The sequence below is a fragment of the Musa acuminata genome, chromosome BXJ1-1 (assembly GCF_036884655.1).
Source record: "Musa acuminata AAA Group cultivar baxijiao chromosome BXJ1-1, Cavendish_Baxijiao_AAA, whole genome shotgun sequence".
Classification (NCBI taxonomy): domain Eukaryota; kingdom Viridiplantae; phylum Streptophyta; class Magnoliopsida; order Zingiberales; family Musaceae; genus Musa; species Musa acuminata.
Genome location: NC_088327.1, coordinates 20,133,707 through 20,205,795, shown reverse-complemented (window position 1 = coordinate 20,205,795; position 72,089 = coordinate 20,133,707). Strand labels below are relative to the sequence as shown.

At 36.9% G+C, this 72,089-nt stretch overlaps 2 protein-coding genes across 3 annotated transcripts; one reads left to right on the top strand and one right to left on the bottom strand.

Annotated features, from left to right (window-relative positions):
- Positions 1 to 12,671: 12,671 nt before the first annotated feature.
- Positions 12,672 to 67,118, bottom strand: LOC135679432 (vegetative cell wall protein gp1-like). Its single transcript, XM_065193188.1, has 2 exons — positions 66,925 to 67,118; positions 12,672 to 13,170 (listed from the first exon to the last, which is right to left on the bottom strand). Exons 1-2 carry the CDS (start codon positions 67,116 to 67,118, stop codon positions 12,672 to 12,674), a joined length of 693 nt encoding a protein of 230 aa, XP_065049260.1.
- LOC135676993 (growth-regulating factor 6-like) lies at positions 67,038 to 71,329 on the top strand. 2 transcript variants are annotated; one of them, XM_065188791.1, is made up of 4 exons: positions 67,038 to 67,516; positions 68,202 to 68,414; positions 69,136 to 69,469; positions 70,185 to 71,329. In XM_065188791.1, the coding sequence occupies exons 1-4, from the start codon at positions 67,186 to 67,188 to the stop codon at positions 70,939 to 70,941; spliced, it is 1,635 nt and encodes a 544-aa protein (XP_065044863.1). In that variant the 5' UTR covers positions 67,038 to 67,185; the 3' UTR covers positions 70,942 to 71,329. The 2 variants fall into 2 exon arrangements, with proteins under 2 accessions (XP_065044863.1, XP_065044869.1); XM_065188797.1 differs by lacking the exon at positions 67,038 to 67,516 and adding an exon at positions 67,580 to 68,067.
- Positions 71,330 to 72,089: the final 760 nt, after the last annotated feature.

Here is a 72,089-nt window from a genome sequence, read left to right as displayed (position 1 = left end):
ACATATCTATAAGAAATGAGGATTTACTTTAGATACTCATTTGACTTTGGGTCCCTCATGGTTAGATCTACCTATCTTTTCTTTTAGTATAAAGTCATTTATGATTTTTTTAGGAACCTAAACTAATTTATGCAAACCATACTTTTTAAATGAACATTTATAAACAAAATATCTACATCTAACACAAAAATTATATTTATTTTTAGAGTAAATATGTAATGTGGGTCCTTTAATAAAAGTAGTTGGCTTTTGTTGAGTATTACTCACAAAGTCGATTCCTTCATTTCTACAAGTATAACAATTATTAGCAAGAATCATGTCTAATAATTTGCTACCAATTTTAAAATTTTCTAATTTTTATTGTAATATCATATTTTTCGTTTTGCATGAATCTAATTCTTCATATTGAGTATAAGAGGTTAACATATAATTGTCATGCCCATTTTTTAATTTTTTAAATTTATTAGAAAGAGTAAGAGAAACATGATCCTGTTAGGAATGAGTCGGCACTAAGAGGGGGGGGGTGAACTAATGTCGCGGTAAAAACGTCAGTTTCATAAAATCTTCGTACGATTAAAACCGATCTCAAAAGATGTTTACTTGAAAGCGTATGCGAGCGTAGACATAGTAAAAGCATAATAAGGAGGAGACGGAGTTTGCTATAAAAGTAAATTGCTCAAAGTAAATGCAAACCGAGTTTATAGTGGTTCGATTATCGTGACCTACATCCACTCCTAATTCCTCCTCCGTCGAGGCCACTCGCATCCACTATCGGTCTTCCCTCAATAGGCAAAGACCAACTACCTTTTACAACTTGATTCTCCTTTTACCAGGTTTAGGAGATAACCTTTATACCCCCACTTACTCCTCTCTCAAACTATTCTAATACTTAGAACTTTTGAGAGGAGTTCACACAAGATTGCAGCAGTGTTTCTTTCTATTTTTACTCTCAATTCTTGAGTTTCTTGACTAGGGATGAGAGGGGTATTTATAGGCTTCAAGTTGATTCAAACTTGGAGCCTAGAAAATCTCATCCCGGGTCTCTTGGGTATGGGCGGTACCACCTCCAGTGTTAGTATGAAATTGACACTATAAGAAATGAGGATTTACTTTAGATACTCATTTGACTTTGGGTCCCTCATGGTTAGATCTACCTATCTTTTCTTTTAGTATAAAGTCATTTATGATTTTTTTAGGAACCTAAACTAATTTATGCAAACCATACTTTTTAAATGAACATTTATAAACAAAATATCTACATCTAACACAAAAATTATATTTATTTTTAGAGTAAATATGTAATGTGGGTCCTTTAATAAAAGTAGTTGGCTTTTGTTGAGTATTACTCACAAAGTCGATTCCTTCATTTCTACAAGTATAACAATTATTAGCAAGAATCATGTCTAATAATTTGCTACCAATTTTAAAATTTTCTAATTTTTATTGTAATATCATATTTTTCGTTTTGCATGAATCTAATTCTTCATATTGAGTATAAGAGGTTAACATATAATTGTCATGCCCATTTTTTAATTTTTTAAATTTATTAGAAAGAGTAAGAGAAACATGATCCTGTTAGGAATGAGTCGGCACTAAGAGGGGGGGGGGGTGAACTAATGTCGCGGTAAAAACGTCAGTTTCATAAAATCTTCGTACGATTAAAACCGATCTCAAAAGATGTTTACTTGAAAGCGTATGCGAGCGTAGACATAGTAAAAGCATAATAAGGAGGAGACGGAGTTTGCTATAAAAGTAAATTGCTCAAAGTAAATGCAAACCGAGTTTATAGTGGTTCGATTATCGTGACCTACATCCACTCCTAATTCCTCCTCCGTCGAGGCCACTCGCATCCACTATCGGTCTTCCCTCAATAGGCAAAGACCAACTACCTTTTACAACTTGATTCTCCTTTTACCAGGTTTAGGAGATAACCTTTATACCCCCACTTACTCCTCTCTCAAACTATTCTAATACTTAGAACTTTTGAGAGGAGTTCACACAAGATTGCAGCAGTGTTTCTTTCTATTTTTACTCTCAATTCTTGAGTTTCTTGACTAGGGATGAGAGGGGTATTTATAGGCTTCAAGTTGATTCAAACTTGGAGCCTAGAAAATCTCATCCCGGGTCTCTTGGGTATGGGCGGTACCACCTCCAGTGTTAGTATGAAATTGACACTACACTGGGCGGTACCATCGCCTAGACTGGTGGTACCACTGCCTGCAGCCTCTCGGAGACTGTGTCTAGGCGGTACCACTGCCCATACCGATGGTACCACCGTTTGACACAGTCTCAGAGACTGTGCCATGACAGTGCCACCTCTTGGGTCATTGTTTGGGCTTTTCATGGGGCCCAACACAGTCCATACATAGGCCCAACTGGCCCCTTATTGGGTTGGCTAAATTTCAATCTCAATCATATGCTAACTACAAAATCTAAGACAGTTACTAAGCTAAACAAGTCCTTAAGTCTACATTTCTTCCGATGAGCTTCCGGCGATCTTCCAGTGAACTCTCAGCAATGTTCCAACGGACTCTCAGCAAGCTCCTAGACTTCACAACGATCTTCTTGGCAAGTTCCAACGAGCTTCTTTGGAAAGCTCTAGGACTTCTCGGTCAATTTCGACAGAACTTCCGACGAATGTCCGGACTTCTAATGAACACTCGAACTCCCAACAAAATCGCATTCTTGACTCTGGGACTTCATTTTGCTTTATGCCTTGCTATCATAGTTAATCCTATACACATAAAAACACACTTCGATCTAGACAATTAAGCATGAATCATGTCGTCCGGCATGTCATTGGTCTATCGACGCTTCGTTCGATTCTTCGGCATATCGTCCTCTCTTGAGGCCTATTGCCCAATCGGCCAGTTGACCTCCGCAACTCCGATATCCTTGGCGTAATATCTGCTCTTCTTGGCCCGATGCCCGAATCCATGGCCCGAAGCCTTCTACCGATACATCGATTGATCCTTCGACACAACATCCAATCTTCTAACATGTTTCTCCGGCCCAACATAATCCTTCCTGCTTTAAATGTCTCTCCTTGATCGAAGCATCCTACGTCACTCAAAACGCATATCAAATTATAAACACTTATCAATTAGTTTCATCATCAAAATATGAGATTCAACAATCTCCCCTTTTTTTATTATGACAACCAATTGATGACAGAGTTAACCTTAACTCCCCCTATCAATATGCCATATTGATAGAACCTTGAATTCAAGCTGAATTCAAGTCATTGCAAATTTCATCATGAATATTTGTAATATGTCATCATGCATAATATGATCATACTTCTCTCCCTTTGTCATTAACAAAAAGGAGAAGTGTAACTTTCAAGTGTTTGGATATTAGTTCAAATCATTGTATACTAACATAATATCAAGTTCTATCATCATTGCAATTTGTAAGCTAGCAAATTTAGCAAGTGTTACATCATATTGGAACATGTAAGCTAGTAGATTTTTTATCACTTTATAACATGCATAATCACCAAATCACAATTAGTTTTAAAGATGTGCAAAATTGCAAATGATGCAAGTTTGCATTTTTGCTTCTTAAGATAGGCAATCTATCAATTTTTTGGTGATGTTCAAGATAGCAAGCTCTTTCTTCTCTTTTGAGAAGTGCCATTTTTGCTTCCTTTGCAAAGTGCAAGCTAGCAAAATTTTACATTTTTTTTAATACAAGCGAGCAATTTGACAAGTGTTACTTCACTTTGAAGTACGAAGGCTAGCAAGTTTTTGAAAAATAATGCAAGATAACAAGCTAGCAAGATACAATGTTTTACATGAAGCAAGCTACATGAAGTACGTTTGCATCTTCTCTTTAGATGTGCAAGCAAGCAAGCAAGTATTTGCATCTTCTTGACTTGTGCAAGCTAGCTAGCAAGCTAGCTATCTCCCATTTTGTCATTGTAAAAAAGAAGGGAAGAATACAATTTTGTATCTATTTTTCCCTTTGCAACAATTTTCAAATCATGACAAAGGATGAATAACAAAGATGAAAAATCAAGTTATGAATGTCAAAACAGTTTTTCATCATGAATATTTTATCATTGCATGCATCATTATCATAAGTTGAAGTATTGCATGCATAATATCAAATCATCATTCATAATTACATCAATGTTTCAATTATTATTTCAATATGTTTGTGCATCATTATAGTTTTAATTTACAACATGCATAATTTTAAAACTTTACATATCATCCTTACTCTATGCATGATACTAAAAATAAATCAATCATCATATCATACATGATACTCATAAGCTAGCAAATTTATATCATTTTAGAGCATCAAAACAATATCACGAGTATTTCATGCATTCATATCATCATATGAAGAATATAAAAAAGAATTAGGTGATGAAATATACTTCAAGAATATAAGGAATTATACAAAGACAAAAAATCATATCATGAAAGATGATATCATGTGAGTACCAAAAGATATGATTTATTTTGATAAATCTCCTCTTAAATAATTAAAAGAAAGTCTTAGGAGATCAAATAATAAAGGATATTCAAAAGAAATTTTAAGTCACGAATTCCTAAAAAGATATTCTCTTTAGTAAATCATAAAAAGAAATGTAGGAGAAAAAGATTTCAATTCATGCATAAGAAATCTTATGATTCATATAGAAAATCTCCTCTTTAGTAAAATATCAAGAAAAATCGTAAGAGTACAAATAAGAGATCTTGATTAAAAAATCTCAAGTAATTCCAAGAAACCAAGATCATGATTTCGATAAAACTTATTCAAATTCAAATCATCAAAATCATCAAAATCTCAATATTACTTTCAAGAGATTCAAAATGACATAAATAATTTTATTGATCTCTTAGTGAAAAATTGATAAGAGAGAGAAAAAAAAAATTCAAGAAAAATGTTTTCCTCCTTTTGTTTCAACTTATTGATTGATTTCATACATGCATGTTCTTTGCTTTCAAATTCATGCATCATTCATTAAGACAAAAAAAAAACTTTCAAAAGATTGCAAAAAATTATCATGCATAAGTTTAAAATATAAACTCGTTAAGCATGCTTTCAAATCATCATTACATTTTCATTAAGACATCAAGCATGATTTCGTTGAATATAATGTTGAATGATTCTTAAAGATGTCTAAACTTTTTCAATTTGTGTGATTAACTTTATATTAGCATGCCCAAATATTTATTCTTATGTCAAAACCATGCATCAATGTTTAAAACAGAAAGATAAAAAATCATCAAGATCAAAAAGTGTAACACATAATTCCAAAACATATGATTTCAAATTATTACTTCAAGTCCTCATGCATAAAAATCATTAAGTATGTTACAAATATTTATTTTCAAAATATTCATCATGATAAGGCATACAAGCCAAAGAAATCATTAAATATGAAGCATATTCATCAATCATGATTTCATTGAGCATAAAATATTTCCAAACAAAATCGAAAATCATCAAGATATACAGTATTGCTTCTTAAAATATACATAGGATTTATCTTAAGTATTAGATTTAAGTCTAACATTTTTATTCATTTATCAGAAAACATGCAATTTTCATGATCATTTTCAAAATTACTAGAAAGATAAGCATGATCCTAATTTTTTTTAGCATTTTCATTATATTACTAAACATGTAGTTTTAAAGAAAAATAATTAAACTAAATTAAGAATAACTCATGAAAAGCATCATGTAATTTCAAAGAAAATTAAGGGCATTTTGATTATCTCATCGTCGAAAGCCGTTAAGATGTAGTTTGCCACATCGTCTTTGATGATTTTTTCCTTGTCTTTAGAGGAGCTCGATTCATCTTTTAGCAACTTTTTCTTGCATTCATAGCAAGTAGTTCCACTTTTTTTAAGTTTATTTTTGTTCTTTAATCGTTGTTTCATAAACTTTTTAAATTTCATGAGAAGTTCAAGTTCACCATCACTTGAGCTTATGCTCAAATGGTCTTCTTTTGTTCGAAGTATTAAATCCTTCCTGTTCTTTGGAATGTTGTTCTCAAGTTCGTTTTGTGCATTGTACGCCATTTCATATATGATCAATGAACCAAAAAATTCTTCAAGTGAAAAATTATTAAGATATTTTGCCTCTTGTATTGTAGTTACTTTCGGATACCAACTCTTATTAAGAGAATGTAAAATTTTGTTTACAAGTTCAAAATTCGAAAAACTTTTACCAAGTGCTTTAAACCATTGACGGCATCCGTAAAACGGGTGTACATGTCTCCAATAGTTTCGCTTGGTTTGATATGAAATAGTTCAAAATCATGCATTAAAAGATTGACTTTAGAATCTTTTACTCTACTCGTGCCTTTGTGTATGATTTCGAGAGTGTGTCATATTTCGAAAGTCGTTTCGCAAATAGAAACCCGATTAAACTCAGTTTTATCCAAAGCGCAAAATAGAGCGTTCATAGCTCTAGCATTTAAGGAAAAAGTCTTCTTCTCCAAATCATTCCAATGGTTCAAGGGAAGAGAAGACATTCGAAAACCGTTTTCCACAATACTCCATAAATTTAAATCCAAACAAAGTAAGAAAACTTTTATTTGAGTTTTTCAATATGTGTAGTCCATCCCATTAAACAAGGGAGGACGAATGAGAGAAAGTTACTCTTGAAAGCCGAAAAGAGTCATTTCTATTTTGGTATTAAACTAAATAAGAAAAATGAGGCTCTAAAACCAACTATTAAGAACGAGTCAGCACTAAGAGGGGGGGTGAATTAGTGTAGTGATAAAAACGTCGGTTTCATAAAATCTTCATACGATTAAAACCGATCTCGGATGGTGTTTACTTAAAAGCGTATGCGAGTATAGGCATAGTAAAAGCACAATAAGGAGGAGAGGCAGTTTGCTATAAAAGTAAATTGCTCAAAGTAAATGCAAATCGAGTTTATAGTTTTTCGGTTGTTGTGACCTACATCCACTCCCGATTCCTCCTTCGTCAAGGCCACCGGCATCCACTATCGATCTTCCTTCAATAGGCGAAGACCAACCACCTTTTACAACTTGATTCTCCTTTTATCGGGTTTAGGAGATAACCCTTACACCACCACTTACTCCTATCTCAAACTATTCTAACACTTAGAACTTTTGAGAGGAGTTCACACAAGATTGTAGCAGTGTTTCTTTCTATTTTTACTCTCAATTCTTGTGTTTCTTAACCAGGGATGAGAGGGGCATTTATAGGCTTCAAGTTGATTTAAACTTAGAGCCTAAAAACATCTTATCTTGGGTCTCCCGAGTATGAGCAATACCACCGCTAGTGTCAATCTGACACTAACACTAACACTGCACTCGACAGTACCACCGCTTGACACTAGGTGGTACCACCATCTGCAGCCTCTCTGAGACTGTGTCTAAGCGGTACCACCACCTAAACCAGCGATACTATCGCTTAATAGTCTCAAAGATTGTGCTATGACGGTGCTACCTCTTGGGTTACTATTTGGGTCTTTCATTGGGCCCAACACAGTCTATACATGGGCCCAATTGGCTCCTAATTGGGTTGGCCCAATTCCAATCATAATCATGTGCTAACTACGAAATCTAAGACAATTACTAAGCTAAACAAGTCTGTAAGTCTAAGTTTCTTCCGGTGAGCTTCCAACGAACTTCCAACGAACTCTCGGCAATGTTCCAATGGACTCCCGACAAGCTCTTGGACTTCACGATGATCTTCTTGGCAAGTTCTGATGAGCTTCTTTGGCAAGCTCCAGGACTTCTCGGTCAATTTCGATAGAACTTCCGATGAATGTGCGGACTTTCGACGAACTCTTGAACTCCCAACGAAATTGTGTTCTTGACTCCGGGACTTCATTTTGCTTTATGCCTTGCTATCATAGTTAATCCTGCATACATAAAAATACACTTCGATCTAGACAATTAAGCATGAATCATGTCGTCCGGCATGTCATTGGTCCATCGACGCTTCGTTCGATTCTTCGACACATCGTCCTCTCTTGCGGCCTATTGCCCAATCGGTCAGTTGACCTCCGCAACTCCGATATCCTTGGTGCAATATCCGCTCTTCTTATCCCGATGCCCAAATCCATGGCCCAAAGCCTTTTATCGATACGTCGACCGATCCTTCTGCGCGATGTCCAATCTTCTGAATTGTTTCTCCAGCCCAACATGATTCTTCTTGCTTTAAATGTCTCTCCCTGATCGAAGCATCCTACGTCACTCAAAATGCATATCAAATCATAAACACTTATCAATTGGTTTCATCATCAAAATACAAGATTCGACATATCCTTTTTTAGTAATTTATATTTTTTATCAATTAATTTAAAATCATCATATAAATCATGAAAAGTATTATGTAATTCATTGTAAGGTAAATGAGTTTCGGTTGAGTCACTTACCTTATCGTCAAGAGCCATCAATACATAGTTTGCTACTTTATCTTTATTGGTTTGCTCTTCGTCTTTGGATGTACTCGATTCGTCCTAAGTCACCTTGAGTGCTTTCTATCTCTTTGATAACTTATTATTCTTCAATTGAGGATATTCACTTTTGAAGTACCTTGGCCTTTTGCATTCATAGCAATTTATTATATCATTTTAAGTTCATTTTTATTCTTTGATTCTTATTTTATAAACTTTTTAAATTTTATTGTGAGCAGTTCAAAGTTATCATCATCACTTGAGCTTTCATTCGAGTGGTCTTCTTTGGTTCTAAGTACTATATCCTTCTTATTTTTTAGAAGGTTATTTTTATGTTCATCATATGCTTTGCACATCATTTTATAGATCATTAAGGACTTTATGAGTTCTTTAAGAGGAAAATAGTTCGAGTCATTTGCTTCTTGAATAGCAGTTATTTTTAGATCCCAATTTTTTTGGAAGAGAACTTAGAATTTTATTAACAAGTTCAAGATTAGAAACAATTCAAAACTATATATCAAAATATTGACTTTAGACTCTTTTAATTCTACTTGTGCCTTCATGTGTAACTTCGAGTGTATGCCAAATATCATGCGCAGTTTCGCATATAAAACATGATTAAACTCGTTTTTATCTAAAGAAGAAAATAAAGTATTCATAGCTTTCACATTTAAAAAAATAATTTTTTTTCTAGGTCATTCCATTCATTCATTAGTTTAAAGAATTTTCAAAACCACATTCGATAATATTCCATATACCAAAGTCCATAAAAAATAAGAAAAATTGTCATTCATGTTTTTCAATATGTGTAGTCCGTCTCATTGAACATAGTAGGATGGGTGATAAAGTGACTCTCTTGATTATTAACAAAAGTCATTTAATCTCTCTTGGGTGTTAATCTAACCGAGAGAAACTTGGCTCTGATGCCAACTATTAGGACTATAAATGACACTAAGAGGGGGGGTAAATTAGTGTTGTCGTAAAGTTACGACGATTATGAAAATTTCATTTGATCAACCCCGTATCAGAAATGCATTTAACTTAAAAATATTCATAAGTATAGTGAGCAAGTAAATCAGTTTGTAATAAGAATGAAAAGTATAAACAAAAATGCAAACCAATTTATTGTGGTTCGATCATCGCAACTTAAGTCCACTCCCAATTCCTCTTCCGTCGAGGCCACCGACTTTCACTATCGATCTTCTTTCAATGAGCAAAGATCAATTACCCTCTTTATAACTCTTTTTTCTTTTCACAGACTCAGGAGAGAACCTTCACACCTCTCATTTACAATTAGACCTCACTCCTCCCTTGGAAGACTTCTAAATACTAGGTGGAAGAGACTCTACGTACTTAAGAGAGATTGCAATACTTTTTTCTCAAGAATACTTTCCCCCTTTCTACTCTTTTTCTTACTAATTCCAAGCAAGAATTAGTGGGTATTTATAAACCCTAAATGACTTCAAAAAATATAACCAAAATTTAAATCTCTAGATTTTCGGGGTACTAGCAGTACCATCACCTACACTGGGTGGTACTACCACTTGCCACCCTATATATGGGCGGTACCACTGCCCAGTCTAGGTGGTACCACTACCTAACACATGGGAGACCATGTATTGGCGATACCACTGCTAGTCTGGGTGGTACCACCACTTGACACTAGTGGTACCATCATCGTGTCTTCCGAAAAACGTACACTCTATATGTTCTAGTGATAAGACCCTAGGGTTTTATCATGGAAGAAAGGGGAGAAAAGGGGATGATCACTTCAAGGGGATCGGCCTCCTTGATCACTTTGAGGGGATCAGCCTCCTTGATCACATCGAGGGGATCGGCCTCCTTGATCACTTCGAGGGGATCGGCCTCCTAGGGTTTGTCCATAGGCTGGAATAATATTTCATTGTCTACCGAAAAGAAAGGGTTACATCACTATTTATAGAGTTCCACCTAGAGTCCACCAGGACTTAGATTTTTAATAATAAATAAATATTAAATAAGCCTCTATCCGACTCTAACTGAACTAAACAAACTCAATAAACATTATTCAAAAGCTCAGAAAATAAAAGGATCCTAACAATTCCTCCCTCTTCAAATCAGCCTTGTCCTCAGGTTGAGCAGCATCAAACTCGGGGAGTTTCTCTTTTAATACTTTAGTCATAGGCTATCTGCAATGCATCATAACCCGTTGATCAAGTATGGTCTTCACTTTTTGATTGTGTAAGCAATAGGTCGGTCTTTTAGTGTAGTAATCATTTGCAAGAAACTTTTGGCCCTGTGTAATAAATTTTATTTTTGAACATTTGCTATCACAAGTTAAAATCCATCCATCAGCGATCTTTACTTTGAATCTAAGCCTTCAATGTGGTAGGCCAATCGGTCAATAGTCTCAATGTCCATAAAATTTTTAGTGCTACCAGTATCAATCAAAACTATAACATGCTGATGTTCTAGAGTTCCGCCAACTTTTATAGTTTGAAGGTTAGAGTAGCCAGTTAATGCATGCATTATATATATGGTAGGTTCAACATCTTTATTAGAACCTATACCTTCATGATAGGAGTCCACATTCATAGCTTTCGGTTCCTCTCCAATTGGTTCAATCATCAGAAGTTGCCCTTGTTTACATCGGTGCTCCATACTCTATTTTTCATCATAGTACAAATACTTTACTAATCTTTCCTTGAGTTCTTCTTGGGTTAGTCTTCGGGTGTCAGGGTTTCGATTGGGAATAGATGGGGCGTGTGGCTTGTTGATCATTTGTTTGTGGTCACTTCTGTTTCGACAATTTTCTCTACTGATTTTTTCCTCATGCAGGCATGCAAATGATATCACAGCTATCATAATGCAGGGATGACGAGCCTTAACTTCACACTAGATATCTAGATTAAGTCCTTCGATAAATGTACACACGAGTTATCGTTCAGACCAACCTCTAGCTTGATTTGATAATCTTTCAAACCTGCTCTGATTTTCCAACACTGTAGAAGTCTGACGAATTTTGGTAAATTATCCATCAATGTTCTCATATTCTAATGGGCCAAAGCGAACAAAAAGCCCTCTCTTGAATTGCTCCCACGAGGAAACTCCATGACAAGTTTCATACCAATCATACCACTGGATTACATCTCCATCTAGCTGGATTGAGGCTATTTCTACCTTGGATTCTTCTAGGGTCCTATGAAAACGAAAAGTTTTTTCTATCCTAGAGATCCAACTAGTCGGATCCCCATCTTCCTATCTCGAAAATTCCACCTTCATGTGTGAGTAGTTTGTGTCACAATCTTGGGGCCCTTTTCTTGTATTTTCATATTTGTGCAATGTAGAACTTGAGCCCCCATCTTATTGAAATTTGTTGAGGCTCTCCAATAGTCTCTTTTTGAAATCATTAAGTATTTCTTGCAACCAGTTCTCAATTCTGATTTCTAATGCTTCCATTTGTGCTTTCACTAAGTTATTAGTGGCCATTGCGTAAGACTACAAATCTATAATTTCAACTCCTATTTCTAGTGTTGGGACTAGGGCATCAATCACTGCCCTATTCGGTGCTGTTGTTGTGATGTAGTCAATGGCAGCACTATGGGAATAAAGGGTTGCTGCGAGGATGCGGGGATGTAGCTGCGGTCGCTGCATGGGAGGCAGCGATGCTTATTGGGGTCACATCATGGAGGGATCGCTGCTGCTGAGGGCTGGAATGTAGCGATGGTGGCACGGCTGGGGGTAGTGCTGCCAAGGGCTTACCATTGTGGTGGCTATGACGGCGCGGATAAAAGGCAGCATTGCTTTGTCTTTGTCACTCTACGGAAGGAGGCGCTGGTGACGCCGAGGGATCGCGTGTGGTTAAGGAAATGATGGTGGCTGTAGCAGTCATGGTTGCCTTATTTTGATCGTCGTGAGGAGGGATGATCAAGCGACTACAGCTGCGATTGAAGAGAGTGATCGCTGAGCAACCAAGGTTGAGGCTGTGGTGATGGCAACCAGTGGCTGCGGTAGAGGATGCAGAGGAAGGGAAAGGCAGCATTGAAGCGGCTGGGGTTGAGAAGAGGAATCGGTGCATGTGTTATTGGGGTTGAGGTAGGGCAACGCAAGAACTTGCTATAGTTGCTGCATATGCTGCTGGAGGGCGGCTACGATGGAACGAGGGGGGTTGGTCACTGGATGGAAGCAATGATGATAGTGGTGAATGGGTTACCCTGCAGCAGTGGTGGTGGTGCGGCTGAAGCAGGGGTGCGGGCTATCGGGAAGCAGGGGTAGCGGTGGAGAGGTGAGTCGCCCTATCCGAGAAGCAGCACCGATGCTGGAGAGGGGGAGGTTGGTGGTCGGGGAGCAACAGCGGCGGTGGGTTGCCCTCCAGTGGCGACGGTGGTGGAGAAGGGAAGTAGGGGTGCCAGTGAAGAAGGGGTGGGGGCTGCTAGCCTTGTCCGAGAAGTAGCGGCAGTGCTAAAGAGGGGGAGGTTGGTGGCCGAGGAGCAGCGGCAGTGGGGAAGAAGGGAAGTAGGGGTGCGGGCTGCCGGGAAGCAGGGGCAACGGTGGGGAGGTGAGTCGCCCTGTCTGAGGAGCAACGACGGTGTTGGAGAGGGGGAGGTTGGTGGCCGGGGAGCAGCATCGACGGTGGTGGAGAAGGGAAGCGGGGCTGCAGCGGGATGGGACACTAACAGCGTCGTCTCCTGGTAGCGGTGGTGGCTCGGGTGGGAGGCGACGGGCAGCGATGGACTCTGGCCGGGAAGCGGGGCAGAGTCGGTCGCTGGCCGGAGAGTAGCGACGGCAGGTGGGCTGGTCAGAAGCAAGGGAAGCAGGGGTGCGTGGCTACGGCTTCTTCTTCTTATCCCTCTTCTTTTTTTTTTCTTTTTTTTTTTAAGATGAAGATAACAATAGCAAGAAGGTTGAGGATCTCTACTTTGATACCAAATGATAAGACCCTAGGGTTTTATCATGGAAGAAAGGGGAGAAAAAAGGATTATCACTTCGAGGGGATCGGTCTCCTTGATCACTTCGAGAAGATCGACCGTAATTCCTCCTGGAAGAGGGAGCTTTTAAATAATATTTATTGAGTCTATTTAGTTCAGTTAGAGTCGGATAGAGGTTTATTTAATATTTATTTATTATTAAGAGTCCAAGTCTTGGTGGACTATAGGTACAACTCTATAAATAGTGATATAACCCTTTCTTTTCCGTCGACAATGAAATATTATTCCAGTTTGTAGATAAACCCTAGGAGGTCGATCCTCTCAAAGTAATCAAGGAAGCTGATCCCCTCGAAGTGATCAAGGAGGTCAATCCCCTCGAAGTGATCATCCCCTTTTCTCCCCTTTCTTCCATGATAAAACCCTAGGGTCTTATCATCTAGCTAATAGGCAGTTCCACCACTTGACCCAAATATGGGTCACTGAATGGGCCTCCCAATGGGCCAAATCAGTCACAACTCAGGCCCAATGGGTCCCTAATTAAGTTAGTAAAGTTACACCCAAAATTAACTCAATTAGATATAATATATTTCGATCAAGACATGATTGATTACAAGATGAGAATACTATATTGTCCGACATGTCTTTGGTTCATCCGACGCTTTTTCCAAACCTTCAACGCATCATCCTCTCCTTCGATGTATTGCTCGATCGGCATATTGACCTCTTGCACTATATGATTTTCTTGGCACAATATCCGATCCTTCTAGCTCGATGCCCAAACTTATGGTATGAAGTTCTTATGTCGGCACATCGACCAATCTTCTGACATGATGCTCTCTAGCCCAACGTTTGATTATCTTGCTTTAATCGATTTGCCTTTCCATGATCAAAGTTAGTCCTACATCACTTAAACAGTAATTAGATCATAACTTCAATTGATTTCAATATCAAAATATGAGATTCAACAGAAATAATATCCTAAAAGTGAAAGAAAAAGAAAAAATATCTAGAGTGCCTTACTCATCTACGGTATGCAGTTTGATATATACTATGATTTGTACTAGGCTAGATATAACTCATGTTGTTAGAGTTGTCAGTCGATTTCTCTCTAATCCTGGTAAGGAATATTGGGTAGTAGTGAAATGAATATTAAGATATCTAAGAGGTACTTCCAGGTTGTGTTTATGTTTAGTAGTGGTGAACCTATGCTATAGGGGTATACAAATGCAAACATAGCAGGTGATACTGATTCTAAGAAGTCCACTCTTGATGACATTTGTAGCGGGAGTAGTTGCTTGGAAGTCTAATTTATAGAATTATATTGCTCTATCAATCACAAAAGTAGAATACATAGCAATTACTGAAGCTTGCAAGGAAGCTTTGTAGATGAAAAAGTTTCTATAGAAATTGGATTTAAAATAAGAAGGATATACTATTTACTGTGATAGTATGAGTGTCATTCACCTCTCCAAGCATTCAACATACCATTCTAGATCCAAACATATTGATGTAAGATATCACTAGATTCATGATGTGCTTGAGATTAAAGAATTGCACTTGGAAAATATGCATACCAATAACAATGGATCAGACATGTTGACAAAATCTTTGCCTAAGGAGAAGCTTGAAGCATATAGGTGAAAAACAGACTTAGTATAGCCCACCATATAAGTTAGAGGGGGAGAATTATTGGGTCCAACCCATAGGTGGGCTTGGACTAATTGATCTAGGCATTGAGCCCAAATCTATTATTAAAAAAAAGGAAAAAGAAAGAAAAAAAAGGGGAAGTAGAGACATGCTCGAGAGAGAGGTGTGCAAATGGTGGAAATGGTGGCAATGTAGAAAAAGAATAAAGAGAGAAGAGGAGAGAGAAAGTTAGGTTTCGAGACATTTGTTAGATGATTAAGTAGCTAAACTTCATCGGTTTTGGCCCAAATTTTATGTGAAGAATCTCTCATTGGCTCTTAATGGATCTCCATCCAACTATCCAAGCCTCTTAGATTAGTGGGTCTCTATCCAATAATCTCTCATTGGCTCTTATTGGATCTAATCTATATGATCCATTAATTCAGGAGCTTATTGGATATCCAATAAGATAGGAGCTCTGGCGGATATCTCATATCTGAACCTCTACTCATTGCAATACCTACTAGATATATGTGACCCTCTAGGCCTAATATCGAGCTGGCCATGAGTCATACATATCAGAACTCCTTTTGACATAGTGAATTATTATCTCCATCATAATTTAAATAATAATTCACTCGACTCATCAACTATGGTCGTACTAGGCCACTACGCCGCAATCCCCATATGATACAGGGGAATCTAATCCTTTGGACCTATTTATCATTAGTTACCATATACATATAGTCCCTCATCCATCTAATATCCCAAAAGTCATATACCAGGCATAGTGCTATCAGACCCACACGATTTTTGTTGGGAAATCTAGGGCAATATCATATGCGTAGTGAAAGAATATAAAATAAAATCCTAGATTTCTATAGAAAAATTAGTCTCTTGTCGTTATGTAAAGATTGGTGCGCAAAAACCCGTGAAACCGAAAAATTGTATGTATAAGAAAATTGTGTTACCTAGGGAGATTGTATATCCTTGAATTCTTATAAATATATAGGAGAGGATGAAGTAGGTCAACTATCCTCCTCTCTATAGATGATTCATATGGCAGGGGCTGCGAAGACGCTTCTCAAATTGTTGCACAATCCTTATAACTACATGCATCAAATAATCAGGAAGGGGTGGCCCTTCTTGTTGTACACATGGCCCCAAATAGGGGATGCAGCTTGAGGAGGAGAGGGGGAGAGGAGAATAGAATGTGGCAACCAAAAGGGCCTAGCTTATGGCCCTTTGATTCCCTCCTATTTATAGAGACCCCCTATCAACTTAACCCTACTAGATCCAGCCCTACTAGGTACTAGATCTCCATCTAACAACCCTAAGCCTTTTAGATTAGTAGATCTCTACCTAATAATCTCTCATTGGCTCTTATTGGTATTAGGAATGAGTTGGCTGTTAGGATCAAGAGCACTAAGAGGGGGGGGGGTGAATTAGTGAAGCGAAAAACTTTCGACGATTCAAATCGAAACTGCGTTCGAACGATAAAAACGATTTCGGTGTGAAAGTCGATTATAAGATTACTTTAACTTAAGATCAAGCAATATGATGTTAAAGTCAATCTATGAAGGCAGTTTGCAGTTATGATGAAAACCAGAATATAAGCGCAAACTGAAATACGACGTTCGTACGAAGAAACTAATTTACGTCTAAATGCTGATTCGTAAATCACTTGATTAGGCGAGATGCAGTTTAAGCAAGGATATAAACAGTTTGCAGTTATGATAGAAATCAAAACGTAAACGCAAACTGAAATATGATGATCGTACGAAAAAATAGATTTACGTCTAAACGCAAATTCAGAAAGTGCAAAGCTTGAAACCCGATCGTATATGCGCAGAAGGCAGTAAGCTTTAGAGGAGGTTTGCAATAAAGATAATATGCTCAAAGTAAATGCAAACCGAGATTTAGAGTGGTTCGGTCAATCTTGACCGACTCCACTTTTGGCTTCCTCCACCGATGAGGTTACCGACGTCAACTAGAGGCCTTCCTTCAATAGGCGAAGGCCAACCACCCTTTTATAGTTTCACTCCTTTTGACGGGCTTAGGAGACAACCCTTACAGAATTTTCTCTCCTCTCTTTACAGCTCAGAACTTGGAAGAAAAGAGGGAGAAGAACTTTTGGCCTTTACAACAATTTTGAGCTCTAAAAATCACAGAACAAGATCAAGATTTCGGTGTTTGTTCTTGCTGTTTCAGTGCTGAATGGGTGGGGTATTTGTAGGCCCCAACCCAGTTCAAATTTGGAGCTCAAAACTGTCAATTTCTGAAATTTCGGGATCAGGCGGTTGCACCTCCGGACTAGAGCGGTTGCACCGCCTGGCAGAGCTCGAAGACTGAGCCTCTAGGCGGTGCCACCTTCTGTCAGGGGCGGTTGCACCTCCTGCCAGAGCTCGAAGACTGAGCTCAGGCGGTGCAACCTCCTGACTGAGGCGGTTGCACCGCTCGGCCAGTGCTCGGAGACCGAGCCCAGGCGGTGCCACCTCCTGTCAGGGGAGGTTGCACTGCCCAGTCTCGCTCGGAGACTGAGCCCAGGCGATGCCACCTCCTGGCTGGGGCGGTTGCACCGCCCAGTCTTGCTCAGAGACTTAGGCTAGGCGGTGCTACCTCCTGTCTTGGGCGGTTGCACCTCCCGCCAGAAATCAGGGTCCGAATGGGTTGATCCATTCGGCCCAATTTGGGTTTTTCAGGGGCCCAATTGCCCCAAGATTAAGTTAATGGGATCACCTCCCATTTCCAACTTAATCATTGTGCTAACTACGATTTTTCCTAAGATATTTACTGCAACTTGCTCCTGTGCGTCAATCGCTTCTTCCAGCGAGCTTCCGGCGAACTTCCGTCGATCATCCGATGAACCCTCGGTGATGCTCCTGCGGACTTCCGGCAAACTCCTGGACTTGCGACGATCCAGTTGATGAGTTTCGACGAGCTTCTTTGGCAAGCTCATGGACTTCTCGGATTTGTTCCTGTAGAACCTCCGACGACTGTCCGAACTTCCGTCGAACTCTCGAACTCCCAACGTGATCATTGCCTTGACTCCGACGCAACTCCTATTGCATATCTTATTTTCATCGTAGTTAATCCTGCACATGGAAAACAAAACTTCGATCGAGACAATTAATCCTAAGCAATTAACCAAGTTGTCCGGCATGTCATTGGTCCCTCGACGCTTCGTCCGATTCTTCGGCGCATCGTCCTCTCCTGCGGCCTATTGCCCAATCGGCCAGTTGACTCCGCAACTCCGATATCCTTGGCACAATACCCGCTCTTATTGGCCCGATGTCGGAGTCCACGGCCCGAAGTCTTCTATCGATACATCGACCGATCCACCGGCCCGACGTCCAATCTTCTAACATGTTCCTCCGGCACAACATGATTTTCCTGCTTTAATTGTCTCATCCTGATCGAAGCATCCTGTTCCACTCAAAACGCAGATTAAATCATAAACATACATCAAGTGGTTTCATCATCAAAATATGAGATTCAACAATCTCCCCCTTTTTTATGATGACAACTACTTAATGACGAAGTTAACCTTAACTCCCGGAGTTTAAACAAACTCCCCCTATCAATATGCCATATTGATAGAAACTCTTAGATTCAAAAGTCCAAGCAACATGTTATCATAAACTTATGCATAACATGTCATGTCATCAACAGACTTCTCCCCCTTTGTCATCAACAAAAAGGAGAAGTACCACAATCAAGTGTTTGTGATATTGGTTCAACTCATTGCATGAAAAACATAATATCAAGTTTTATCATCATGCAAGTTTGCTATTATCAAATATCAACATGTAAAATTGCGATGTAAGCTTTTGATATCATAACGCAAACATTTCAAGTGTTTATCAATTGTAGCATTTCATCACATGGTAAGATATTAACGCGTAAAATTACGATACAAGTACTTGATATCTTAACGCATGAAGCAAACATGGCATAATGCAAGTTTGGCAGTCATAGCATCAATTCATATATCTCTTGATGATGCAAGCATTGCAAATATGGCAATCATATCAATTCATATATCTCTTGATGATGCAAGCATTGCAAATATGGCAATAATATCAATTCATATATCTCTTGATGATGCAAGCATAGCATCAGTGTTCATAGCATCAATTCATATATTTCTCCCCCTTTGTCATCAACAAAACGGAGAACGATATAAGCAAATTTTAAGCATAAGTGCTTTTCATAACTAGGTTCATGTCATTTTCCAACAGTGAGTGATAGGATATCAATTATACAAACATCTCAAGGAAAACATGACATGGAGATAGCTTTGAAAACTTCTTCCTTTTTTATCTGTTATTACCTTTGTGTACGAAGGAGGAAGACTATTTGTGATACATGCTATTTGTGAGTTTACTTCGAGCGAAGTTAGAATCGATGAGAGATTAAATCATGCTTCATTTTTCCAAGGATCAAGATATGTATGTGAAACAAATCCTTGCAAGTAAAAACACTTTCATCCATATTCATCAAATCCATTTCTCAAAAAAAAAATTTCACATGATATGTGTATGAGAGATGTATTTGCTAGTTGATTACATATGTCAAAAATCAATGATTTGAACTAAACTTAATATGACATATGCTTGTTAAGTTCGGAAGAGAGTAAACTTGATACGTTAGGATCAAGAGAATTCGAAAATGAAATTTGACTCTTTCTTGTATTCGGACAAGGTTTTACTTTAGATATTCAATTACAATTATGAAGGTAAAGCATGCTTGCTATCATAGAAGTTTTGTATTCAAGCACATAATTTCCAACATGTAATTGTGTAAAATCATTATGTTAATCAAGTGATTTGATCATTCAATCAAGAAAGTTCAAAAAATAATTTTAACACGTTCAATCATTAGGACGTATTTTTGCCATAGTTTTTCAAATACAATCATGAAGATAAGGCATGCTCATCATCATGGTAGTATGATGGCAAGTTTACAATTTTAAGTCACGCAAGCTAGTAATTTTGAGATGTTCAAGAAAGCAACTCTTGCTTCTTGAAATATAAGTTTTGCTACATGTGCAAGTTAACTTTTTGCTTCTACAAGATATCATTCCTTGGTGATGTTCAATATAGCAAGTTCTACATCATGCAAGCTAGTAAATCTTATAACATTTTAGAACATGCATAATCACCAAAGCATCATAAATTTTAATGATGTGCAAAATTACAAATTTTGCATGTTTGCATTTGTGCATCTTGAGATTTGTAAGATAGCATTTCTTGGTGATGTTCAAGATAGCAATTCCTTTTCTTTTGAGAAGTGTAATTATTTTCTTTCTCCTTTTTTTTTGAATTATATGAGCTAGCAAATTAGCTTTCAAGAATGTTTTGCTCCCCCTTTGTCATTGTCAAAAAGAAGGGAAGACCCTTTACGTTAATTTCTAAATTATGACAAAGGTAAATATTGATGAAAATTCAAGTCTTGAATGTCAAAACAATTATTTTCTCATGAATATTTCATCATTGCATACATCATTATCATCATATATAAACTCATTATTATATGATTCCAAATCATCATTCCTATTATTTCAATCATTGTTTCAATCATCTTTATAGCTTATCATGCACAATATGTCAAACCATCTAACATGATACAAACATTTATTTTCAAAATATTTATCACTATTTTCATGTATGATAATAAAGTATTCATGATACCGAACATTAAATCAATATTTTTGAAGTATTTATCACTTCATTTTGATCATGATACCAACATTCATGACATTAAACCAACATTTATAATACTTCCTTTTAGCAACAACTCATAGCATTTTAAATCATGATTCACATCATATGCAATACATCACATCATAATTAAAAAGCTCAAGTATTGCATGCATCATTGCAAATCATAGATGTTTCATATCATGATGGTATCAATTTTGTTAAATTATATCCTACCATGTATGATCATAACTTTTCATTTGTATGCATCAAAATAAATTAATTAATATTTCATGTATTCATATCATCACATAAGGAATATCAAGAAGAAAATAATTGGGTGATGAGATAAACCTTTCATGAATACAAAGAATTGCATAAAAATCATTTCATGAAAACAAGGAATACAGGTCACAATCATTCAAGAGAAAAATCATCATTCATTTTCAATTCATTCAATTTGACAAATCATGATCATGATTTTGATAAAAACTTATTTCAAATTTAAATCATCAAAATCATTTTTATGGCTCACAAAATTTATAACATAAATAGATTCATGATTTCATTGATAATATATTTTTCCCCCTTTTTTTAAGTGTTTCATATTAAGTGATCGATTTCATGTAAACATGCATTTTCATTTATGTCAAATGAAAACATGCATCAACGTTTAGGATCATAAAATGAATTTAATCATAAAACCATCAAGACCAATAAGTCACAAAAATCATCATGCATAACTTTAAAATCTCATGCATAAATTCATAAATCATGGTATCCAAACATTTAGTGTTTTTATTACATCATTATGCATCATTGAGTATACAATCGTCATGACACTTACACTATTTCATATAACCATGCCTATTTCATTTATGTCAAACATGCATCAGTTTTTAAAGCCACTGTTATTATCATGAAAATCGATAATCCATAATTATCAAGAATCATCATACATAATTTCAAAAATATCATAACTTCAAATTAAATATGATTTAATATACTCAAAATCGAGAAATAACAATGGACATCACCATGATACACATTATTACTTCTTAACCATGATTTTATATTTTCAATTAAAATCATTTTGTTTGTTTATCATAAAATATGTAATATTATCATTTTCGAAATTACTAGCATGATCATATTTTTTTTTTTAAACATTAATTCTAAACTAAAAAAGAAAATACATCATGAGAGCATCAAGTAATTTCAAAATAATTCAAGAGAGTTGAGTTACTTACCTTGTAGTTGAGGCCCGTCAAAGCCCAATTCGCCGTTTCACCTTTGGAAGTTCTTGATTCATCCTTGGTTGCCTTCCTTTTCTTTGGCATCTTCCTTCGTTCAAGTTCATTGTCTATTTTATATTTTTTTTTAATAAACTTATTAAGATTTAGTGTTCGAAGTTCAAGTTCATCATTGTCCTCATCACTTGAGTCAACGCTCAAGTGGTATTCATTTGTCCGGAGTTCCAAATCCTTCCTGTTCTTTGGAAGGTTGTTTTGTTCATCATGTTCATCATGTGCATTATGCACCATTTCATATGTCATCAACGAACCAATTAGTTCTTCAGGTGGTAAGTTGTTTAGGTTTTTAGCTTCTTGTATTGCAGTTACTTTTGAATCCCACTTCTTAGAAAGAGAATGCAAAATCTTGTTTACGAGTTCAAAATCCGAAAAACATTTTCCAAACTATTGACGACATCCGTGAAACGGGTGTACATGTCGCCTATAGTCTCGCTTGGTTGCATTCGAAAAAGCTAAAAATCATGCAATAAAATGTTAACTTTTGAGTCTTTGACTCTACTAGTTCCCTCGTGCATGATTTCAAGTGTTCGCCAAATGTCAAAAGCCGGTTCGCACGTAGAAATCCGATTGAACTCATTTTTGTCCAAAGCGCAAAATAAGGCATTCATAGCCTTTGCGTTTAAAGAAAAATACTTCTTCTCCAAATCCGACCATTCGTTCATCGGTTTAGAGGGAAGTTGAAAATCGTTTTCAATGATATTCCATAAATCCAAATTCATAGAAATCAAGAAAACTCTCATTCGAGTTTTCCAATAAGTGTAGTCCAATCCGTTAAACAACGGTGGACGAAAGACCGAAAAGCCCTCTTGAAAGCCATGAAGAGCCATTTCTCTCGGGTGTAAATCCGAAATGAGAAATACCATGCTCTGATACCAATTGTTAGGATCAAGAGCACTAAGAGGGGGGGGGGGTGAATTAGTGCAGCGGAAAACTTTAGACGATTCAAATCGAAACTGTGTTCGAACGATAAAAATAATTTCGGTGTGAAAGCCAATTCTAAGATTACTTTAACTTAAGATTAAGCAATATGATGTTAAAGTCAATCTATGAAGGCAGTTTGCAGTTATGATGAAAACCAGAATATAAGCGCAAACTGAAATATGACGTTCGTACGAAGAAACTGATTTACATCTCAATGCTGATTCGTAAATCACTTGATCAGGCGAGATGCAGTTTAAACAAGGATATAAAGGCAGTTTGCAGTTATGATAGAAATCAAAACGTAAACGCAAACTAAAATATGATGATCGTACGAAAAAACAGATTTACGTCTAAACGCTGATTCGGAAAGTGCAAAGCTTGAAACCCGATCGTATATATGCAGAAGGCAGTAAGCTTTAGAGGAGGTTTGCAGTAAAGATAATATGCTCAAAGTAAATGCAAACCGAGATTTAGAGTGGTTCGGTCAATCTTGGCCTACTCCACTTTTTGGCTTCCTCCACCGATGAGGTTACCGACGTCAACTAGAGGCCTTCCTTCAATAGGCGAAGGTCAACCACCCTTTTACAGTTTCACTCCTTTTGACGAGCTTAGGAGACAACCCTTACAGAATTTTCTCTCCTCTCTTTACAGCTCAGAACTTAGAAGAAAAGAGGGAGAAGAACTTTTGGCCTTTACAACAATTTTGAGCTCTAAAAATCACAGAACAAGATCAAGATTTCGGTGTTTGTTCTTGTTGTTTCAGTGCTGAATGGGTGGGGTATTTATAGGCCCCAACCCAGTTCAAATTTGGAGCTCAAAACTGTCAATTCCCGGAATTCCGGGATCAGGCGATTGCACCTCCTGACTGGAGCGGTTGCACCGCTTAACAGAGCTCGAAGCCTGAGCCTATGGGCGATGCTACCTCCTGTCAGGGGTGGTTGCACCTCCTGCTAGAGCTCGAAGACTGAGCTCAAGCGGTGCAACCTCCTGACTGAGGCGGTTGCACCGCTCGGCCAGTGCTCGGAGACCGAGCCTAGACGGTGCCACATCCTGTCAGGGGAGGTTGCACCGCCCAGTCTCACTCGGAGACTGAGCCCAGGCAGTGCCACCTCCTGGCTGGGGCGATTGCATTGCCTAGTCTCGCTCGGAGACTTAGCCTAGGCGATGCTACCTCCTGGCTTGGGCGGTTGCACCTCCCGCTAGAAATCAGGGTCCGAATGGGTTGATCCATTCGGCCCAATTTGGGTTTTTCAGGGGCCCAATTGTCCCAAGATTAAGTTAATGAGATCACCTCCCATTTCCAACTTAATCATTATGCTAACTACGATTTTTCCTAAGATATTTGCTGCAACTTGCTCCGGTGCGTCAATCGCTTCTTCCGGCGAGCTTCCGGCGAACTTCCATCGATCATCCGATGAACCCTCGGTGATGCTCCTGCGGACTTCCGGCAAACTCCTGGACTTGCGACGATCCACTTGGCGAGTTTCGACGAGCTTCATTGGCAAGCTCATGGACTTCTCGGATTTGTTCCCGTAGAACCTCCGACGACTGTCCGAACATCCGTCGAACTCTCGAACTCCCAACGTGATCATTGTCTTGACTCTGGCGCAACTCCTGTTGCATATCTTATTTTCATCGTAGTTAATCCTGCACATGTAAAACAAAACTTCAATCGAGACAATTAATCCTAAGCAATTAACCAAGTTGTCTGGTATGTCATTGGTCCCTCGACGCTTCGTCCGATTCTTCGGCGCATCGTCCTCTCCTGCGGCCTATTGCCCAATCGGCCAGTTGACTCCGCAACTCCGATATCCTTAGCACAATACTCGCTCTTATTGGCCCGATGCCCGAGTCCACGGCCCGAAGCCTTCTGTCGATACGTCGACCGATCCACCGGCCCGACGTCCAATCTTCTGACATGTTCCTCCGGCACAACATGATTTTCCTGCTTTAATTGTCTCATCCTGATCGAAGCATCCTACATCACTCAAAACGCAGATTAAATCATAAACATATATCAAGTGGTTTCATCATCAAAATACGAGATTCAACAATAAAAGCTATCTCCATGTCATGTTTTCCTTGAGTTGTTTGTATAATTGTATCCTATCACTCACTGTTGGAAAATGACATGAACCTAGTTATGACAAACACTTATGCTTAAAATTTGCTTATATCATTCTTCGTTTTGTTGATGACAAAGGGGGAGAAATATATGAATTGATGCCATGAACACTGATGCTATGCTTGCATTATCAAGAGATATATGAATTGATATAATTGCCATATTTGTAATGCTTGCATCATCAAGAGATATATGAATTGATATGATTGCCATATTTACAATTCTTGCATCATCAAGAGATATATGAATTGATGCTATGATTGCCAAACTTGCATTATGCCATGTTTGCATCATGCGTTAAGATATCAAGAACTTGTATCGTAATTTTACGCGTTGATATCTTACCATGTGATGAAATGCTACAATTGATAAACACTTGAAATGTTTGCATTATGATATCAAAAGCTTGCATCGCAATTTTACATGTTGATATTTGATAATAGCAAACTTGCATGATGATAAAACTTGATATTATGTTTTTCATGCAATGAGTTGAACCAATATCACAAACACTTGATTGTGGTACTTCTCCTTTTTGTTGATGACAAAGGGGGAGAAGTATGTTGATGACATGACATGTTATGCATAAGTTTATGCATAAGTTTATGATGACATGTTGCTTGGACTTTTAAATCCAAGAGGTTCTATCAATATGACATATTGATAGGGGGAGTTTGTTTAAACTCCGGGAGTTAAGGTTAACTCCGTCATTAAGTAGTTGTCATCATCAAAAAGGGGGAGATTGTTAAATCTCATATTTTGATGATGAAACCACTTGATATATGTTTATGATTTAATCTGTGTTTTGAGTGACGCAGGATGCTTCGATCAGGATGAGGCAATTAAAGCCGGAAAATCATGTTGTGCCGGAGGAACATGTTAGAAGATTGGACGTCGGGCCGGTGGATCGGTCGACGTATCGACAGAAGGCTTCAGGCCGTGGACTCGGGCATCGGGCCAATAAGAGCGGGTATTGTGCCAAGGATATCAGAGTTGCGGAGTCAACTGGCCGATTGGGCAATAGGCCGCAGGAGAGGATGATGCGCCGAAGAATCGGACGAAGCGTCGAGGGACCAATGACATGCCGGATAACTTGGTTAATTGCTTAGGATTAATTGTCTCGATCAAAGTTTTGTTTTACATGTGCAGGATTAACTACGATGAAAATAAGATATGCAACAGGAGTTGCGCCAGAGTCAAGACAATGATCAAGTTGGGAGTTCGAGAGTTCGACGGAAGTTCGGACAGTCGTCGGAGGTTCTGCGGGAACAAATCCGAGAAGTCCATGAGCTTGCCAAAGAAGCTCGTCAAAACTCGCCAAGTGGATCGTCGCAAGTCCAGGAGTATGCCGGAAGTCCGTAGGAGCATCACCGAGGGTTCATCAGATGATCGACGGAAGTTCACCGGAAGCGCGCTAGAAGAAGCGATTGACGCACCAGAGCAAGTTGCAGTAAATATCTTAGGAAAAATCGTAGTTAGCATAATGATTAAGTTGGAAATGGGAGGTGATCCCATTAACTTAATCTTGGGGCAATTGGGCCCCTAAAAAACCCAAATTGGGCTGAATGGATCAACCCATTCGGACCCTGATTTCTAGCGGGAGGTGCAACCGCCCAAGCCAGGAGGTAGCACCGCCTAGGCTAAGTCTCCGAGCCAGACTGGGTGGTGCAACCGCCCCAGCCGGGAGGTGGCACCGCCTGGGCTCAGTCTCCGAGCGAGACTGGGCGGTGCAACCTCCCCTGACAAGAGGTGGCACCGCCTGGGCTCGGTCTCCGAGCACTAGTCGAGCGGTGCAACAGACTCAGTCAGGAGGTTGCACCGCCTGAGCTCAGTCTTCGAGCTCTGGCAGGAGGTGCAACCACCCCTGACAGGAGGTAGCACCGCCCAGAGGCTCAGTCTTCGAGCTCTGCCAGGCGGTGCAACCGCTCTAGTCAGGAGGTGCAACCGCCTGATCCCGGAATTCCGGGAATTGACAGTTTTGAGCTCCAAATTTTAACTGGGTTGGGGCCTATAAATACCCCACCCATTCAGCACTGAAATAGCAAGAACAAACACCGTAATCTTGATCTTGTTCTGTGATTTTTAGAGCTCAAAATTGTTGTAAAGGCCAAAAGTTCTTCTCCCTCTTTTCTTCCAAGTTCTGAGCTGTAAAGAGAGGAGAGAAAATTCTGTAAGGGTTGTCTCCTAAGCCCATCAAAAGGAGTGAAACTGTAAAAGGGTGGTTGGCCTTCGCCTATTGAAGGAAGGCCTCTAGTTGACGTCGGTAACCTCATCGGTGGAGGAAGCCAAAAGTGGAGTAGGTCAAGATTGACCGAACCACTCTAAATCTCGGTTTGCATTTACTTTGAGCATATTATCTTTACTGCAAACCTCCTCTAAAGCTTACTGCCTTTTGCGCATATATGATCGGGTTTCAAGCTTTGCACTTTCCGAATCAACGTTTAGACGTAAATCTGTTTTTTCGTACGATCATCATATTTCAGTTTGCATTTACATTTTGATTTCTATCATAACTGCAAACTACCTTTATATCCTTGCTTAAACTGCATCTCACCTAATCAAGTGATTTACGAATCAGCATTTAGACGTAAATCAGTTTCTTCGTACAAACGTCGTATTTCAGTTTGCGCTTATATTCTGGTTTTCATCATAACTGCAAACTGCCTTCATAGATTGACTTTAACATCATATTGCTTGATCTTAAGTTAAAGTAATCTTAGAATCGGCTTTCACACCGAAATCGTTTTTATCGTTCGAACGCAGTTTCGATTTGAATCGTCGAAAGTTTTCCTCTGCACTAATTCCGCCGCACTTAGAATTAGTGCAGTGGTAAAATTACATCGATTCGAAATCTTTCATTCGATTAAAGTCGATTTCGAAAAGATACTTAAAATTGAAAGCGTACGGAAGAGCGTAGTAGATATAAAGCAAGTAAGTTTGCAGTAAAGATAAATTACACAAATATAAATGCAAACCAAGTTTATAGTGGTTCGGTCGTCGCGACCTATATCCACTTTGCTGATTCCTCTTCCGTCAAGGCCACCGGCATCCACTATCGGTCTTCCTTCAATAGGCAAAGACCAACCACCTTTTATAGTTTTTTCTCCTTTTACTAGGTTTATGAGATAACCCTTACACCCCCACTTACTCCTCTCTCAAACTATTCTAACACTTAGATTTTTTAGAGGAGTTCACATAAGATTACAATAGCATTTCTTTCTTTTTCACTCTCGATTCTTATGTCAGTTAACCAAGGATGAGAGGGGTATTTATAGGCCTCAAGTTAATTCAAACTTGGAGCCTAAAAATATCTCATCCTGGGTTTCTCGGGTCCTAGTGATACCACCACCCGCAGCACTGACACTAGGCGATACCACTACCCAATTTGGTGGTGCCACCACCTAGAAGACTGTGTTTGGGCGGTACCACCACACAGACTGACGGTACCATTGCCTGACACTAACACTAGGTGGTACCACTACCCAATCTAGTAGTACCACCGCCTGACATAGTCTCAGAGACTATACCTTGACGGTGCCACTGTTGAGTCACTGTTTGGGCCTTTCATTGGGCCCAACACAGTGCATACATGGGCCCAACTGGCCTCTAATTGGGTTGGCCTAATTCTAATCCCAATTATGTGCTAACTTCAAATTCTAAGGCATACTTAAGCAAATTCGGTCCGGTTAGTCTATGTTTCTTCCAGTGAGCTTTCGGCGATCTTCCAGCGAAATTCCGACGATCTCTCGGCAATGTTCCAGTGGACTCCCGGTAAGCTCCTGGACTTCATGGTGATCTTCTTGGTGAGTTCCAATGAGCTTCTTTGGCAAGCTCCTGGACTTCTCGGTCAATTCCGACAGAATTTTCGACGAACGTCCGGACTTTTGACGAACTCTCGAACTCCCAACGAAATCATGTTCTTGACTTCGGGACTTTATTTTGCTTTATGCCTTGCTATCATAGTTAATTCTATTAGGATCAAGAGCACTAAGAGGGGGGGGGGGGGGGTTTGAATTAGTGCAGCGGAAAACTTTCGACGATTAAAACTGCGTTCGTACGATAAGAGCGATTTCGGTAAAAAAGTCGATTCGTAAATCACTTTAACTTGTGATCAAGCAAGATGCAGTTAAAGCAAGTCTATGAAGGCAGTTTGCAGTTGTGATGGAAATTAGAATGTAAGCATAAAATGAAATATGATGTTCGTATGCTAAAATCGATTTATGTCTAAACGTCGATTTGGAAAATACTGAACTTTGAAACACGATCGTAAATGCGCAGAAGGTAGTGAGCTATTGAGGAGGTTTGTAGTAAATAATATGCTCAAAGTAAATGCAAACCAAGATTTAGAGTGGTTCGGTCAATCTTGACCTACATCCACTTTTGGCTTCCTCTACCGATGAGGTCACGTACGTCCACTAGAGGCCTTCCTTTAATAGGCGAAAGCCAACCACCTTTTTATAGTTTCACTCCTTTTGACGGGCTTAGGAGACAACCCTTACAGAATTTTCTTTCCTCTCTTGACAGATCAAAACTTGGAAGAAAAGAGGAAGGAGAACTTTTAACTCATACAACACTTTTTAGCTCTAAAAATCACAGAGTAAGATCAGGATTTCGGTGGTTTTTGGTTGCTCTTTCATTGTTGAAAGAGTGGGGTATTTATAGGCCCCAACCCAGTTTGAATTCCGAGCTCAAAACTATCAATTCCCGGAATTTCGGGGTCTGGCGATTGCACCACCAGGCAGAGCTCGAAGATTGAGCCTCTGGGCGGTGCCACCGCTTGTCAGGGGCGGTTGCCCCGCCTGGCATAGCTCGGAGACCGAGCTCAGGTGGTTGCACCTCTGTCAGAGGCGGTTGCAATGCCCAGCTAGAGCTCGGACACTGAGCCCTGGGCGGTGCCACCGCCGACCCAGGCGGTGCCACCTCTGGCCAAGTAATCTGGGTCCGAATGGGCTGATCCATTCGGCCCAATTTGGGTCTGTCAAGGGCCCAATTACCCCAAGATTAAGTTAATGGGATCACCTCCCATTTCTAACTTAATCATCGTGCTAACTACGAATTTCTTAAGACATTTACTGCAACTTGCTTCGGTGCGTCAATCGCTTCTTCCGGCGAGCTTCCGTCGATCATCCGATGAACCTTCAGTGATGCTCCTGCGGACTTCCGGCAAACTCCTGGACTTGCGACGATCCACTTGGCAAGTTCTGACGAGCTTCTTTGGCAAGCTCCTGGACTTCTCGGATTCGTTCCCGTAGAACCTCCGACGACTGTCCAGACTTCCGTCGAGCTCTCGAACTCCCAACGTGATCATAGTCTTGACCCCGGCGCAACTCCTGCTACATGTCTTACTTCCATCGTAGTTAATCCTGCATATGTAAAACAAAACTTCGATCGAGACAATTAATCCTACACAATTAACCAAGTTATCTAGCATGCCATTGGTCCCTCGACGCTTCGTCCGATTCTTCGGCACATCGTCCTCTCCTGCGGCCTATTGCCCAATCGGCCAGTTGACTCCGTAACTCCGATATCCTTGGCACAATACCCGCTCTTCTTGGTCTGATCCCCGAGTCCACAGCCCGAAGTCTTCTGTCGATACGTCGACTGATCCACCGGCCCGACGTCCAATCTTCTGACATCTTCCTCCGGCACAACATGATTTTTCCTGCTTTTAATTGTCTCATCCTGATCGAAGCATCCTGCGTCACTCAAAACGCAGATTAAAACATAAACACATATCAAGTGGTTTCATCATCAAAATACGAGATTCAACAATCTCCCCCTTTTTGATGATGACAACCACTTGATGATGGAGTTAACCTTAACTCCCGGACTTTAAACAAACTCCCCCTATCAATATGTCATATTGATAGAACCTTGAATTCAAACTGAATTCAAACTGAATTCAAGTCATTGCAATATTCATCATGAATACTTGCAACACGTCATCATGAACTTATGCATACTTCATACTTCTCCCCCTTTGTCATCAACAAAAAGGAGAAGTCCAACTATTCTTGTGTTTGGAATATAGGTTCAACTTATTGTATGAAAAACATAATATCAAGTTTTATCATCATGCAGTTTTAAAGCTAGAAAATTTAGCATGTGTTACATCATGCTTAGAACATTCGAGCTATCAAGTTTTAGATATGCAAGTTTTATAGCATACAAGATAGCACTTTTGGTAATGTTCAAGATAGCAAGTTCCACAACATCAAGCTAGCAAATTTTATAATATTTTAGAACATGCAAGCTAGCAGTTTTGAGATGTTTAAGAAAGCAACTCTTGCTTCTTGAAATATGCAAATTTGTCAAGTTTTGCTAGATGTGCAAGTTAGCATTTTTGCCTCTTGAGATAGATAAGATAGCACATTTGCTTCTTTTGAGATAGCAACTTTTTGCTTCTTTTTAGACTACAAGCTAGCAATTTTTACGATATGCAAGTTTCACAATATATAAGCTAGCAAAAATTTTGAAAGCAAATGCAAGATAGCTTTCTTGTGTAAGCTCATGATTCTTGCTTCCTATTGCAATGTGCAAGTTGTAAGTTTTGCTTCTTGAGATAGGCAAGATAGCTTTTTTTTTTTAGAAGTGTCATTTTTGCTTTCTTTGCAAAGTGCAAGCTAGCAAAATGCCAAACTAGCAAGAGATAATGTTTTACATGAGGCAAGCAAATAATTTGGCAAATGTTACATTTGCATCTTCTCTTTTGAGAAGTGCAATTTTTGCTTTCAACTTGAATTGTGCAAGCTAGCTAGTTTGCCTCTTTTCATGATGTCCATGCTAGAAATTCTTGCTCCCCCTTTGTCATTGTCAAAAACAAGGGAAGACCCTTATATCAATTTTCATATTATGACAAAGGTAAGTATCAATCTTATTTGTGCATCATTATATATTCAAATTAAAACATACACAATTTAAAAACCTTATTTTTCATGCACGATACCGAAAAATAAATCAATCATCATTAATGGGCATATCATACATGATACTCAAACATTAAAATTTTTAAACATTTATCAACATGTTGATCATGATACCAAACATTTATCATTTAAAGCATTCATGATACACATCATATGCAATACATCATGTATATCATTATCATAAGTATTGCATACATCATTTTAACTTCATGAATATTTCATCATTGCATGCATCATACCAAAACATTTCAAGCCATGCAAGCCATAAATACAAAGAAATCATGTCATGAAGGATAAAATCATTTGAATACCAAAAGACATGATTCATATAGTAAATATCTTCTTTAAATAAAATATCAAGAAAAATCATAGGAGTACAAAGAAGAGATCTTGTTTTAAAAGAAAATCAAGTAATAACTCCAAGAACTCACATGGAAAAATCATGATTCATTTAGAAAATCTCCTCTTAAGAGAATATCAAGTAAAATCGTAGAAGATCGATTAATGAGAAATTTTGATTTATAATAAAATCTCATGTATCGAATGTCGAGAAATCAAAATGATGATTTATGTAAAAAATATCACAAGTTATATTCAAGAGAAAAATCATCATTCATTTTCAACTCATTCAATTTGTCACATCAACATTTCTTAGATATGCATGATACCAAAACATGGTTTCAAATCTTCAACATATAACATGCATAAATTCAAAAATTGAAAAGAGAAGGGAAGAATTCAAAGTAACAAAAGATTTCAACCATCTCATAAACAAATGTAAGACCAAGTCATGAATCCAAAATTCCATGAATCAAAATGATCATCAAAGGTAATCTCATGTTATTCCAAGAAATCAATATCATGATTTTGATAAAACTCATTTCAAATTTAAATCATCAAAATCACTTTTATGGTTCACAAAATTCATAACATAAGTAGATTCATGATTTCATTGATAATATATTTTCCCTTTTATTTTTTTAAGTATTTGATTTCATGTTAGCATGCTTTTTCATTTATAAAAACATGCATCAACATTTAGGATCGAAAAATGAATTTCGTCATAAAACCATCAAGATCAATAGATTCTCAAAAATGAATTGTTATGGTCAAGAAAATCCGAAAATAAAATTTAAAACTTTCATGCATTCGGACATGGTTTTGCCATATGTTTTTCAAATACACTCATGAAAATAACACATGCTTATCATCATGTATAACTTAAAATCTCATGCATAAAATTGTCAATCATTGTATCAAAAACATTTAATATTTTCATTACATCATTATGCATTACTTCAAATCAAACATGATTTTATTCAACAATGTTAATCAAACATGATATACATTATTACTTCTTAACCATGATTTCATATTTTCAATCAAAATCATTTTGTTTGTTTATCATAAAATATGCAATATTATCATTTTCGAAATTACTAGCATGATCATAATTTTTATATTTTTATTTTTAAATATGTAATTTTTAAGAAAATTAATTCTAGACTAAAAAAGAAAATATATCATGAAAGCATCAAGTAATTTTAAAATAAATCAGGGGGATTTCAATTACCTTTTCATTGAAAGCGGTTAAGGCGTAGTTTGCCACTTCGCCTTTCTTGATTTTCTCCTCGTCTTCGGAGGAGCTCGATTCATCCCACTTTGTGTTCTTATTCTTTGGCCTCTTCCTCCGTTCAAGTTCATTGTTTATTTTAGATTTTTATTTAATAAACTTATTAAGATTTGGTGTTCGAAGTTCAAGTTCATCATTGTCCTCATCACTTGAGTCATCGCTCAAGTGGTATTCATTTGTCCGGGATTCCAAATCCTTCTTGTTCTTTGGAAGGTTGTTTTGTTCATCATGTGTATTGTGCACCATTTCATATGTCATCAACGAACCAATTAGTTCTTCAAGTGGTAAGTTGTTTAGGTTTTTAGCTTCTTGTATTGTAGTTACTTTTGAATCCCACTTCTTAGAAAGAGAACGCAAAATCTTGTTTACGAGTTCAAAATCCTAAAAACATTTGCCAAGAGTTCTTAAACCATTGACGACATCCGTAAAACGGGTGTACATGTCACCAATGGTTTCGCTTGGCTTCATTTGAAAAAGCTCAAAATCATGTATCAAAAAGTTGATTTTCGAATCTTTAACTCTAGAAGTGCCTTCGTGTGTGATTTCAAGAGTGTGCCATATGTCAAAAGTTGTTTCGCACAAAGAAACCCGATTGAACTCATTTTTATCCAAAGCGCAAAATAAGGCATTCATAGCCTTTGCATTTAAAGAAAAATACTTCTTCTCCAAATCCGGCCATTCGTTCATCGGTTTAGAGGGAAGTTGAAAATCATTTTTAACAATATTGCATAAATCCAAATTCATAGAAAACTCTCATTCAAGTTTTTCAATAAGTGTAGTTCAATCCGTTAAACAACGGTGGACAAACAACCGAAAAGCCCTCTTGAAAGCCATGAAGAGCCATTTCTCTTGGGTGTAAATTCGAAATGAGAAAAACTGGGCTCTGATACCAATTGTTAGGATCAAGAGCATTAAGAGGGAGGGTGAATTAGTGCAGTGGAAAACTTTCAACGATTAAAACTGCGTTCGTACGATAAGAGCAATTTCGGTAGAAAAGTCGATTCGTAAATCACTTTAACTTATGATCAAGCAAGATGCAGTTAAAGCAAGTCTATGAAGCCAGTTTGCAGTTATGATGGAAATTAGAATGTAAGCGTAAAATAAAATATGATATTCGTACGATAAAATCGATTTACGTCTAAACGTCGATTTGGAAAATACTAAACTTTGAAACACGATCGTAAATGCGCAGAAGGCAGTGAGCTATTGAGGAGGTTTGCAGTAAAGATAATATGCTCAAAGTAAATGCAAACCGAGATTTAGAGTGATTCGGTCAATCTTGACCTACATCCACTTTTGGCTTCCTCCACCGACGAGGTCACCGACGTCCACTAGAGGCCTTCCTTCAATAGGCGAAGGCCAATCACCTTTTTACAGTTTTACTCCTTTTGACGGGCTTAGGAGACAAACCTTACAAAATTTTCTTTCCTCTCTTGACAGATCAAAACTTGGAAGAAAAGAGGAAGGAGAACTTTTAACTCATACAACACTTTTTAGCTCTAAAAATCACAGAGTAAGATCAGGATTTCGGTAGTTTTTGGTTGCTCTTTCATCGCTGAAAGAGTGGGGTATTTATAGGCCCCAACCCAGTTTGAATTCCAAGCTCAAAAATATCAATTCCCAGAATTCCAGGGTCTGGCGGTTGCATCGCCTAGTAGAGCTCGAAGATTGAGCCTCTAGGCGGTGCCACCGCTTGGCAGAGCTCGGAGACCGAGCTCAGGTGCAAGCGGTTGCACCTCTGTCAGAGGCGGTTGCACCGCCTAGCCAGAGATCGAAGATTGAGCCCTAGGCGGTGCTACCGCCGACCCAAGCGGTGCCACCTCTGGCCAAGTAATCTGGGTCCGAATGGGCTTATCCATTCGGCCCAATTTGGGTCTATCAAGGGCCCAATTGCCCCAAGATTAAGTTAATGGGATCACCTCCCATTTCTAACTTAATCATCGTGCTAACTACGAATTTCTTAAGACATTTACTGCAACTTACTCCGGTGCGTCAATCACTTCTTCCGGCGAGCTTCCGTCGATCATCCGATGAACCCTCGGTGATGCTCCTGCGGACTTCCGGCAAACTCCTAGACTTGCGACGATCCACTTGGCAAGTTCCGATAAGCTTCTTTAGCAAGCTCCTAGACTTCTCGGATTTGTTCCCGCAGAACCTCCGACGACCATTCGGACTTCTATCGAGCTCTCGAACTCCCAACGTGATCATAGTCTTGACTCCGGCGTAACTTGTACTGCTTGTCTTACTTCCATCGTAGTTAATCATGCACATGTAAAACAAAACTTTGATCGAGACAATTAATCCTACGTAATTAACCAAGTTGTATAGCATGTCATTGGTCCCTCGACGCTTCGTCTGATTCTTCGGCGCATCATCCTCTTCTACGGCCTGTTGCCGAATCAGCCAGTTGACTCCGCAACTCCAATATCCTTGGCATAATACCCGCTCTTCTTGGTCCGATGCCCGAGTCCACGGCCCGAAGCCTTCTGTCGATACGTCGACCGATCCACCGGCCCGATGTCCAATCTTCTAACATCTTCCTCCGGCACAACATGATTTTTCCTGCTTTTAATTGTCTCATCCTGATCGAAGCATCCTGCGTCACTCAAAACGCAGATTAAAACATAAACACATATCAAGTGGTTTCATCATTAAAATACGAGATTCAACAAAATCAAGTGTTGTCCAACATGTTATTGGTTTATCGGCGCTTCGTCCGAATCTTCGGCACTTTGTCCTCTCTTGCGGCCTATTGCCCAATCGGCCAGTTGACCTCCGTAACTCTAATTTACTTTGTACAATTTTTGCTCTTCTTGGCCCAATGCCTAAACCCATGGATCGAAGCCTTCTACCGATATGTCGATCGATCCTTCGGTTTGACGTCCAATCTTCTTACATGTTTTTCTCTGGCCCAACATGATTCTTTCTACTTTAATTATCTCTCCCTGATCGAAGCTTTCTACGTCACTCAAAATATAGATCAAATCATAAACACTTATCAATTGGTTTCATCATCAAAATCCGAGATTCAACAATCTCCTCCTTTTTTATGATGACAACTAATTGATGACGGAGTTTAAACAAACTCCCCCTATTAATATGGCACATTTGATAGAACTTTTGGATTCAAAAATCCAAGCAACATGTTATCATAAAACTTATGATAAAACTTCATCATACTTCTCCCCCTTTGTCATCAACAAAAAAGGAGAAGTACAACTATCAAGTTTTTAAGACATAAAAGTTCAAATCGTTGCATAATAAATATAATCTTCAGTTTTATCATAATGCAAGCTTACAAAAATTTTGAGTTTTGCAAGTTTGTAAATTTTGCTATATATGCAAGTTTAGCATATTTTGCTTCTTGAGATTGCAAGCTAGCAAGTCTTGATGATGTTCAAGATAGTAAGTTCTACATCATGCAAGCTAGCAAATTTTTACATCATTTTAAGAAATGAAAGCTAGCAATATTTGGGATGTTCAAGAAAGCAACTTTTGCTTCTTGAAATGTGCAAGTTAGCAATCTTTGCTTCTCCTTTGACATGTGCACACTATTAACCTTAACTCCTCCTGTCTATATGCCATACTTGAGAAAAGACATTCTTGAATTCAAGGCCTTTGAATTCAAGCATCAAATCAATAAGTTGTATTTATTTGAAACTTATCAACATGCACATCATGATACTTATCATGATTTACCGATTTCAAAATCCGATACCACATATTTAAAAATGATGTCGAGGCATGACATTCATTTTCAAGTTCAACATAGAAAGATGATAAACAATCCTCATTTTTACATATGATAGATGTTTCAAATATGAAACTTTCCATGATTCAAATTTCAAAAAATGACGATTCATCAATCCGAGGCATGATTCCAATACGAACTAAAGCATGGTAACTTCGATGTTTCATCATAATGATAGACATTCATCATTTTGATATGAAATCAAGCATGATACTAGGAATCAAACATTTATAAGTAATCATATCACATTACGGTATATTTCAAGCAACCATTTGATATTTTTTAAGTATTTGTATTTGATGATACCAATCATATTTCAAGCATTTATGATAAGATCCAAGCATATTTACGATAAGATACATTGCATTTATTTACAATGCCAATGCCAATTGGTCATCAATTTACCATATTTTGGTATCATTTCTCCCCCTTTGTCATCAATAAAAAGGAGAACAATTTCAACAATGCAAGTGTGGTAAAAATTCAAGCAAGTTTTACACTAACTTATTCAATCGATATTGCATCGTTGCATGATAACATTCAAAAGTTCTTAACATTAAAACTTATCAACATTAAAGCGATCACAACAACATCAAAAGTTCTCAACATCAAAAGTTATCAACATTAAGGAGATAGATTCTCTCCCTTATCATCAAAACTTTGCATGAAGAAGAGGAAGGTAGGGAGGGAATCCATTAAGAACCGAATTTGTGAAATGATTTGAATCAAAATATCATGTGAAATCAAATCGCCATTCTTGCAAGTAATAATTACACACTAAAATTCATCTTTTAAGGATCAAGATATAAAATTCATCTTTCATGAAAAGAGTAAGGAAGAATTCATGGGAAGAGAGCATCATATGAAAAAGAAATCCACGAATAAGACTTCATCAATCAAATATGTTTCTCATTAAAAATTCACAAGGGTGAAATCCATGAGAGATGTATTTGTCAATGAAATCCATGAAGTGATTAAGTGTATTAAAAATTATTAAGTGATAGAGGAAGGGTATGAAGTAAACTTGATACCAAGGAAGATAAAAACAAAATAAATTCATGAAAGCTCCATTCATGAAATACATTAAGAGAAAGATAGTCCAGAAAAGAAATACAATAAACTCATGAATTCAGACAATTTAACATTCCTAACTCCCTTGTAATGAAATCAAATTGTTCTTCATTTAAAGGTTTTGTAAAGATATCAACCAATTGATGTTTTGTATCAATGAATTCTAAAATTACATCATGATTATTAACATGATCTTGTATAAAGTGATGCCTAATATCAATATGTTTAGTTCTAGAGTGTTGAATAGGATTTTTCGTTAAACATATTGCACTCGTATTATCACATTTTATGGGAATGTTCTTAAGGTGAATCTTATAATCTTCTAATATATTTTTCATCTATACAACTTGTGCACAACATGCACCTACTGCTATGTAACTTCGATTGTAGATAATGCAACCGAGTTTTGTTTCTTGGAAGTCCAGGAGACAAGTGTGTGTTCTAAAAATTGATATGTTTTGAATGTGCTTTTTCTATCTATTTGGTAGCTAGCAAAATCAGCATCGGCATAACCAAGAAATTCAAAATTTTTAGGCTTTGGATATCATAATCCTAGTTTAGGAGTTCCTTTTAGGTATATAAAAATCCTTTTAACAGCTTTTAAATGAGATTGCTTAGGGTTAGATTGAAACCTAGCATAAAGTCCTACGCTAAACATAATGTCTGGTCTCGTTGTAGTGAAATATAGTAAACTACCTATCACACTTCTATAAGCTTTTTGATTAAAGCTTTCTCCACTTTCGTCAATATCTAACTTAGTGGAGGTACTCATATGAGTATTGATAACCTTTGAATTATCCATATTAAACCATTTCAACAAGTCTAATGCATATTTTATTTGATTAAAAAAAATATCATTACTAAGTTGTTTGATTTGTAAGCCTAAAAAGAAAGTTAGTTCACCCATTAGACTCATTTCAAACTCTTGGCTCATACTTTTGGCAAATGATTCACATAAAAATTCATTCGTAGAACCAAAAATAATATCATCAACATAAATTTGAATAATAAAAAAATTATTTTTAAAATTTTTAATAAATAATGTGGTATCGACCTTGCCTTTAGAAAAATTATTTTAAATCAAAAAGGAGCTAAGTCTCTCATACCAAGCCCTTAGGGCTTGTTTCAATCCATAAAGAGCTTGAGTCAATTTAAACATATGATTAGGGAAATTATCATTCTCAAATCTGGGAGGTTGTTCAACATATACTTCTTCAGAAAAAAAGCCATTAAGAAAGCACTTTTAACATCCATTTGAAATAACTTAAAATTATTGTTACTATTATAGGTAAGGAGCATCCTTATGGCTTCTAATCGTGCCATAGGAGTGAAGGTTTCTTTATAATTGATATCTTCTTCTTGGTTGAAACCCTTGGCCACTAATCTAGCTTTGTTTCTAACCACGATACCAAATTCATCTTGCTTGTTTCTAAAGACCCATTTAGTACCAATAACTAAATGGTCATTTGGCCTTAGAACAAGTTTTCACACCTCATTTCTCTCAAATTGGTTCAACTCTTCTTACATTGCGATAACTCAAGAATCATCTTTCAAGGCCTCGTCAATGCATTTAGGTTCAATTTGGGAGAGAAAAGCGGTGTTGGCACAAAAATTCTTAAGAGAAGAACGAGTTTGAACCCCTTTTGATGCGTCTCCTATGATTAACTCCTTAGGATGAGTATCTACATACTTCCATTCCTTGGGTAAGGATGTTTCGAAAGAAGATGTATCCAAGTTGCTAGATGGAGAAAGGGTTTCATTTAAATTCAAAGCATCAAAATTAACATCATCATCAAAATCATTTTTCTTAACTTCGAAAACTTCATTAAAAACAACATGAATAGACTCTTCTATAACCAAAGTTCTTTTGTTAAAAATGTTGAATCTCGGATTTTGATGATATAATCAATTGGTGGGTTAATTGATCTAATCCATATTATTGAGTTAAGTGTGTAGGATTAACTACGATAACCAGAAAATATAAAGCAAGGATACCGAAGTCAAGTTCGATGAACGTTTAAGAGTCCGAAGAATCGTTGGAGATGCTGCCGAAACCAACCGAGAAGAAATCGGGAACCTGTCGGAATTTTTGGAAGTTCGCCGAAGAGATTTTCAGAGGTTCACGGAGATCACCGAGAAGGCTCGGCTACTCGTTAAAGTCATCACAAGTTCGGGAGCTTGATGGGAGTCCGTCGGAAGAAAGTTCGTTGGAAAGCTCACCGGAACAAGACTTGACGTTCGCGGTTGAAAACTTGCTTAGGATGTGTTTTGTTATGTAGTTCACTTGTAATTAGGATTAGGATTAAGAGATAATCCTATATCCTGGTTAGGGGCTAATTGGGCCCAAAGTCAGATTTGGTTTGAGCTAAAATTAAGCCAAACCAGTGAACCGGAGAGCCAAGCGATGGCACCGCCTGGCTGGGCGGTGGCACCGCCCAGCACCCGAGAGCTGGGCGGTGACACCTCCTGGGCTGGGCGGTTGCACCGTCCAGCACCTGAGCGCTGGGCGGTGGCACCGCTTGGCTGGGCGGTGGCACCGCCAGCTTCGAGAACCCAAAGAGAATTCAAATTTTGGAGTCCAAATTTTGGAGCCCAAATTTGAATCCTCTTGAGGCCTATAAATACCCCTCAAATCTCAGTTGAGATTACAACTTTTGAGAAGCATTTTGATTGAGAGAAAAGTCTTAGAAAGTCTTAGCAAGTCTTGTTTTCAATTTGCTAGAGAGTTCTCCTCCTTCTTTCTTATTGAAAATTTGTAAGAGGTTGAACTGTTTGTAAAAGGTTGTAAGAGGGGTATTTACCCTTCCATTTCAAGAGATTTGCTAGTGGAAGGTGGGAGCCTCATCGAAGAGTAGCCTCGCAAGTGGATATAGGTCATTTGACCGAACCACTCTAAAATCGGCGTAATCTCTGGTTTGCATTTCATTATTGCTATTTACATTACTGTAAACCTTCTTACATGCTTTAGTTCCTTATTACCTTTGCTGCGCAACTTTAAGAATACGCTTTCAAGTTAAGCTTTTCAAGTTCCGTTCTTATCGTACGAAAGATTTTTCTAAAACCGAAGTTTTAATCCGCTGCACTAATTCACCCCCCCCCCTCTTAGTGCCGCTCCGATCCTAACAAGTGGTATCAGAGCGAGGTTATCTCTTATATTTGGTTTAATACCCAAGAGAGATGGCTTACTCCGGCATGCAAGAGGGCCATTCTATTGCACGACCACCTTTGTTTAATGGGTCGGATTATACATATTGGAAGACTCGCATGAGGATCTTCCTCATTTCTATGGACTTTGAGCGTTGGTCTATTGTTGAAAACGGATTTAAAAAATCTTCTCTTCCGATGAGTGAATGGAATGAATCGGAGAAGAAGATTTTTGCTTTAAATGCAAAGGCTATGAATGCCTTGTTTTGTGCACTAGACAAAAATGAATTTAATCGTGTTTCAATTTGTGATTCAGCCTTTGATATTTGGAGAACTCTTGAGGTCACTCATGAAGGCACTAGCCGAGAGAAAGAGTCCAAAATCAACATCCTTGTGCACTCTTACGAACTTTTTCGAATGAAACCAAGTGAGTCCATCGGAGACATGTACACCCGGTTTACGGATGTCATCAATGGACTCAAAGCTCTTGGTAAAGATTTTACTAACTTTGAACTAGTAACTAAAATCTTAAGATCCCTCCCTAAAAGTTGGGATCCAAAAGTTACGGCCATTCAAGAGGCCAAAGACCTTAAAGCATTCCCTCTTGAAGAACTCATTGGGTCTCTAATGACCTACGAAATGACATGTCAAGCTCATGACGAGCTCGAGAACCCCCTTCCAAAGAACGGGAAGGATATGGCACTCAAATCACAAGAAGACCACTTGAAAGGAACATCAAGTGATGAGGACAGTGACAATGACATTGCACTTTTGACTCAAAAATTTAAAAAATACTTAAGAAAGAACAAATTTAAAAATAATACAAAAAATAAATTTGAACAAAAGAAGGACCAAGTGATTTGCTATGAATGCAAAAAACCGGGACACTATAAGAACGATTGTCCTCAAGCCAAAAAGAGAACATCAAAGAAGAAGGCGCTCAAGGCAACGTGGGATGATTCAAGTGCGTCCGAAGAAGAGGAGTCCAACACCGAGCAAGTTGCTCATTACGCGCTAATGGCTTTAGGAGAAGAGGTATGTGATTTATTTAATGAAGATTTATCTTTTGAAGAACTCTCTATCGCTTTTCATGAATTATTTGATGAATGTAGAACTGTTAGCAAGAAGTTAAGTATCTTAAAGAAAGAGCATACTTTGCTACAAGATAAGTTTGATAGTCTTCAAACTCCTCCATGCTCTAAGTGTGAGCATTTAGAAGCAATAAAAAATAAAATTTTGCTTCTTAAAGAAACCTTAAACAAGTTTAAGGTTGGTAGCAAAGGATTAGATATGATCCTTGCACACAAGGGTCACATCATAAATAGAAATGGAATTGGATTTGTAAAAGGATTACATCAAAATCCTACCACTTTCATAAAATGACCTACATTACATGTTTCCTCTTATATGAAATGCAACTTCTGTTGCAAATCCGGACATATTGCCTACAAATGTCCATTTAGGAAAATTAGTTCACAAAAATTAATATGGGTTCCTAAAGGAACTATAAAGGATTCAATAATAAATAACAAAGTTAGTGGGTCAATTTTTGAGGCACCCAAAATCAAATGGGTACCTAAAAATCATCCTCTTTTGTAGACAAACCCACAAGCTAGGAGCAAGAGATGGTATCTCGATAGTGGATGCTCAAGACATATGATTGGAGATCCATCTCATTTCTCTATGCTCACTAGCAAAGAAGAAGGGTACGTCACCTTCGGAGACAATAACAAAGGCAAAATCATTGGCAAGGGAACTATTGGTAACAAATTTAGTTTTTCCATTGATGATGTTTTACTAGTTGATAGATTGAAACACAATCTCTTGAGTTTTAGTCAACTATGCGAAAAAGGTTACATCGTTAGATTTGAATCAAATATGTGCATTATTGAAAAACCAAATCATAACGTGACTATGATTGCTTTAAAACAAAATAATGTTTATACCATCAATCTTGATGAACTAAGTAATGAAATGTGTTTCTCCGCCGTAAATGATGATGCTTGGCTTTGGCATAGGAGATTAGGTCATGCAAGCATGAAAACAATATCTAAAATCTCATCTCAAGAATTAGTACGAGGGATTCCTAATATGAAGTTTATTAAGGATAAGGTATGCGATGCATGTCAACTAGGCAAACAAATAAAAACAAGCTTCAAACCAAAAAATCAAATTAGCACCACTAGACCATTACAATTGATCCATTTGGACTTATTTGGACCAATTGATACAACAAGTCTAGGTGGAAACAAATATGCTTTTGTGATTGTGGATGACTACTCTAGATACACTTGGACCTATTTCTTAGCTCACAAAAGTGATTGCTTCAAGTGTTTCTCTAAATTTTGTAAACTCACTCAAAACGAAAAAGGCTTCATGATTTCATCAATTCGGAGTGATCACGGTGGTGAATTCCAAAACCGTGACTTTCAAAATTTTTGCGAAGTTAATGGGTACAATCACAACTTCTCAACTCCAAGAAATCCTCAACAAAATGGAGTAGTTGAAAGGAAAAATAGAAACCTACAAGAAATGGCAAGAACTATGTTAAATGAACATAGTTTACCCAAATATTCTTGGGCCGAAGCCGTAAATACGACTTGTTACATCATGAATAGGGTCCTAATAAGACCATCTCTATTAAAAACTCCCTATGAATTATGGAATAATAAAAAACCAAATATTTCTTATTTTAAAGTTTTTGGTTGTAAATGCTTCATTTTAAATGAAAAGGATGCCCTAGGTAAATTTGATGCTAAATCCGATGAAGGCATTTTTCTTGGTTACTCTTCCGTTTCTAAGGCCTTTCGTGTCTTTAACAAAAGGACCTTAGTAATAGAAGAGTCTATTCATGTAGTTTTTAATGAAATTTCTAATTTAAAGAAAAATGATTTTGATGATGATCTTGGTTTTGATAATTTGAATTTAAACGAACCCCCTCCTCAAAATAGCCATTTGAATGCATCTTCTTCCGAAATTTCTTTACCCAAAGAGAAGTATGTAGATGCTCATCCAAAGGAGCTAATTATAGGAGATACAACAAAAGGGGTTCAAACTCATTCTTCTTTCAAGAATTTTTGTGCTAACGCCGCTTTCCTTTCTCAAATTGAACCTAAATGCATTGACGAAGCCTTAAAAGATGATTTTTGGGTCATTGCAATGCAAGAAGAATTGAACCAATTTGAGAGGAATGAGGTATGGAAGCTTGTTCCTAGACCAAGTGACCACTTAGTCATAGGTACTAAGTGGGTCTTTAGAAACAAGCAAGACGAAAATGGTATCGTGGTTAGAAACAAGGCTAGATTAGTGGTCAAAGGTTTCAACCAAGAAGAAACCTTCGCTCCCGTGGCTCGATTAGAAGCCATAAGGATGCTCCTTGCCTATGCTAGTAGTAATAATTTTAAACTATTTCAAATGGATGTCAAAAGTGCTTTCTTGAATGGTTTTATTTCCGAAGAAGTATATGTCGAACAACCTCCCAGATTTGAAAATTCTCTTCTTCCTAATCATGTATTCAAATTGACTAAAGCTCTCTATGGCTTGAAACAAGCTCCTAGAGCTTGGTATGAAAGGCTTAGTTCCTTTCTTATTTTAAATAATTTTACCAAAGGCAAGGTTGATACTACATTATTTATTAAATATTTTAAAAATAATTTTCTTATTGTGCAAATTTATGTTGACGATATTATTTTTGGCTCTTCGGATGAATCACTATGTGAATCATTTGCCAAATGTATGAGTCATGAATTTGAAATGAGTTTAATGGGTGAATTAACTTTCTTTTTAGGATTACAAATCAAACAACTTAGTAATGGTATATTTCTTAACCAATCCAAATATACATTAGAATTGTTAAAATAATTTAACATGGATAATTCAAAAGCAATAAACACCCCTATGAGTATTGCGACTAAGTTAGATATGGATGAAAATAGTGAAAATTTCGATCAAAAAATATATAGGGGAATGATAGGTAGTCTACTCTACCTCACCGCGACTAGACCAGATATTATGTTTAGTGTAGGACTTTGCGCTAGGTTTCAATCTAATCCTAAATTATCTCATCTGAAGAGTGTTAAAAGAATATTTAGGTAACTTAAAGGAACTCCAAATTTAGGATTGTGGTATCCAAAATCTGAAAAATTCGATCTAATAGCTTATGCAGATGTCGATTTTGGCGGATGCAAGATAGATAGAAAAAGTATATCCGGAACATGCCAATTTTTAGGACATGCACTTGTTTCTTGGACTTCCAAGAAACAAAATTCAGTTGCACTATCTACGGCGGAAGCCGAATACATTGCTGCAAGTGCATGTTGTGCACAAGTCATTTGGATGAAAAATACATTAAAAGACTATGGAATTCACTTTAAAAACATTACCATAAAATGTGATAATACTAGTGCCATATGTCTTACTAAAAATCTAATTCTGCACTCTAGAACTAAGCACATCGACGTTAGGCATCATTTCATACGCGATCATATCCTTAACAATGATGTTGTTCTAGAATTCATTGACACAAAGCATCAATTAGCAGATATATTTACAAAAGCTTTGAACGAAGATCAATTTGAATTCATTAGAAGGGAATTAGGCATGTTAAATTGTCCCTAAAATGAGCTTCACGAAAAATGACTCGTCCTTTTTGCTTTCTTTTGTGGATTTGATTTCTTCCTTCTTCTTCAATTCAAAATGATCCATTAAAGTATAACTTATTATCTTGAGGGAAGAAGCTAAACAAAAGGGAGGAAGAAAAAATTTTTTTCTTTCCTCCGCGGGATGCCAGCGGTGGCACCGCCAAATCCGACGATTGCACCGCCTGAGCGCTCGGGCGCCAGGCAGTGACACCGCTCGGTTTGGCGGTGGCACCGACCGAGCGACCCTTATTAACCCGAGGGGTTAGGGCCGACGGTGACACCACCCCCAACCCAAAGAAAAAGCTCTCAAAACCCTCTCTCATTCCCTCTAACCCTCATTCTAACTCTTAGAAGCATTGGAGAAGGATTCTTGGTGGTCCAAGCTTTCCATCTCTCAACATAATCTCCATAAGGTAACACTTGAAATCCCTCTTTTTGGTATCTCATTCCCTCTTTTCTTTTCTCTTTCCCTTGCTTATTTTTCACAATTTCATCATCATCTTGTCTAGATAATGGCTCCTAAGAGATCAAAAGGAAAAAGGATTGAAGGAGATTCATTTGACCATGATCTTTTTAGATCAAAAGAGGTAGCCCTTAGCTTTCCAAAATTTGAAACACGATATATCCATAAGGGAAAATACGTTGATCTAGATGAACTAGAGGACTTAGAACCCATTAGGTGGTTTGCACACCTAGAAGCTCTACCTCTACTACAAATAGATGAACCAATCTATCTGCGATTAGTTAGATTGTTCTATGTCAACCTATATGAGAACAACGATAGTCTAAGCACTTACCTTCTAGGAACACCCATTAGAATATTTGACAGCACTATTTGTGAGCTAATTGGCATAACTGAAAAAGATAGGGGATGCTATTTTAAAGGTAAATGGGACGTCAACACAATAGGAGCAACCTATACCGAAGTCGTAGAAACAATTTTTGCAAATCCAAACCTTGACTTCCTACCCAAGAGCTGTGAACACTTACTGCCTTTCAACTCTAAAATTCTTCATCACATTATCACAAGCATCATATTCCCCAAACAATTTCATCTTGACGAAATAAGTCAAATAGAGATAAGTACCATGTATTGGATTATGATCGATCAGCATAATTGTTTTGGGTACTCAATTCGGCAACACATGCAGGATATTATGGCTAAAGATACTATGTTGTCATATGGGAGGTTAATCACTAGATTTCTTCATGCCTATGACATTTGCATCCCACCCGATGAAGAATCTATTCAAAATGATCGATATAACATAATAAATAAAAACCTACTGAAAAGACTTAGGTGCACTTTTAGCAATGGCATATGGGTTAGGCAGCCTAGAAGGACGGATCCAATTCCTCCACCAATATAACACCCCGAAACACCAATTCTTATGGGAAATGAATCTCCTCCTCCTAGTCCTTTTGGCGCAGCACCTTCAGCTCCTGTTTCCTCCTCTGAAGATCTCATTATGGCGGAACTGTCTCAGATCAAATCACAGCAAGAACAAATTCAAAATCAACAAGTTGAAATTTTGAAGACACTACGACAAATGAATGAAAAAATAGATATCATGTATCAGCACTGTGGATTACCTCCTAAGGATTAAATTGATGTATCTTTTTATTCTGTTCTGTTTGCTTTTAACAACAAGTTCAAAGTTTGTCATCGATTGAACGATAACTGATCCTTCCTTTAGATAACTACTGTTTTGATCTGCATAAATGATGATTTCTTTTGGATAAACTATTTCTGGCAAATTTGAATGATGAACTTTGTTTACTATTAAATGCTAAACATTCTTTCTATGATCATCAATTAGCTGGCTTGTCTCTTTTTGTTGATGACAAAGGGGGAGAAGTGATGACTAAGTGCTGACTTACACCATAACGATAGCATGACTTATATGAATTACAAAAACTTGTGTGATATGAATGTCTTATATGCCTTGCAAAATCCTTGAAAATATCACAAGATTGATTGATCATATTGAAAGCATGCCTTACATCTATATCATGAAATTTATATTGAAAATCTTTATCTTCTGTCGTAGTAAAATTCGTCCCTTTTCATTTAACTTATGATTTTCATCGAAGTTTCGTACTTACTATTGTTTAATGAGGATCACGATAAGCTCTACGGTTAGAACTTATCGGGTTATGCTTGAATCCAATGGGATGGAATTCAAGTGTTTTTATCTTCTCATAATATGGCATATAGATAGGGGGAGTTATATTTAACTCCGTCATCAATTGATTGTCATCATCAAAAAGGGGGAGATTGTTGAATCTCGGATTTTGATGATATAATCAATTGGTGGGTTAATTGATCTAATCCATATTATTGAGTTAAGTGTGTAGATTAACTACGATAACCAGAAAACATAAAGCAAGGATACCGGAGTCAAGTTCGATGGACGTTTAAGAGTCCGAAGAATCGTCGGAGATGCTGCCGGAACCAACCGAGAAGAAATCGGGAACCTGTCGGAATTTTTGGAAGTTCGCCAAAGAGATTGTCGGAGGTTCACAGAGATCACCGAGAAGGCTCGGCTACTCGTTAAAGTCATCACAAGTTCGGGAGCTTGATGGGAGTCCGTCGGAAGAAAGTTCGTCGGAAAGCTCGCCGGAACAAGACTCGACGTTCGCGGTTGAAAACTTGCTTATGATGTGTTTTGTTATGTAGTTCACTTGTAATTAGGATTAGGATTAAGAGATAATCCTATATCCTGGTTAGAAGCTAACTGGGCCCAAAGTCAGATTTGGTTTAGGCTAAAATTAAGCCAAACCAGTGAACCGGAGAGCTGGGCGGTGACACCTCCTGGGCTGGGCGGTTGCACCGTCCAGCACCCGAGCACTGGGCGGTGGCACCGCCAGCATCGGGAACCCAAAGAGAATTCAAATTTTGGAGCCCAAATTTTGGAGCCCAAATTTGAATCCTCTTGAGGCCTATAAATACTCCTCAAATCTCAGCTGAGATTACAACTTTTGAGAAGCATTTTGATTGAGAGAAAAGTCTTAGAAAGTCTTAGCAAGTCTTGTTTTCAATTTGCTAGAGAGTTCTCCTCCTTTTTTATTGAAAATTTGTAAGAGGTTGAACTGTTTGTAAAAGGTTGTAAGAGGGGTATTTACCCTTCCATTTCAAGAGATTTGCTAGTGGAAGGTGGGAGCCTCATCGAAGAGGGGCCTCGCAAGTGGATGTAGGTCATTTGACCGAACCACTCTAAAATCGGCGTAATCTCTGGTTTGCATTTCATTATTGCTATTTACATTACTGCAAACCTTCTTACATGCTTTAGTTCCTTATTACCTTTGCTGTGCAACTTTAAGAATACGCTTTTAAGTTAAGCTTTTCAAGTTCCGTTCTTATCGTACGAAAGATTTTTCTAAAATCGAAGTTTTAATCCGCTGCACTAATTCACCCCCCCCCCCCCCCCCCCCCCCCCTCTTAGTGCCGCTCCGATCCTAACAAAAAATACGAAAGGCCTTAGAAATAGAAGAATAGCTAAGAAAAATCCCTTCATCGGATTTTGCATCAAATTTTCCCAAGGCATCTTTTTCATTCAAGTTAAAACATTTACACCCGAAAACTTTAAAATATGAAATGGGTTTTTTATTGTTCCATAACTCATAAGGAGTTTTGGAAAGTAATGGTCTTACTAGAACCCTATTCATGACATAGAATGTCGTATTTATGGCTTCGGCCGAAAAATATTTAGATAGGTTATGTTTGTTCAACATGGTTCTTGCCATTTCTTTTAAGTTTCTATTTTTTCTTTCTACTACTTCATTTTGTTGAGGATTTCTTAAAGTAGAAAAATTGTGGTTGTATCCATTAGATTCACAAAAATCTTAGAAATCACAGTTTTAAAATTCACCACTATGATCACTTCGAATTGATGAAATCATAAAACCCTTTTCATTTTGAACAAGTTTAAAAAACTTAGAAAAATACCTAAAGCAATCAATTTTGTATGCCAAGAAGTAAGTCCAAGTGTATCTACTATAATCATCCACGATGATAAAAGTGTATTTGCTATCTCCTAGGCTTGATGTAGCAATTGGTCTGAACAAGTCCAATGGATCAATTACAATAGTCTAGAGGTGTTTATTTTGTTTTTGGTTTGAAACTACCTTTTTTTGTTTTTCTAGTTGACATGCATCACACACAGTATCTTTAACAAACTTAATATGAGGAATTCCTCTCACAAGTTCTTTAGATGAGATTTGAGAGAGTAGTTTTATGCTAGCATGACCTAATCTCCTATGCCAAAGTCAAGCATCATCATTCAAAATAGAAAAACATATTTCATTACAAAGGTCATCGATGTCGCTAGTGTATACATTATTTTATTTTAGGGGAATCATATATGTGTTTTTGTATGGTTTTTCAATAATGCAAGCATTGAATTCAAATCTAATAATGTATCCTTTATCACACAATTGACTAATACTTAAAAGGTTATGCTTTAAGCCATCAACCAATAACACATCTTCAATAAAGAAGTTGGATTTGTTACCTATAGTTCCTTTACCAATGATTTTACCCTTGTTGTTATCTTCAAAGATGACATACTCTTCGTCTAGGCTAGTGAGCTTAGAGAATTAAGATGAATCTTCAGTCATGTGCCTTGAACATCTACTATCAAGGTACCATCTCTTGCTCCTAGCTTGTGATGATAAATATTTCTACAAGATACCCATTTGACTTTAGGTGCCTCAAAAATCAATTGACTTAACTTCTCATTTTGCATAGAGTTTTTTACAGTTCTTTTAGGAATCCAAATCAATTTGTGTGGACTATATCTCTTATGTGGACATTTATAGGCAACATGTCCAAGTTTGCAACAAAAGTTGCATTTAGTGTGGGGTGATATATGCAAGGTAGGGCCTTTAACAAATGTGGTTAGATTTTGGTGAGAGATACTCACAAATCCAATTTCGCCTCTTCTATGAACTTGACCTTTATTGGCAAGGATCATGTTCAAGGACTTGCTACCAACCTCAAACTTTTCTAAGGTTTTCTTTTAGTAGCAAGTTTTTCTTTTTAAGTGTTTCTAATTCATGGTATATTGTACAAGGAGCTAAACTATCATCATGCTCAATCTTTAGTCTATAAAAATCACTAACAAGAGAAGCATGCTCCTTTTTTAACTATTTATATTTTTTACTAACTAATTTACATTCATCAAATAAATTATGAAAAGCACTTAGTAATTCATCAAAAGATAAATTTACATCTAATTAACTGCTTACCTCGTCTCCAATAGCCATTAGCACTGAGCAACTTGCTCGATGTTGGTTTGCTCCTCTTCTTTGGATGCACTTGAATCGTCCCACGTTGCTTTAAGAGTCTTCTTCTTCTTTGGTTGTTTCTTCTTTGCTTGGGGACATTCACTTTTGAAATATCCTAGCTTTTTGTATTTGTAGCATATGACTTGTTCTTTCTTGAGTTTAAATTTATTTTTAGTGTCATTTCTAATTTTATTCCTTTTATGAATTTTTTAAACTTTTTTGTCAAGAGTGCCAAGTCACATCATAGTCGTCATCACTTGAATTTTCTTTCAAGTGGTCTTCTTGAGTTCTTAGTGACATATCCTTCCTGTTCTTTGAAAGGTTGTTCTCAAGCTTTTCTTGAGCATTACAAGTCATCTCATAGGTCATTATTGATCTGATTAGTTCTTCGAGAGGAAAGTTATTTAAATCCTTGGCCTTTTGAATGACAGTTATTTTAAGGTTCTAACTCTTTAGAAGGGATCTTAAAATTTTATTAATAAGTTCATAATCCGAGAAACTTTTACCAAGTCCTTTTAGACCATTGATGATATACGTAAATTGAGTATATATGTCTCCAATGGTCTCACTCGATTTCATCCGAAATAACTCATAAGTATCGACTAAAAGATTAATTTTTGACTCCTTTACTCTACTAGTGCCTTCATGAGTAACTTCGAGTATGTGTCAAATATCAAAAGTTGTTTCACAAATAGATACTCGATTGAACTAATTTTTATCTAAAGCATAAAACAAGACATTCATAGCCTTGGTGTTTAAAGCGAAAGTCTTCTTCTCTAACTCATTCCAATCGTTCATTGGAAGAGAAGACTTTTGAAAATTATTTTTGACAATGTTCTATAGCTCAAAATCTATAGAAATCAAAAAAATCCTTATTCTAGTCTTCCAATATATGTAATTTGTCCCATTAAATATGGGTGGACATGTGATTGAATGACCCTCTTGGTTGCCGGAAAATGCCATCTCTTTTAGGTTTCAAACCAAATGAGAGTGACCTTGCTCTAATACCAATTGTTATGATTAAGAGCGGTACTAAAAGGGGGGGGAATTAGTGCAGCAAAAAAAAAATATTGATTCCGAAGATTATTAGTTTCGATTCAATCCGTTTCGGAAGGAAATTGAACTTGAAAGCTTTCATAAGAGTGCAAAGAGAAGGTTAAGGAAGTTTGTAGTAATGTAAATTGTACAAATAGAAAAGCAAACCATAATTTAGAGTGGTTTGGTCATTGTGACCTACATCCACTTCTGATTCCCCCTCCGTCGAGGTCACCAGCATCCACTAATGGTCTTCCTTCAATAGGCGAAGACCAACCACCACTTTCAGCGCTTTCTTCTTTTCACGAGTTTAGGAGATAACCCTTACAAGTCTCACACCTCTCTTCAATTATCTCAACACTTAGAAAAGGAGGAGGAGGACTCTAGTACTTTTTGTCACACCTCTTAAATTAAATCCTCATTCAGGAGGTGTGAACCTAATTCAAAATTTTTAATATTATAATTCAACAAATAAACCAGGATCCAAAACACACATTTGAGGCCACTAAGAAAACACTTAAGTCAAAATTCACCTCTATAATCCATAATTTATAAAACCTGTGTAGTTTATAATGATACCAGCATATCACGTAATGATTCACCAAATCCAAAACCAACTCAACTAAACCATAACCACATTATAAATCCATAAGCATTAGAATCTACGTAATCACAAAACCAACATGTACCATATGTTTATATCATTACACAATTTAAACTTAACATTCCTAAAATCTCGATATGAAGGGGTACTTTTCAAATATTTATAAGATACAACAATCTAGATTTGTCATTGATACACACAAAAGGAACTTATACAACATCAACCTGTCAAGTACGAAAGATTTACCCTAAATCTTCTAGCTTTCCACTGCCTCAACCTAATTTACACATTTTAGCGAGCGATAAGTTATCTTAAAAAATTTATATAGCAACGGGGTAAGCATATAAAGCTCAGCAAGTGACTAACATATCCATAATAAAGAGGACAGTTTTCAAACAAATAATGAATCAAAATATAAAGAAAAAATACAAGATGAAACAAAAGCATATTTTGTTTGAATACAGAATTATAATGTCATTTCGTTTGAAGCATGTTTTGTTCATACAATCGAGGAAAGGTAATTGGAGCATATCATTAGCATAATGAGTATATCCATGGCGTATGGTATATTTCAAGGCATAACAAAGACATATAAATATTTCAGAACATATCAAAGAATAAAACATGAACAGAAGCTCAAATGTCACATGACATTGCATTCATTTCATTCTTATCCAAAGTATGTATAAAAACACAGTCAAAGCTTTGGATATCATGTCAAACACATAAAAGGTGAAGTGGGATCATAACATAATATGATTCATCCATTTCTGAATGATCACCAAACATAAGTCTTCCACGTTTAGGAGCTCCATCCACCCACGTTTGAGTGAAGCCATATGGGGCTGGTAGAGCATCGCGGGCTCTAAGCATAACTCCTTTTACCATTTCTAGCAAAGGTTCACATTTATCTCACAAACACCAGAGTACAAAAGATAGTGTGAACAATAAAATTAGGATATATCGGAAGCATATGCGGAACAATGGAATACAAGTGCCTATATGAGTTAATACAATGCAAACATACTCTTTCACAGATGCATTCGAATTTGAAAGGAACTAAAGGTAAGAGCATACAAGGATTTTGGTACATATCAAAAACACATGCGAAAAAAATAAAACATACATGTGCTTGTACGAAACAATGTGATATAGCATAAACTTTACATAATAGGTTTCAAGAATGCAAATAATATAAGGATAAGAGCATATAAAAAATTCAAAGCAGTAATATAAAGCTCAATTAAAGAAAGGATTTTAGCTAAAATCAACTTTCAAAGATATGAAACAAGAATAAGCGAAATCGACCAAAGCTTGATTTTGGTAAAATTTGAGAGATAAATTATATACATTATTTGGATAACCAATTACACTCCAATTTATACAAAATATATTTCTTTCAAAAGATGTATCAATCTAGTTTTAGGTAAATCAAGTTTTGCATGAATTGGACTTTACAACAGGGAGTTATAAATAATTTTGTAGTGAAAGGTCTGAAAATATCACCTCTGTTTTATTGAATCCATAAAGTCGATGAAAATAGATATTTATAGTTTGCATTTGTATTCTAAAAATTTCAAATTAGGTAAGTATAGAAACAGTTTTGAGTCTCATTTCTTATAAATCATACGTTGCATGAATCTGAGTTCCCAGCAGAAAGTTATAAGCTATTAAGCAAGAAAAGGTTAGAAATTATAGTCCTTATTTTGTAAAATCTATAGGGTTAATTAAAATAGAAGTCTTAGTTAGTATTTAAACTCCAAATCATTCAATCTAGGTAAATAAAGATATTTGAGTCTACTTTCAAATAGATTAGATTTTAACCTAAATTAGAGTTTAGTGCTAAAAGTTAGGTCCGAAACAATGCATAGAGGTCTGATTACCAATAAATTACAAATTTATGGCTTTGTATCAAAACGAAAGAAATGTTTGGTTCTTAGCTGAAATCTTTCAAATTTTATAATACAGAGATTAAGATTACTATGACATGGGGTTACAATACTTGTCTTAGAAAAAATTTAATTTCCAAATGTGGAGAATTGATACAAGACCTCAAACAAAACTTCTTCTTCTTCTTCTTCTTCTTCTCCTCTCAAACCCACGCTGGCTACAGCTCTTAAGTTTTCCTCCTTTAGTTAAGCTTTCCTTTAGTTTCTTCTCTAATTGCATTAGGTTTAACTAATACAAGACTTGTAAGGTGGCAAGCATGTATCAAGGAAGCCTATGTGTCATCCTTAGAGCAAACATAGGAGGCACCAACCTTAGGTTAGCTTGTGACACATGTCCACCATTTTTTTTTCTTTAACTTAAATCTGAATCTTTCATAAATTATATCAAATTTTTAATATTTACTCTTAGGTCCCTAGCCATAAACTTTTAATATAATATCATTTAATATATAAAAAATATTAAATAATCCTTATATTTACAAACAAGCATTTACTAAATTTTCATAAATGGGGGATGTTAGACTCTCCCCTCCTCAAAAGAAAAACTTAGTCCTCTAAATTTATCATACCACCTTCGACGAAAATATAAGATCAAAATTTTGTACCTAGATTGAGGCCATCAACATCATTGAGTCTTCTGTGGTGACTTCCCTTTTTAAATCCAAATGTCTTGACCCTCTTGTTATCACTTTCTGATTCATTTGCAATCGTATTTTTATTATTTTCCACTAGTGCTCAGCCTCTACTTCTAATACAAAGGTAGCAAAAGAAATCTTTTGATCGTTAGAATAATTTCGTGCATCAAATATCTTCTTCATTTACATCGCCCATTATTTTGCTCTCTAATGCAATCTGAAAAATATTTATCGTTGAACTCTTCTATGAATATCTTCCATATGATTGGCTCTTGTTTGATTTTAGAAATCCTTTTAATAATTCTCCACCAATAAATTACGTTCACCATGCTTCCACTATGCCACTCTAATTTAATATTCTCGATCAACCCTTTCATCCCCCTTAATTAATCAAAAGTAGATGAAGTAGGAGGACCAAATGTCCTCGTCATCCTAGATTCCTAAAGGACATCAAAGAAATTTTTCATTGATCACTATAGTTTACTAGACCTCAATATATTGTGTATATCAAATATCTCAGTGATCCTCAAACCATGCTCTGATACCATCTTTATCACGCCCCCTGAATTTAATCCTCATTCAGGAGGTGTGAACCTAACTCAAAATTTATAATATTATAATTCAACAAACAATCCAAGATCCAAAACACACATTTGAGGCCACTAAAAAAATACTCAAGTTAAAATTCACCTCTATAATCCATAATTTATAAAACATGTGTAGTTTATAATCATACCATCATATCACATAATGATTCACAAAATCTAAAGCCAACTCAACTAAGCCATAACCACATCATAAATCCAGAAGTATAGGAATCCATACAATCATAAAACCAACATGTACCATATATTTATATCATTATACAATTTAAACTGAACATTCCCAAAATCCCAATATAAGGGGTACTTTTCAAATATTTACAAGATACAACAATCTAGATTTATCGTTGATACACACAAAAGGAACTTATATAACATTAACCTATCAAGTACGAAAGATTTTCCCCAAAATCTTCTAGCTTTCCACTACCTCAACCCAATTTACATATTTTAGCGAGCGATAAGTTATCCTGAAAAATTTATATAGCAACGGGGTGAACATATAAAGCTCAGCAAGCGACTAACATATCCAAAACAAAGAGGACAGTTTTCAAACAAATAAAATATCAAAATATAAAGCAGAAATATAAGATGAAATAGAAGCATGTTTTGTTTGAATGCAGAATTAAAATATCATTTCGTTCAAAGCATATTTTGTTCATACAATCGAGGAAAGGTAATTGGAGCATATCATTGGCATAAGGAGCATATTCATGGCATATGGTATATTTCAAAGCATAACAAAGACATATAAACATTTTGGAATATATCAAAGAACAAAACATGAACAGAAGCTCAAATGTCACATGACATTACATTTATTTCATTCTTATCCAAAGAATGCATAGAAATACAGTCAAAGATTTGGATATTATATCAAACACATAGAAGGTGAAGTGGGATCATAACATAATATGGTCCATCCAATTTTTGAATGACCACCAAACATAAGTCTCCCACGTTTAGGATCTCCATCCACCCACGTCTGAATGAAGTCATAGGGGACCGCCAAAGCATCGCGAGCTCTAAGTATAACTCCCTTTACTATTTCTGACAAAGGTTCACATTTATCCCATAAACACCAGAGTACAAAGGATAGTGTGAACAATAAAATTAGGACATATCAGAAGCACATGTAGAACAACGGAATGCAAACACCTATATGAGTCAATACGATACAAATATACTCTTTCACAGATGCATTCAAATTTGAAAGGAAACAAAGGCAAGAGCATACAATGATTTTGGTATATATCAGAAACACATGCGAAAAAAATAAAACATACATGTGCCCGTACGAAATAATACGATACAGCATAAACTTTATACAATAGGTTTCAAGAATGCAAATAATTTAAGGATAAAAATATATCAAGAATTCAAAGTAGCAATATAAATCTTAATTAAAGAAAGGATTTTAGCTGAAGTCAACTTTCAAAGAGATGAAACAAGAATAAGCGAAATCGACCAAAGCTCAATTCTAACAGAATTTGAGAGGCAATTTGTATGAATTATTTGGATCACCAATTATGCTCTAATTTATACAAAATAGGTGTCTTCAAAAGATGTGTCAATATAGTTTTAGGTAAATCAAGTTTTGCATGAATTGGAATTTACAACAGGGAGTTACAAATAATTTTGTAGCGAAAGGTCCGAAAACATCAACTCTTTTTTACTGAATCGATAGGGTTAATAAAAACATATATTTATAATTTGCATTTGTATTCCAAAAATTTCAAATTAGATAAGCACAAAAAGAGTTTTGAGTCTAGTTTCTAATAAATCATACTTTGCATGAATCTGAGTTCCCAGTAGAAAGTTATAAGCAGTTTAGCAAGAAAAGGTCAGAAATTACAATCCCTATTTTACAAAATCTGTAGGGTTAATTAAAATAGAAGTCTTAGTAGGTATTTAAACTCCAAATCATTCAATCTAGATATCAAAATAAAGATATTTGAGTCTACTTTTAGATGGATTAGTTTTACCTAAATCAGAGTTTAGTACTAAAAGTTAGGTCCAAAAAAATGCATAGAGGTCAGATTATCAAAAAATTACAAATTCATGGTTTTTTTATCAAAATGAAAGAAATGTCTGGTTCTCAGCTGAAATCTTTTAAATTTTATAGAATTAAAATAAAAACAGATATTAGGATTACTATGGGATGGGGTTAGAATACTTGCCTTCGAAAAAATTTGATTACTGGCTGCAGCTCTTAAGTTTTCCTCCTTTAGTTAAGCTTTTCTTTAGTTTTTTGTCTATTGCATTAAGTTTAGCTAATACAAGGCTTGTAATATGGCAAGCATACATGAAAGAAGCCTATGTGTCATCCTTAGAGCAAACATAGGTGGCACCAACCTTAGGTTAGCCAGTGACACATGTCCATCTTTTCTTTTTCTTTAACTTGAATCTGAATCTTTCATAAATCATATTAAATTTCTAATATTTACTCTTAGATCATTAGCCATAAATTTTTAATATAATATTATTTAATATAAAAAAATTAAATAATTCTTATATTTATAAATAAAAATTTATTAAATTTTAAAAAATGAGGGATGTTACACTTTTACAATACTTTAATACTTCAAAGATTCAAGATTATGCCAATATTTTCGTGCCCTTTCATGCAAAAAAGGTGGGGTATTTATAGGCCCCAACGGCTTTAAAATTAGAGCAAAAAATTATCACATCCCCGGATTTCGGGGTACTGGCGGTACCACTCCCATTATTGGGCGATACTACTACTTGTAGTCTGACACTGGGTGGTACCACCGCCTAGTCTGGCCGGTATGACCGCCTGACAAAGCTCAGAGACTGAGCTCTGGCGGTATCACTGCCTAACAAGGGCGGTACCATCGTTGGCAGCATTAACTACCGACGGTACCACCGCCAAGACCACCTGAGAGACTGGGTCACCAGGCGGTGCCATTGCCAGCCCTAGTGGTGCCACCACTAGTCGTGGTTTCAGGTGCTGAATGGGCTATTCAATCCGGCTCAATTCAGTCCTGTTAAGGGCCTAGTTGACCCCTAAATGAGTTAGTGGGATTACCTCTCAATCCTTACTCAACTTAAGTTCTAACTACAATAATTAAGACATTTTAACAAAGCAATCTTGTTCCGGTACGTCAATTGTTCTTCCGGCGAGCTTCCGACGATCTCTCGATAATGTTCTGATAGACTCTCGGCAAGCTCCTAGACTTTACGACGATCTTCTTGGCGAGTTCCGATGAGCTTCTTTGGCAAGCTCTTGGACTTCTTGGTCAATTTCGGTAGAACTTCCAATGAATGTCCGAACTTCCGACGAACTCTCGAACTCCCAACGAAGTCTTGATCTTGACTTCGGCTCATCATCTGCTTCATATCTTACTGTTATCGTAGTTAATCCTACATACTTTTCTCAATATATAGATTAGATCACACAATTTACCAATTAATTTCATCATCAAAATCTAAGATTCAACATAGCATAGTGGCCTAATATGTTTGCAGTCGATGAGTCGAGTGAATTATTATAAGGGATAACAATTCATTAAGACAGAATGAGTTTTGATAGGTATGACTCACGGCCAGCTCAATATTGGGCCTAGAGGGTCACACATATATGGTAGGTGTTGCGACGAGTAGAGGTTCGAATATGAGATATCTGCTGGAGCGCTATCTTAATAGATATCTAGTAAGCCTCTGAATTATTGGATCTTGTGGCTAAGATCGAATAAGAGCTAATGAGAGATTATTGGATAGAGATCCACTAATCCAAAAGGCTTAGATAGTTGGATGGAAATCTAGTACCCAATAAGGTAGGATCCATTATGGTTAAGCTAATAGGGACCTCTATAAATAGGAGGGAACCAAAGGGGCATAGACTAAACCCTTTTTAGCTGCCACCTTCTATTCTTCTCCTCCTCTCTCCTTAATAAGCAGTCCTAGTTTGGGGCATGTGGATAGTAAGAAAGGTCGGCCCCTTCTTGATCACATGGTGTGCGTGGAGAGGAAGATTATGCAGTAATTTGATGGGCGTCTTCGTCGCATCTGCCATGGGGATCACTACTAGAGAGGAGGACATCTAACCTCCTTCATCCTCTCCTATAGTCTAGAAATTTTCAAGGATATATGATCTCCCAAGGTAATACATCTTTTACATAAGTATAGTTTTTAGTTTTATAGGTTTTCACGCACCAATCTTCGCACGATGACGAGAGCCTTTTTCTTATAGAAAATCTAGGATTTTTGTTTTCTATTTTTCAGTTGCACATATAATGCTACCCAAGGTTTCCCAATAGTTCTTTCTTAAGCAAATCCCTAGCCAAGGTCAATTAGATTAAGAGAATCCGATAAGAGAGAAACTCGGATTAAGAGAGAAGGAGTTCTCTGGGAGAATCTAATAAGAGTGAGACTCGGATGGATTTCATATGGGCCTAACAGTACCATGCTCGGTATATAATCTTTGAGATATTAGATGGATGAGGGATTATAGATACACGATAACTAATGATGGACAAGTCTAATGAATTATATCCCCCTATACCGTTTAGGGACTATGGCGTTGTAGCCTAATATGTCAATAATCAATGAGTTGAGTGAATTATTATGGGGATAATAATTCACTAAATCAAAAGAAGTTCTAATAGGTGCAACTCATGACCAGCTCGGTATTGGGCCTAGAGGGTCACTCACATATGGTGGACAACGCGATGAATAGATGATTGGATGTGAGATATCCAATATGCCCCTATTTTAATGGATCCATTGGGTAAGACCCAATAAAACTTAGAATGGTTATTAGATAGAGATCCAATATCAATTAAGCCCGTGGTTATTGGATAGGGATCCAATACCTATTAAGGCATATCCTTTAGAGTTAGCAGTAGGAGCTCTTTATAAATAGAAGTTAAGGCTTCATAAGTCATAGGCTAGACCCTATAGTCATTAGCCTCCTATCTCCTCCTCCCCATCTTTCTCTTAGCCGTGAGCCCCTCTCTAGTGTGAGAGGACAACAAGAGGGTTGGTCCCTTTCTTGATTGTTGCTGCATGGTGGTGCACGATCATGAGGAGAGAACTCGTTGTGCAAGGAGGTGCATCGTCACTGTCTATACAGGAGTTTGCAAAAGCTCCTTCATCCCACGGGCTAAGATCTATAATTTAAAAGATATACGATCTCTCCTAAGTGAGAATGTCTCAACTACTTGATGTCATTTGTATTGTTTTGAGTTTTATTCTCCCAATTATTACACGGCGTTCCGATGTCTTTATTTTAGGAACCAATTTTTTTTTAATTTTTATTGTGTATGTAATGCTCACTAAGGTTTCCAACAGATAATTTTAAAAAAAATAAATAATAATTTAAGATTTAATTAATTCAAATTAAATAGTTAGGATTTAGTTAAATCAGTCTAGTATGATTCATCTAAAAAAATAATTTAATCCTAAAAAATCGAGTCAAACCTAATAAAAAAATAATCACTATCTTTTTTATAATTTTATCGAGGGTATCATGGTTAAAGTCCAAAAATAATTTATAAAAATCAAATAAGATGGTACTATCTCGTTCATTACTAAGTTTTTTTTTTTTTTCATAAGTGATCTCTTTCTTAATGCATATCGAAGGATGACAATTTGAATTCTTTCTCGGAACGTGTGAAATAACAATGGCATCATCCTTTTGAGTTCCCAATCTCACTCGCAAGACTTCTCTTTTGTTGTCTTCTTGGCCTCATCATCAACACATGATGTGTGCACATTTGATGATGCTGCCTATGAATTTTCTTTTCCGTTTCAGTCAAATGATTCCACTTGTTTGGGATTCCAATGGTTTCCGGGAGAGTGGCAAGATTTGATGACCACTAGGTTATTAGTGGGGAGAGCCTATATATAACAAACAAATTATGGTAATTAAAGGTTTCTACTCAATAAGCTACCATGTAGCTATCCCTAGTTTCACTAAAATATGATATATATCATGAATTGTAGCTACCCTAATTTCGCTAAAATATGATCTATATCATGTTGGTTTTGAGGTACTCTTACTTTTCTAATGGTTCCAAGAAGGTTGTCAAAGCGCACAAAGATGATAGGTGTCAAAACTTCAATCCACTTTCAGCAAGAAAATGAATTTTCCAAGATCAAATGTCCCCCTTTATTTTCATCATTATCAATAAAACAAAGGCAAGAAAAATCTCATTGATCCAATGTTCAAGTGCATGTTGCCATTCATCCTAGTGTCAAGGATGTATAGTTATTAATTAACTTGGGTTAAAAACCAAGAGACTAACATGGTTATGGTAACTAAATATATTTTATTGTTGTTTAAGTTAATTCCATTCTATGTGCATATGAATTATGACATCAGCTGTTTAAATCTTAAATTACAATTGCCATGACAACTAATGCATTTAATTTATGATATCAGCATGGATTGACATCAACCACTTGTGCTGTTTTTTCAATGAGTAGAACATAGGTTACCTAAAAAATGATAACTGATAGTTCAAATCCTTGTGCTAAGAGCAAGTTTGTCGATGCATAAGAGCGATGTCATCATTATTCTATAGAATCATAGGTAAATTACATCAAGGAGTTCATCCACTCGAGTGAGAAAGAGGCAAGGAGACACTGCATATGTTTAACAGATGGATCTCTCAATGGCTTCTTGTGTTTGTGTGCTCGGAGAAACCCTAGAGAGGGACATAAGGTTTTGTTTTCATGTCCTCACATCTCTTCCTTTTGTCCACCTCCTCCATCTTCGACTTCTTTCCTCGTTGAGCCACAAGCCATCCATTAGGGGCATGAACAGCCCTAGCAAGCTAGTTTTGTAGGATGTGCATGTCTCCCAAGAAAGCTTGGTGATGTAAATTGCAACACAAGAAGCAATTCATCCCACACTAAGTTTACAAAGAATATAAATGTACAAATTGTATCAATATATGACATAAAATCTAAGTTTTAGATGGAAATTTAACATGATATTAGGGTAAAGGGTCTTATGTTTAAATCTTGTAATTTAGCTAGAAAGGGTTTGAGAAGACAATATTGAATGGTTGCAGCACCAAATAATTAAGAATGCTCATATTTAGATTTTTTATTTTGTTATTGAAGATTCAACAATCTATACTTTTATGTCAATACACTTAACTATTGTTATTTTTACCTAGCACATTCAAAAGTGACAAACAAATACAATTAATTCAGAGAATTTAAGTTGCATAATTGTCACAACAAAACCATCTGCATCATGAAATAATAATATTAAAAATATTTGATAGTTGATGAGTCATAATTCATCTTCATTGGTGCAAGTATATAAGTTTATCAAGAATTATTCATTTTGGATCGATTATGTGCAGTTTTATCTCTTGGTGATGAACCCCAAAAGAAGATGGGAGGATAAAATAATTTACTATTATAAAATTATAATTCTCTTAATTTGCTCCACGGTGAATATGTATTGGGTAAGTAAAAAAAAAAAAAACTTTTAACTCTCATAAGACATCAGTTCTTTTACTCCACAATGGATATGAAATTAAATATGATTATCAATGCTGTTAATAATAAAACAGGTCCTACCCTTGGTAGATTCTGGTAACAAGGACATGATCATGAGGAGCGCTTCACAGCTCTCTCTCTCTCTCTCTCTCTCTCATAGCCCCTCTCTGTCACCATCTTGCTTCCTGTGGGGTTCATGCAGCAATGGGCTTGGATAGCCACATGATTTGCTAAACCATTGCTGTGTCCTTGGGGAGCACAAGCATATGAGAGAGAGAGAGAGAGAGAGAGAGAGGGAGAGGGCGTTCCTTCTCCGATGAAGTCACCATTGGTAAACACATATATGCTCCATTCACCTCACCTTCCACAGAATTCTTTATTCCAATACTTAAAGGGCCAACTTGGGTCACTCGGAGGACTAAGTTGAAGAGCAAAGCTATCAGTAATGGAACATTCCTTCTCAATGTAAGAGCATAAGTTGGTGCATGTTAAAGAAAACATCTTTCTCGGCATCTTTCTAAGCTTCTAATCTACCATTCTTAGTTATACGTGTGTGTGTGAAAAATATTACCTATTAAAGTCAGAATATATTAGGAATTATAGAAGACAGTCCTTTTTAGTTACTCTATTTAACTTTTGATATAGTATATCATTACTATATTTGTGCATGAACATAGATTTTCCAAGTGAATGATGTAAACTTGTGTGTCTAAGCAATCATCTTTGTTCTCTATTTCATGTGTAACAAAGTAACTTACTTTAGGTAACACACAACATCTTAAATGTGTCAAAATGCAGAAGTGTAACATTTCTAACTACAAACACTGAGCTACTGAACTGCAAATTCTTTTGCAGCATTGAGCAATGCAATGTTTGTGCAGCAATAGGGAATGCATATTCTATAAAGCACACCAAGGATTGAACTACTAAACTGCAAAGTTTTGTCATTCCTGTGGGCTTCAGTCCAACTGACAAACTATGAGCTCATTTGCTTGAACATGTAAGTCTTCTCTGAATCATCTCAAGAATCCTGGTCCAGCTGCAATTGTCAGATTCTTGCCAACTTGGTGCTTCAGAAAGGTCCACAACTGCTGTTCCATTTCATCCTAAACAAAAGGATAATGATGTTCTTGTTACATATCTGAAGTTGTGTAAACAGCTATGGACTTCCAATTTTTTTTACTGTTTCTCAACTCAGTATCTGCCCAAAGTGACAGGGCAGCACATAAAGCATGACTTTGCCTTGTCCTTGTGCATGCAGAAAACTTCTCTTGAAGTAGCTGTGATGACTGTCTTGAAGTAGCTATCAAGGGACAAAAAAGCATGCAAGGTGTAGTAGGGTGGCAAGAGTTGGGTTACCAGCCTGCAAAAGAGGTGCTTGAGACAGACCTCAGCTAGGCTTACACAAGAAAGCAAACAAAACCAGATTGAGGTGCAGAGACAGGTTAGGGAAGAGTTGGTCTTTGGACTGGTTGTTGAGGGAATTGCCACCTTCACTGTTAACAGTTGCTGCTACTCCACATGACAACCTTTGCAATGCTCCCTTTCTTTGTGAAAGACACTGCCTCTTGTTCTATCTCTTTGTTTGATTAGACCTTTATGCCTACAATTAATGTTCCATGAGAGTCCATGAGTGCGTAAATAAGCCTATATAAAGGTGATTAAGATTCATTAATCATGTAGGAGGAGATTGTAGTATATATTTAACACAAGAAAGAAATAGTTTCTTCTTCAGAGAAAACTCAAGTCAAAGAGAAGATTTGTGTTTCCTCTCAAGAACAAGGTGGGGCCAAGAGAATGGGTTTACTGGGGTCCACAATCTGAATGCAGTGGATCTTGTTCATGCACATCACCACCTACCAATTGGACTTTGCGAGGATGGAGTGTCTTAGAGGATAAGATAGGACAGAGCAGGAGACTTGGGACAAGTTGGGCACACTAAAGGGTGCTCCCAAAACCACCCTACTAAAGCCACTCTTTCCGTGGCTTTAAATCCCAAGTAAACTGAACTGAGGGATTCAATCCTCAACTCGAGCTGAAGATTGGAAACTAATGATCAGCTAAAGAAACAGTACTTGGTTGGAACGATGGGTTTTCTGCTAACTTAAACCTTTCCAAGAAAATGATTACTAAGTTGAATTTGTTTTACTTGAATCCCCAATTCATTTATTGGTGAGTTGTATTTGGTTGGGTCCACATGTCAAATATATTAATCTTGTATTGGATTTGCATGTGGGGAAAATATTTGAATTAATGCAAAAAAAATGTTGGATTCTTCCTTGCTATTTGATCATTTTGGGGAAATGGCAATTTAATTCATTTAATATTAAAAGAATCGATTTTACCTTTTAAGATAATCATTTCATCAATAGAAGTGTCTCATCAATAAACTAACGAGATCATATTTTATGCCTATTTATTTCGCTCAAATGTATAGCAAATAATCGTTTTATCGACCCTTTCATAATCTCTATTTAGTTTTGATCATGATTCCGGAATCAATTATTTTTATTTTTTAACATTAAGAATCAGAATCCAATTGGCAAGGGTTGGATTTCGATTCCAGCCATTCGAATTTGAACAGCTAAATTTTTTTTTTTTTTTTAATTTTAAAATAATTTAAAATATAAAAAATATAAATTTATTTTTAAATAATTAAAATTTTTAAAATCATGGAGCCAGTGATTTAAAATCATTGATTCGAATCGAAACTAAAATCGTCAATTCTAGTTTCGATACCACCGTTGGTTTTAGAATTGATGGTTTTGGACTTGAACTATTAAAATTATATTTTTATTAAAAATAATTTTAAAATATAAAATTTTTATAAATTTATTTTTGAATAATTAAAAATAATTTAAAATCATGGAGCCAGCGATTTGAATCAAAACGAAAATCAATTCTTATTTCTAAATAGTTGGTTTCGGTTTTTCAAATCTAACAATTAGAATTGAACTATCCGTATGGACCTAATGAAAGTCTGATTTATGTCTGATTCGATTTTAATTCGATTTGAAAGTCTACCACAAAAGTCTGGTATATTTTTTTAATATTCAAGTAATATATATATATATATATTTATTTATTTATTTATATATATTGATTTGTAGATAAATAGAACACCCATTAATTTGGTAATATTTTAATAAAAAAATAAAATATAAAATAGAAATACCTTAGTATAGATGCTGGAAAGGAGTACAAACTTAAACCTTTTCTAGGCATGTCCAAGAGAGTATTTAGTACAAAAGCGACTAAACCAAATACTGACACCTTAAAAATGCTTCCTTTCCTTTTCCCAGGCTTCTCCTCCCCCGTCCCCTGCATCTCACTTTCCTTCCATGTTCTCATGCGTACACACACCGCCATGGTCCTCGCACCCGTGGTCTCATAGTTAAGAGTGGTCGAGGAGATTGACTTTAGCGGAGTGGTGGGTATGGATGCGGCAATGGCTGGTGGTGTCTCCTCATCTTCCATGGCCTCCTCAGACACTGAACTCAGCAGGCAAAGTGTGCTCTTGGGATCTAGTTTTCAGCATAATGGGAGTGGCTCTGAAGCCGCGGCCCATGACATGAGATGCGTCAAGATGGCTCCTGTCCTCATACCCTACCCCGGCCCCCTCTTCCCTGATGGAGAGCAAATGCTTAGTTTCTCCTCAGCATCCGGGCAAGCCTCAATGATGCTCAACCTGGATAGAACTTTGCCTTACTACCAACACCACCCATCAGCATCTACTTCTTCTACATCTTCATTTCTCAGGAATGCAGGTAACTTGCATTAAATATATGCCTATAGTTCGGTGTTTCGGGTCTTGTTGGAGTGAGCTGGGGTTTTTGGTGGTCTGGTTTTGGTTTGGCATGGGTTTCATTCGAAACACAAGAATGTGTTGTTTGGTAAGTGGTCTCTTTGATTCCAGTACTTGCTACAAGATGGACTTTGATGGCTTTTTTTTTACCATTTAGTCAGGATTCGTGCCTTGGAAAAAAGCAAGCTGTTCTTTGTCCTCCTCTGGTTGGGTTTTGTCTTCAAAGTTGTGGATTTGGGCAGTTCGAGTCTCTCTTTCTTCTCATGCAAGAAAGAGAAATGAGCAGGGTAAAGAGCAAATGCAAGAGCCTTTCTTGATTCCGTTCTTGAGTCTCATTATCCCTAATTGTTTCTTTGGAGAAGAATCATGAGCAAGAGTGGGGAAAAGGAAAAAAAATGATTCATTCGGTTCAGCTTGATCTGCTTCATTGAGTGTTGCAGGCAAGAAATGCATGTTTTGATCTGTGACCCTTTTTCTCCTTCGAGAGCTCTGTTCCTATGTTCTCTACTATGGGTAATTTTAAGATCTGTTCATTTCTTTGTCCCTGTTGTCTTTTGCATCTGCACTCTCATCTGTTATGGTTTTAGCTCCTGCTTTTCTTCTCCTTACTTTTTCTTCTTCTTCTCTTTGTTTTTGTTTGATTTCAGGGTTGGATTCAGGCAACTTTGATGTGAACATGCATGGAGTGAGGGGGCCCTTCGCGCCATCTCAGTGGCTGGAGCTCGAACGCCAAGCCTTGATCTACAAGTACATTGTTGCATATGTGGCCATACCACCCAACCTTCTCATCCCTATTAGAACAAGTCTAAGCCCTTCTGGGTTTTCTCCCTTCTCAGTTGGATCCTTTGGCTCAAGCACATGTAAAGCATTCCATACCCAAGAGAAAGATATGTACAAGAAATGAACATAAGACAATTTTTTGGCATTACTTAATCAACCCTATTTGACTGATTTCTCAACAAAAAATGGATTTTTTTTTTTTACTTTGTGAGAATTTCATAGAAAGTAAAATTATGTTTGGTAACAGGTGAACTTGAGATGCTTATTCTTGCAAACTGTTTTTACCACAAATATTTGTTCTTTTTGTACCTTATTTCGTTAAATGATATCTGAAATTTCTAAAGAATCTAAAGCATTACCTTGAAGGCCTAAATCATTCTTACTTTGGTTCCTTAATCAACCCTATTTGACTGATTTCTCAACAAAAAAGGGATTTTTTTTTACTTTGTGAGATTTTCATTAGTCAGTAAAATTATGTTTGGTAACAGGTGAACTTGAGATGCTTATTCTTGCAAACTGCATGTTTCTACGAGATGCTTATTCTTGCAAATTGCATGTTTTTCCAACAAATATTTGTTCTTTTGGTTCCTTATTTTGTTAAATGATATCTAAAATTTCTAAAAATCTAAAACATTACCTTGAAGGCCTAAATCATTCTTACTGTTCTTTTAATAAATGTGATCATGCTTTTTTCTACTTTCACAAAAGTTTCATAAAAAACACTCACAATGTTATAAGCTCTGTTACTCTTAGTTCTATCATGGCGTGACCAGCTCCACTATACTTTTATCACTTGTGCAGTGGGATGGGGATCATATCATCAAAGATATACTGGAAATGATGATCTGGAACCTGGTAGATGCCGTCGAACGGATGGGAAGAAATGGCGGTGCTCAAAGGATGCCGTTGCCGACCAGAGGTACTGTGAGCGGCACCTGAATCGGGGTCGCCATCGTTCAAGAAAGCGTGTGGAAGGCTGCACTCGCCATGGCTTGGAAGCCATAGCCATAGTACCTCTGCAGTCTGCTTCTGCCATTTCTGGCAGCAGAACATCTGATAATCTCCCCACTTCACAGCACCAGGCTGCAAACTTAGAGACAAACATCAATGACTGTTGCCCTGCACAGTTTGATAGGTAAAAAGATGACAACTATCACTAATATTCCAAATGGCTTTGATAAGTCTTGAAATCTAGATGTTCATTGTTTTGTTCAATCCAAATGGCATGGATAAGTTTAAGGGAACAACATTATACTATGCATTATTATAATCTCTTACAGAATGTTTTTTTATTCTTATAGCTGCTATTTTAGCCATAGTAAATAGTGATGAATCATCTTGAAGTACTGATGGCAGTTTGTACTGATGATGCTAAAAAGGGTGGCAGTCAATAGATTGGCTTGAAGGATTTTGTGAAGAGAAATTGCATATGGATGTACCCATGAGAAGTTTCTTGGACGTGTCAATATATTTCAGCATTATCACATAAAGAAGGCTATCACATGCAAATTACATGTTTTTGTTCAACATTTTCCATCCTTGTTCCATAATGCATATATTACAAACACAGCTATGTTGATAAATACCATAAATTACTTGTCTTTTGGAAAATGTAGGACTTAGAATATTTAGATTTATTTTCAGAATAACTTCTTTGGTTAACGAGAATTATCTGGAGGATGCACAGATGACATAGATGAAATGAGATCTTACTTGGACTTCTTTCCTAATTTTTCAGTTTTTACTACACTAAATTGGCAGCATACAGGTATCCAAGTTGCTTCTATAACATGTAGTTCTGATACACTTTTATCTTTCATTATTAATCCTTGATCAATCTGGATCTGCAGGATGCCAATGAGCAAAGGAAATGTAAATGAGCGTGCACAGGAATCTGAATGCCTCTCCATGCGAGGCTTTTTGAGATCAAGACCCATGAGTGACTTATTTCCAGTATCAGAGGAACATAATCCCTTTGAAGAGACCCCATCTGGAGTAGAACTTGGGCACGTTTCCATGGATTCGCTTTTTAATGATTCAAGTAGCACCTCCTCAGATAATATCAGCAGCTATATCACCACTGCAAATCTCAATGATCAGCAGAAGAGACCCCATCCCCTTCAATGCTTCAACGATGAGTCTGATCATTCAAATATATCCTGGTCTGGGGTAGAAATGCAATCTGATAGAACCCAATCGTCTATCTCGTTCCCTATGGCTTGTTCTCCCTGCAATTCATCAGCAGAATATGATCCCATCAATGTAGGTCTGAGAGTTGGTGTACCATGCAAAGTAAGCAAATGTCAAACTGGTTGGTTACCGATCTCCCCGGAGTCTTCTATGGCAGGACCGCTAGGAGAGGTCCTAAACAGAACTAGCAGCACTATCAAACAACAGATAAACTTCTTGACTGATAGCTGTGATTTTAGCCCTTGGTTGGAGTCCTCGCCAACCGGTGTCCTACAGAAAGTTTTGTTTGGTTCAGTGTCCAGCAGCACCAGAAGCAGCCCTGGGGCTGAGAACAGCAAGTCCCACAAAAGCAATGGCAGCTTGTGTGAGGATGTTTTTGGCTCAACCCTTGAAGATCTTCATACCATCCCCTCATAATGTGCTTTGATCAGAAACCTGCAACAAGAAGACAGCAGAAGCAGGAGACAAAATGAGAAGATGATACAAGAAAAAGTCTACTGACAAAGCATGGCACTTGTGTTGATTTGAAGTAAGGAATGCAAGACCAATGAGCTTCCCTTTTCTAGTTGTGTTCTTTATTTGCTCGTTTTATTGTGTACTAATCACTCTAAAATTATGCACAAAACATGGTGCATGGCTTCAATTAATCACCTTTCTGGGAACAGAAGCATCCTATAATTAAGGTGCTTTATCTGCAGATCTGATGTGATAATTTGATCTGCAGACAAAACAGTGTCTTTCTCAGATATTCTACCGAGTTTCAGAAGTATACTCTACATTTTATCTTGATGATTCAAACACCGAACACTGCAATCAGATTTGTTCTCAGACTTGTCAAATGTGTCTTGGGCCACAACAACATCAAATCTCAGAGTTTTTAGTGACCATTACTCGGTGTTTTGGGTCACAGCAACATCAAATCTCACTATATCTGTGGAAAAGTTTGAGAATCTCCTTCTAGATTTTAAAAGGTGACAGAATCTTGCTTCTCAATGTAGTCTACTAAGTAGCTTCTAGTGTTTAGTCAATCCAATTTCACATTTGCTAAACCCAAATAATTGCACACATATACCCTTGCAAATATTAACATCCCTACATACATTAAGATCTTCCAAATATATTGATATCGATAAATAAAAAAACAACAATTAACACTTTTACAACATAAGCATTTTTAGAGGATATTAATGTGCCAAATGTTGATCAATTTATGAAGATTAATTATGAAGTCATGTAAACATGTTTTTAGGTTCACAAGAGTACACATACTGGACTTCAAAATTTAACAAGAGATATATGAAAATAATTATCTTAATTTAAATCTTACAATTTCATTAATTTAAATCTTCATCAAGATTCGGACAAATTTTATTAATTTAATTTTGTTAACCTTAATACTTGTCACACCCGCCGCGGGTCGGTTACTGTGATTGGACCAACATAGTGGGCCCGTCAAGGGGGCCCGCGGGTGTGGGTGTACTGGTATGCCCGAGAGTGCCATCATAAAAACCCCCATTGGCTTCGACGTTTCCGCAGACCTGCTTTCGAGAAGTCATAGGTTCTTG

Coding starts and splice junctions, on each gene's coding strand:
- LOC135679432 (XM_065193188.1), bottom strand. CDS start 67,118: ATGGCGGTGTGTGTACGCATGAGAACATGGAAGGAAAGTGAGATGCAG. Junction 13,171..66,924: donor TTTCCAGCATCTATACTAAG/GTATTTCTATTT, acceptor GCTTCTGACCAG/CCCACCTGCCGTCGCTACTC.
- LOC135676993 (XM_065188791.1), top strand. CDS start 67,186: ATGGATGCGGCAATGGCTGGTGGTGTCTCCTCATCTTCCATGGCCTCC. Junction 67,517..68,201: donor TTCATTTCTCAGGAATGCAG/GTAACTTGCATT, acceptor GTTTGATTTCAG/GGTTGGATTCAGGCAACTTT. Junction 68,415..69,135: donor ATCCTTTGGCTCAAGCACAT/GTAAAGCATTCC, acceptor TCACTTGTGCAG/TGGGATGGGGATCATATCAT.